Source organism: Nicotiana sylvestris, chromosome 8 (genome assembly GCF_000393655.2).
Source record: "Nicotiana sylvestris chromosome 8, ASM39365v2, whole genome shotgun sequence".
NCBI lineage: Eukaryota > Viridiplantae > Streptophyta > Magnoliopsida > Solanales > Solanaceae > Nicotiana > Nicotiana sylvestris.
In genome coordinates this window covers 35885862-35957950 of record NC_091064.1, presented here as the reverse complement: position 1 = coordinate 35957950, position 72089 = coordinate 35885862, and the positions used below count along the sequence as shown (strand labels likewise).

Here is a 72089-nt window from a genome sequence, read left to right as displayed (position 1 = left end):
TGCTCTAGTTCACATGTCTCCTCTTTTCTTAGTTACCAAGTACAATAGCCCACCACCTTTGTGAAGTATGCGTCAATTATTTAGTACATTGCTACTTTGATAATGACCCTTCGGTCCTTTTTCTTCTAAAAATATTGAAAAGAGGTTGGTGGGTATGTAGTTTTTTGTGTCTGTGGTTGGTGGAGTCCGGAACCGAAATGTTGTCTTTCTGGATTCAAAACACCATTTTAGGTGTAAAAAAAAGTTATCAAAATATGTAAAATGCGGTTTTGAACCTCGAAAACCACATTTTACACAAACGCGGTTTACATATTTTAAAATTGTGACATCGCACTAATCTATGATAGTGTTGAGAAATAATGGAGGAAGTCCTAATCCAGAAAAATAATTGTGATATCATATTTTAAAATATTGTACCGTATGAATAAGTTGTTTTTGTTGTTAACAACTTCAAGGATATTTAAATTTTCTACTTTGTCTTTAATGAAATAATTGCAACCACATTAAATATTTATGGTTTGTTTTAGGTCATAAAATTCAAAGGTTTTATTTCATTCTCAAATATAATACTGAGTCAAACACCACCACATATAGTAGAAATATTTAAATTTAGCTAAGCCAAATACTTCATCCGTCTCAAATTATCTGTCATGATTTCTAAAAATAGTCGTCTAAATTTATTTGTCATTTTAGAAGTTCAAGAGTAAATTAATTATTTTTTTCCTATTTTACCTTTAATATTAATTATTTTCTGACTACAAATATCTCAATTATGAGTAAATATTAAATGAAGAGAGATTATATTTTAGGGTATAAATAAGGGTAAAAATAGTATAAAAAATTCTTATATTTAATATTTTTTAAGGGGCGTGTAAAATAGAAACATGATAGATACTTTAAGACAGGGGGATTATTAGACTCTTACGCTAAAAGTCAGTTATCCACAATTATTTAAAACGAGCGTGGACTAAAGCAGCCTATAAAATATAGTGAATGACATATTACGAGTCGTAAATTACACAAAAAAATTACAGTATACAATTATTATGTAACTTTATACTATCACTTTTTTATATCTAAAAACTATGCTAAAAGTGACATGAAATATTGAGGACCATGATATATTATGTTACGTTTAGTATTGCGATACATAATAATATATCAATTTTAATTTCTTAAATTTCGTCTTCAATTAGACACACTAATATTTATTTTTCACAAAAGAAATGGAAAAGTAAAAAATGCTGGTAAAGATTGTACAAATAATCTCCCAATGTACCACAGTTGTACACCCACGCCCTTAAATCAATTCTTGATAAGCGAAATGTCATCTAAATTGAAACTAGCGGAATATTTCACATGCACTAATCCGTGCACTAGTTCACATGCACTAATCCGTGATGCCTGTGAACTCCTGTTTTGAGGTCTCTGTATGGGTCCAAATTTAAACAATCACGATCGTTAACGAGTGTGACGAATGACGAGATCCTCGAAGTTCGACATCTTGCAGAGGACGGCCTTAAGGTGAACAAGAGGTTGTACGACCCTTGCAGTAGGGCCGGCCCATTAGGGGACCTTAGGAATATTCTTTCGAATATTCCCTATGACTTGTCTTTTAGAGCTTAGAAGGGTTTTGGTCCCTTATATATATAGAGCGTAAAACAACCTTGCAGGGGGCTCTAGACATCTTTCCTAACTCATAATACTTGCTGTAAACTCACTTACATGAACAATTGACTAGGTGATTATTTAAGTTTTCTTTTCCAAGAGATAAAGAGTTCTTATTCTCTACATTCTCCTGGTCTATTTTTTGTTCTAGAGATTATTATGCTTAGCTAAGATTTACCCCTTCATTTTCTTTGATTGATTTATTCAAAAAGGTTCCGATATCTTTTGAGTCAAACAATTTGGCGCCATCTGTGGGGATTTCTATAGCTGAGATCTTAGTTTCGTCTAGATTCTTGGAAGAAATAATCACCTCTTCTTAGCCTAAAAAAGGCCAACAATGGCGGAAAAGGGAGAAACAAGGCTAAAGACGATAGTAGGTGTCACGAACAACCTCCTGAATTCCCTCAACGAAGCCGGTGGGGAAGACAACGAAAACGCAACGCCAAGTGCTACACTTGAGGGAGAGATTCCCCACCCTCCCGTACGAGGGCCTAACTGTTTCACGCGAAAGGGAAACCTCAACATCCGCAGTAGGAGAAGCACACCGGCCGTGAGAAGGATATTAGAAGAATGGTTGACAAACACCTTGAGCAATATACTCGAGAAACCCGTTCAAAGGGATATCGAAGGCACAATACCCTCAGAAACCACAGCTTTCGCTGATGAGCCAGAAACTCCACGAACAGGTAACACTCATAATGTCATGGATACAGGCAACGATGCACTTGCGGCCATCTTAAAGAAAATGGAAGAGATGGAAAATGAGAACAAAACACTCTGTGACCAGATGAAAGAGCATCAGGAAAGGGTTGATAAAATACAGGGCGCTCCGAAGTTGCTACCAAAATGTGATGTAGGCCGATTCGTCGAACAACCCTACAGCGAAGGCCACTCTATTCCGAAAACCTTCAAAATGCTTCCATATTTGAAAATATATGATGCCACCATGAACAAAAAGAATCACTTAATCTATTATGTTACAGCAGTAAAAGGTAACGATCTATCGAAAGAACAGGTGTCGTCAGTGCTGTTGAAAATGTTCAGCGAAACTCTGACAGGGAGAGCGTTGACATGGTATTCCCAACTACCAACGCGATCGATATCAACGTTCGAAGAAATGGTAGATAAGTTTGTCACCGCTCACGCGGGAGCGAAAAAGGCAGAAGTTAGGGTAAATGATATCTTCGCCGTCAGGCAGATGACGAGCGAGGGACTTTGGGATTTCCTAGCCTAATTCAACAGGGTAAGCATGAGCCTACCAAACATGTCAGAAGGGATGGCGGTAGCAGCCTTCCAAAATGGGTTAAATAGAAACGGGTCAAAAGCAACCAAAAAGCTACTAAGTAGAGTCATGAAGTACCCCCCCCCCATATGGGAAGAGATCCATAATGCCTATTGCGCCGAAGTGAGGGCAAACGAGGATGACCTGAACGGTCCGATCCAGTGACTAACATCGGTCCAAATTGAAGCAAGGAGAGATCGCCGCAACGACGGCCGAATGGACCAACTACCCCGTATCAATCGATAAAGGCACCAGCCCTATATCCGAACATCCAACCCACCTCCTCCGCGACATGCAGATGTTGAACCTCGACACACCGCACTACCCCGAAATGAAAGAGGTATGCCTCTATTGTTATCTGCTCATAACTTTTGTGTTTCTTCTTCAGAAATAGTGTACGCACTGGAAAAGCTCGGCACAAAGGTGCAGTGGCCGCAAAAGATGAAGTCAGATCCGAGCACCCGTAGATCGAACGTTCTATGTGAATTTAACCAGGAAAGGAGGCACAAGACCGAGGACTGCATAGGTCTACGACAGGAAGTGGTAAGAATGCTAAATCAGGGACACCTGAAAGAACTGCTAAGCGACCGAGGACGAGTCAACTTTGCTCGTAGGCGCGATCAACCTCAGGGACCCCTAAAACCATCGTCGCCAGCTCGTACCATACAAATGATCATTGGCGGTGGCGACGATACGATAATCAACCACGTGAAGCTCACCACCACACACAAACTCAAATGGACAGTCACCCACGAACGGTATAATGACCTCGAAGATAGTATCATCTTTGATAAGTCGGATACCAACAGTTTGTCTTTCCCTCACTATGATGCTTTGGTTATAACTTTACGCATCGCGGATACCGACATAAAGAGAATAATGGTGGATGACGAAAGCGACACGTGTATTATTCACCCACGAGTTCTCAAGAAGATGAGGCTCGAGGATAAAATAGTACCGCATTGCATAACACTAACGGTTTTTAATAATTTAGTGGAGCGAACCTCTAGAGAGATAGTGCTACCCATTCTGGAAGGAGGAGTCACCCTGGAGACGACGTTCCACGTCATGAACCAGGAGACAGCCTACAACGTCATCATAGGGCATCCATTGCGCCATGCGAGCCATCCCGTCAAGTTTCTATCAAATAATTAAATTTCCTACCCCATGGGGGATATTTAGCATCCGAGGCAAGCAATGCACTACCCAAGAATGCTATCGGATCGCCCAAGATTGCAAACACCAAACAACTAAAAGGGGCAAGTGCAAAAGCATAGCAATCAGCCATATTGGGAACCAAACCCGACATACAAATAGAGTCCATTAAAGACCAGGATGTCGTAGAAGCTTGCAAGGGAACCGTAGAAGATCTCGACCCCATCCAACTGGACAACACAGATAGCGCAAAAAGGCCAATATCGGACACAACCTCTCAGAACCAGGTAAGTATCATGAGTTCTTAACTAACAACATCGATTTGTTTGCCTTTTCCCATTCAGATATGCCAGGAATCCTAAGGGACATCGCCACACACAGGCTGAATGTCGATCCTCTTTACCCGCCAGTACGACAAATGAGGAGAAAGTTCAATGCCACCATCAATGAGGCGGTCAACGAAGAAGTTGATAAATTACTCGCTAATGGTTCCATCTGAAAATTGAAATATCCCCAATGGGTCGCCAATGTGGTCATGGTCAAAAAGAAGAACGGGAAATGGCGGATGTGTGTCGACTTCACCGACCTGAACAAATCATGCCCGAAAGATTCCTTTCTGTTACCACATATCAACCAGCTCATTGACGCAACGGCGGGACACGAACTACTGAGCTTCTTAGACGTCTACTCTGGTGACAACTAAATTCTAATGGCTGAAGAAGACCAAGAAAAGACCACTTTCATCACTCACCGAGGAACGTACTGCTACAAGGTAATGCCGTTCGGACTCAAGAATGCAAGGGTGACGTATTAAAAGTTAGTCACAAAGATGTTCAAAGAACAACTCGGTAAAACCATGGAGGTTTACCTCGACGACATGCTAGTAAAGTCGAAAAAGAAAGAGGATCACATTGGCCATCTAAAGGAAGCCTTCGAGATATTGAGGTAATACGGAATGAAACTAAATCCCGAAAAGTGCACCTTCGGCATAACTTCAGGAAAGTTCCTTGGTTTTCTGGTGTCACAAAGGGGTATCGAGGTCAACCCGGATCAGATCAGGGTCATCGAAGAAATACCGGAGACATTGACCAGCAAGAAGCAGGTGCAGAAATTAACAGGACGAATAGCCGCCTTTCAAGGTTCATTTCACGATCATTGGACAGATGCCATAAATTCTTCAATGTGCTAAGGAAAGACCACGGACTATAGTGGAATTCAGAATGTGTCGACGCCCTGAGAAAGCTGAAAGTGTATCTATCTTCGCCACCACTGCTCGTCAAGGCAGACCCGGGTGAATGCCTACTAGTGTACCTAGCAGTCTCCGAAGTCGCGGTAAGTGCAGTCTTGATCCACGAAAACAAAGGTACTCAATCTCCGATTTACTATACCAGCAAAACCTTAATTGATGCCGAAACAAGGTACCCTCAGTTTGAGAAACTAGCTTTGGCATTAGTCGTAGCTTTACGAAAGCTTAGACCATATACCTTCCCCCTTAGGGGCATCCTGCACAAACCCTAACTATCGGGTAGATTGGCCAAATGGGCCATAGAATTAAGCGAGCACGACATAATATAACAACCACGAACTATTATTAAGTCGTAGGTGCTCGACGATTTTGTCACTGATTTCAGCGCGAAAATATTGCCTGAAGTAGAGCAGGAGGCGCTCCACACTTCCACACATTCTGACCTCTAGGTCCTCTACACTGACGGCGCATTTAATGCATCGGGACTGGGACTCGTCCTCGAGGTTCCTACGGGCGAAGTAATTTTCCAATCCATACGATGCCCCAAGATGACTAGCAACGAGGCCGAGTATGAAGCTGTGATTGCAGCATTGAAATTACCCCTCAAATATGGCGCTCGATGACTCGTCCTCCATTGCGACTCTCAACTCGTGGTGAACCGAGTCACTGAGACTTTCGAAATCAAAGAACAAAGACTACAAAAGTACCAATCAGAAATTCACAAACTGCTGCCAGAATTCGATGAGTGCCGCCTCGACCAAATACCGAGGGCACAGAATATCGAAGTAGACGACCTCGCCAAGCTAGCAACAGCCACCAAAAATATCAACAAGGAAACCTTGTTCACTCTTCTCCATTCCGCAATACACCAAGTCGAGGTACATTCTGTGAACCTAACTTGGGACTGATGCAACCGTCTCGTAACATATTTGGAGGATGGAATGCTCCCACAAGATAAGAAAGAAGCCAAAAAGCTTTGAATACAGGCAACCAGATACAGCCTCGTATATTGTGATCTCTACAAGAGAGTGTTCGGCGGCCCCCTGGCCAAATATCTTGGGCCAAATCAAACAAGGGGAGTACTGGAAGAAGTACATGAAGGGCATTGTGGCACTCACACGAGAAACCGCGCCCTTGTTCGATGCCTCATTCGCGTCGGATACTACTGGCCCACCATGAAAAAAGAAGTTGCGGACTACGTCAGAAAGTGTGAATAGTGTCAAAAGTACTCCCCTATGATACACCAAGTAGGGGAACTCATGCATTTCCGTCATTTCGACATGGCCATTCATAAAGTAGGGGATGGATATTGTCGGACCCCTCCCGGCAGGATGAGGTAAGGTACGCTTCCTTTTGGTTTTAACTGATTACTTTTATAAATGGGTGGAAGCAGGTGCATACACTCAAATACGTGAGCAAGAGGTCATCGCGTTCATATGGAAAAATATAAGATGCCACTTCGGCATCCCCAAAGAAATCAGTTGTGACAACGGACCTCAATTCTCAGAAAGAAAACGACCGCGTTTTATGAAAAATGGCACATCAAACGAATACTCTCCACACCATATCATCCCGCCATCAATGGCCAAGCCGAATCCTCCAATAAAGTAATACTAAATATATTGAAAAAGAAGCTCGAGGATGCCAAAGGGCTATGGCCTGAACTACTACCAGAAGTATTATAGGCATACCGCACTACGCCAAAAACTAGCACAGGCGAGACGCCATATTCACTAGCCTACGGGACTGACGCAGTTATACCCATCGAAGTCGGAGAACCTAGCTTGAGATACTCCAACGAAAGCGGACTAAACAATGATGAAAGTAGGCTACAAGATCTGGATAAAGTCGAGGAATGAAGGGACATGGCCCACATAAGAATGTTAGCCCAAAAGCAACAAGTAGAAAAGTATTACAACAAGAAGGACAAAGTGCGACCGCTCAAGGTCGGAGATTACGTCCTCAAAGCTAAAACACAAACAGCGAAAGACCCTAATGAGGGAAAACTGGGACAGACCATACAAAATCACGGCGGCCAAATGCACACGCAAGTATACGCAGTCGTCAAGTAATAAAGTGACTAAAAGTTGGATGTCGATCCCACGAGGATTTGTGATTAACTATTAACTAAATTAGACTATCCTAATTATCTAAACAAGAATTAAACCTAGAAGTATTTGATTATAAACTAATTAAATAAATAAATATAAATAATGAACTCTGAACAAAGGAAGAGTAGATTTTTATGTTATCAATGTAATGAAAACGATCTAGGTCATGGGCTATCTAATAATCTTATTGTATTCTTCAATTGAATTGACTAACTAATTTATCTAGTTTATTGGTGAACAAGGTTAATATTTCTCATAAGAATCTGTCAAGTTCTTACTCGCCTATTCATGCTAACCTAACGCCTATATGTCTATGGAGTTAGAACTGACAAGAATGCATTTATAGTTCCTGAAAATCAACCAAGCAAGGCAATTAGGTATATGTCTATCCTAACCGCGAATCCGTTCCCCGATGCCCAGGTTCAAGAACTTGCTCTATTCCATCCTATATGCAATCTAGAATTCCCACTTTCGAGTTCAACTCTAGATTCGTAGATAGTATTCAATTGGTGATCAAACAATCAAATAGTTAATCGCCAGATTGAATAAATAAACCAATATGACAAATCAATAAGGCAAAATCAATATCCGAATAACAATAGTCATGAAAGAACCACAACCCTAGAACGTGAATTAGCTCCACATTGACATGGTAGCAGAACAACAAATCATACAAAGAAACATAAAAATTAATAAGTTTGGTGAAAGAAAGATGAAACTCGGCCTCCACGGCGGCTCCTTGCTCTCCTTAGGTTGAATTCCCTTTAAAAGTATGTTAGATGACCTAAAAGAGGTGTTTTGGCTTATATATTGCGTACAAAAGTCGTGGGCCAAAGTTCTCCTAATCCTAGTCCGAATCTGCTTCGGGGATTGACGCTGGGGTGGATGCTTCGCATCCACCTCATCCTCCGCTTATCAGCTTTGCATGCTAAGGTGGATACGAATTCCTCCATCTCAGCTTTGCCCAGGTGCGGATGCTATGTGGATGCTATAGGCTGACTTCACTGCTAAGGGGCGTACCAAGTACCTTCCTCTTTTCCTCTAGTTGGAACATCTTTTCTTCATATTTTGCACTCCAAACACCCTAAATCATCACACACAACTCCGTTAGTCATAAAACCAATAATTAAACCATGTTGGGCATTTTTAACACCAAATAGCAACAAAAAGCGGTTAAAATATGGGTAAAGTAATATCAAAACTGTCACACCTCCTTTTTCCGCCCCCGCAAGGGGTGAAGGAGTTTTTCCAATTAAAGGACAATCAAAACGGGATTTGTTTATTTATTTCAGAGTCGCCACTTGGGAGATTTAGGGTGTCCCAAGTCACCAATTTAATCCCGAATTAAGGAAAAGAATGACTCTGTATTACAGTCCGCGAACCAGAAATCCGGATAAGGAATTCTGTTAACCCGGGAGAAGGTTTTAGGCATTCCCGAGTTCCGTGGTTCTAGCACGGTCGCTCAACTGTCATATTCGGCTTGTTTATCTGATTTTATAATTATGAGCTCATGTGCGAGTTTTAAATTTTAACCGCTTTTGTCATTATTATTATTATTTTTTTTCTTTATCAAGAATTGCAACGTTGTGGAAATACATCTCGAACCACGTCACATCAATGCACCCGTGGTTGTTGGCACATTTCAACTCCGTTGAGATTTGGATTTGGGTCACATAAATGTGCACCCGAGTTTAAGAAAATTAAATTATTAAAGGCGCGCCTAAAGCGACTAGCGTATCCTTTACTTTGGGTAGGGCCGTGAAATTTTGCTAAACGGTCCATCCCGAAATCTAAGCAATTTTAAAGCAAAATTTTACTGAGGGCCCCGCAATTTTGTATTTTTATTCGGCGAGGCTCATCTCATTCTTATTTTTTAAAAGAAATTTGCAACGTCATGGACGTGCACCTCGAACCATGTCACCATCAATGTACCCGTGACTAGAGACACATTTTGACTTCGTTGAAATTTGGATTTGGGTCACATAAATGTGCACCCGAATTTAAGAAATTAAGATAATTAGCGCGTCCTAAAGAAACTAACGTGTTGTTATTTTAGGAAAGACCGTGAAGATTCACTAAACGGCCAACTCCAAAGTCTAACAAATGGTTATGTGTTTATTGAGGGCCCCAGCGATGTGTAATTTATTTGGCGAGGCGCGCCTCATTTTATTTTAAAAGGTCGTCCTATAATGGCTATGTTTTCTATTAAGTTTGTCTCTAATAACGGAGGGAGAAAAAGGGTCCAACTTTGTTTACATGCTTACTACCTGGTTACACTATCCTACATACATTCGGCATTTGAGAGACAGAAATGTAGAAATGAGAACATATAATCAAACATATTATTGCGAGTTAGATTAGGCGGTTCGATAATTGAGATAGCTTAAATTGTCCAGTAGTTAATTACCTAAGGCCTGTCGTGCTTTTGAAACCGGTTGTTTAATAAGCAAATCGAAATAACAATATGTTAAGGAACACACCATCAATCCCTTCCTTTAACTATAAGCAAAACATGGAGTTCATCAACTAAACGACATGTATAAATGTTCAGCTACACCACAGCTAACTACATAGTTCTAGGAGAGAAAGTGAACTATCATACAGACAACCAATTTTCAGTACATTTCTAAAGCTAATTCAAAATAACTTCAACTCTTCAAGTTTTCTTTGTATTCATGCTTCAAATTTCAGCTTACATTGACAATGTATCAGTTGTGTACCTGGTACTGAAAGCCAAAAGAAGAAAAGGAGTGATCAGTGCAGCAGTAGCATTTACAGCAACAGCAACAATAGAAACCAGCAATCAACAGCAACAAAACCCAGCAACAGATTTTTTAAAACCCAAGCAAGAAATTCAGTTTGCAGCCCAGCAATACCAAAACAAATACAGGCAAAGCAGGGATGGAACCAGATGCAAGAAAGCAGTAACCTATGGAAATTATGTTCAAATTTCAGCACAATCTCACTCTGTATCACTCTGAAGATAGACTGCCCTACTAAAAGTTGAAAGAGCAGCCTTGTTTTTTGCTTTTTCTTTTCTTTTTCCTCTCTGAAAAAAACTGACTGTCCAGCCCCCTTTTTTGTTCTAAATGAGCCTATTTATAATCAAAGTAGGCCAGCCCAGCTGCCTTGATGCCTTCAGCCTTTTATTCTGCCCATACCCCTTAATTCCCCATGCCTAAATGTCTTTTCTTGATGCCCACTATATTGTTCCCCATGCTTGTCCTATTTGTTTTAATCAAGAGTCATGGAAGGGGTTATAGTATTCATATACACCCATGCCCTCATGTTATGTACCCCACTGACAATTAAACTAAGTTTAACAAATGACCCCTAGGCAGACCTTAGCTTTACAACCCGTTAACATCCTACTAAACTCCCAAAATTACCCCTTAACTCTGGCATATTACTGTATTACTCTAAGCCTTACTTGTCTGAACTTACCAACTATATACGCTTGAACTTAGCACTGATTTCTAATTGATCTCCTAGATTTCTACAACTATATCTAATTCCTAGCCTAAGTTCAACTCAAAATCAGATCATAAAGGGGTGTCAATCAAACCAAATGAGTTGGTCATATTGGGATCCAAACCTGACCAACTCAGAGTCAAAATGCAAACAAGCAACAGCCCACAGGCTAAGATCAAAGCAGTAATGAACAGGCTTCCATGGCAAACTATGAAGATCATGGGGTTACTGAATGAATGAGCAGTCTAGTTCAAAGACAGAACTGAACATATTCCACAGGTTCATTACAAGTTAGCATACAGATGTAGGGCTGGCAAACATACATGGAGGACATTAATGAACTACTATCCTGTTTCCTCTAATTTTAAACAGATTAATTGACGACACTTATTTAAACAACTATACAAGCTATAATAGACATCAAACAATCAATAAAACACACAAAACAAACTAAACAATACCTCAGGATTCACAGACTTGACAGAAAAATCAAAAACAAACCAAACTAAACATGAAAAATAGATAAAATTCATAGGAGAACAAAAGAAAGGGAAAAATTACCTCAGGGATTCGAAATCAAAACTGACCCAGGCTCGAACTCGGACTCGACCATTTTTGGGGTCGAATGGACCTTAATCGAGTGTTCTCAACTGAGAACACTTCGACTAAGGTCGATTAGACCCCACATCGTCTTTTAATTTGGACAGACCTCAACTTTTGGTCTTTTTAGGGTTCTTTGTGGTTCGATTTGAGATTCGTTCAGCTCCGGTCAGATTCGAACGGAACCAACGGCTTTTAGGGTGTGAGGGAGGTCAGGAGGTGTTATGGTATGAATTTGGGGTCCGTGGGTGTAGATCTGGTTTTTGCTCGAACCTTCGAACGAAGATTCGAGACGTTCGGGGAAGATTTGAAGTAAATGAGTGTGGATTTGGAGAGAGGGGGTCATGGTGATTTGGGGGTGTTAGTCTGGTGGTCATCGGCGTCGTGGTTGCCGGGTTTACGGTGGGGGAATCCTAAGGCGGCCAGGGTTTGTGAGGGTCGTCTCTGGGACGATGGTGAACAGTAGGTGAGGGGGTTTGGTTTGGGGGCGTGGGGTGAGGGATTGGGGTTCTTATATGGGGTGGGTGGTTCAATCCTGGCCGCTGGATCAATCAAGATCAAAGGCCAGGATTAGAGGGTTTAACCAACACGGCGTCGTTTGGTTTAAGTAGGGGGTCGGTTCGAACTGGACAACAGGTCGGGTTTAGGGAACGAGTAAGGGGGACGGATTCTGGGCCGTTGGATCATGTAAGGTCGACGGCTGGGATCGATTGCCACAGAACGACGTTGTTCCAGTAATTATGGGAATGGACCGGGCACCAGGCGTTTGGACTGGGTCTGTGTCTTGGTTTTGGGCCTGAATTTTGGGCCCAATCCGAGTTTTTCTTTTTTCCAACTCTTTTCTTCTTTTAATTTAATTTAAACACAATTCCTAAAATTAAAAATAAAACTACAAAAATGTTAATTAACACTTACAATAATTAATACACAAGTTAAAACCTTAAAAACAAAATCACTCAAAGACAACAAATAGAATAAAAAGGTATATATATTTATGTATTTCTGATTTTTCCTTTTTAGGGCGAAATGATGGTTTAATTCCTAAATGCATGATTAAATCCTAAATATGCATGCACCATGTATTTTTATATTTTTCAATTAACTATAACAAGGGTAAACATTTACGGACAAAAATAATTACCAAAATGTCAAGCAAATTCTCAAAAATTGTACCCAAAGGAAAAATCGTTTTATTTTGAATTTTTTGGGAGTAATTCTTTCATAGGGCAAAAATCACGTGGTTACAGCTGCCCCTCTTTGTCCGAAGACACGAAGGGTTTTCGTGCAAAGATAAAGTGAGCGATTTTTGCCCATCCGAGTACTCCGTGTGAAGCATTTTTTGAAAAAGATTTAACCGAACCTTTGCTTCAAAGGTTTCCTACATATCCCTGGCTAGAAGGGAATCAGGTTAATGTAGTTCGGGAAGTTTTGGTAGCTGGGACTACCATGGGACTGCAATGTTACTGCTGTTGCATGTTGTTATTACTGCTTACCGATCTCCTTATTACACCGTGCTTAAAAGAAAAATCAAGAAGCTAGGCTAGACTACGGATTACAAGATCCCATCTATCTTCCATTTGTTCTTGATGCCTTGCTTTCTTGTCGGCTTGTGCATCTTCCGCTGCTTTTCCTTTTCATAGACTTGGGGATGGCGCTGGCCTTTTGCTTTTCTGAATGCCAGTTCTCACTGTCTGGTTCGGTCCGCTGGGGATATGGCTTCCTTCATTAAGCTTTTGTTATGCTGGGAATAATTTGATGTTCAAAGGCTGCTTCTCTCGAGATTTGTCTTATCTTCCTTTTGGCTCATGCGCTTGAATTTGCGTTGGGATCTCTTGTTGCAACCTTCTGCTTTCCGATGAGTTGCTGGTTTCAAGACCTGAAATGTAAGGATTGAAAAATATTCCGCTTGTTATACAGGTGGGCGCCTATTTATCTAAAAACATGAAAATATTCCTTTCGTTATACAGGTGGGCGCTATTTATCTAAAACATTAAAATATTCCTCTAGTTATACAGGTGGGCGCCTATTTATCTAAAACATGAAAAGTATTCCTCTAGTTATACAAGTGGGCGCCTATTTATCTAAAGAACATGAAAGTATTACTCTCGTTATACAGGTGGGCGCCTATTTATCTAAAACATGAAAAGTATTCCTCTAGTTATACAGGTGGGCGCCTATCTATCTAAGACATGAAAGTATTCCTCTCGTTATACAGGTGGGTGCCTATTTATCTAAGACATAAAAAGTATTCCTCTAGTTATACAGGTGGGCGCCTATTTATCTAAAACATGAAAAGTATTCCTCTAGTTATACAGGTGGGCGCCTATTTATCTAAGACATGAAAGTATTCCTCTCGTTATACAGGTGGGCGCCTATTTATCTAAGACATGAAAAGTATTCCTCTAGTTATACAGGTGGGCGCCTATTTATCTAAGACATGAAAGTATTCCTCTCGTTATACAGGTGGGCGCCAATTTATCTAAGACATGAAAAGTATTCCTCTCGTTATACAGGTGGGCGCCTATTTATCTAAAACATGAAAAGTATTCCTCTAGTTATACAGGTGGGCGCATATTTATCTAAAACATGAAAATTATTCCTCTCGTTATACAAGTGGGCGCCTATTTATCTAAAACATGAAAATATTCCTCTCGTTATACAGGTGGACGCCTATTTATCTAAAACATGAAAAGTATTCCTCTAGTTATACAGGTGGGCGCCTATTTATCTAAAAACATGAAAAGTATTCCTCTCGTTATACAGGTGGGAGCCTATTTATCTAAAACATGAAAAGTATTCCTCTAGTTATACAGGTGGACGCCTATTTATCTAAACACATGAAAAGTATTCCTCTCGTTATACAGGTGGGCGCCTATCTATCTAAAAACATGAAAGTATTCCTCTCGTTGTACAGGTGGGCGCCTATTTATCTAAAAAACATGAAAATATTCCTCTCGTTATACAGGTGGGCGCCTATTTTATCTAAAACATGAAAAGTATTCCTCTAGTTATACAGGTGGGCGCCTATCTATCTAAGACATGAAAGTATTCCTCTCGTTATACAGGTGGGCGCCTATTTATTTAAGACATGAAAGTATTCATCTCGTTATACAGGTGGGCGCCTATTTATCTAAGACATGAAAAGTATTCCTCTAGTTATACAGGTGGACGCCTATTTATCTAAAAACATGAAAAAAATTTGAATTTGTTTCCTCGTTCCTCCGAGAAAATTTCCGACAACGGCAAAAACTTTTCTGCCCTAGTTTTGGTGACCTTCCTTGTGGTGTGTCTTTCTGCCATCATCAACCTTTATTTTCCTGTAGAAATCAAGAAAACCTTGTTAGTTCAAAACATGGTGAGTGATCATGTCACTCCAGCTGGGGGATGGTTTTTCCTTTCCCTATCCCTTGCTCTGCGTTCCCAAAACTGGTTGGGGATAACGTTACTTGCTGGGGATGATATTTCTGCTGGGGATGAATTTCCTTCTCTTCCTTCCCCACTCTGTGTTGTCCTACCCTCTACGAACTTGGTCGAAAATCTGTCGAGGATGCTTCTACATCTAGATGATCTGCTGGGGATAACACTGCAAACCGCTGAGCAACACTTCTGGGGAGAACACTGCTGAGGATAACTTTGCTGAGCAAAATATGTTATCTTACTCCTTCCAAGACTACTTCTTTTAAGTAGGATGTTTCATTCCTCTGCAAACTATTTCCTTTTGCAAAACTGGTCTTTCTCTTTTTCTTTTTTTTTCTTTTTTTATTATTAGTATTTTTCTTTGTTTTGTTATCTTCCTCCTTCGAAGACTACCTCCCTTAAAACTCGTTTTGCCTTTCCCTGAAAACTGTTGGGGATACCGATTTTCGCCAAACTCACGTTAGACTTCTCGAAAATTTTTGAAATGAACGAAAATTTTCTGCCCCAGTTTGACAATCTTTCTTGCGGCGCATCTTTCTGTCATCGGTAGCATTCCCTATCCCTGTTTCAAATCAAAGAAAATTTGGTCAGTTTAAAACGTGGTAGTTGGTTGTGATACTCCTGCTGGGGATGCCATAAACCATTCTCCATCTATGCGTTGTCTGTCCATCTTGAAGCGTGGGCTGATACCTTCCGACCTTCTTGACGATTCCTTATTCCCAAACCTCTTAACCGTTTTCCCGGTCTCCTTGTCTGACCTCACGCATTTTCATGACAGCTGATGTAACTTGAAGATCGTGCGTGTTCATTGATTAACCATTTTCTCTGTCTATTCGTGTCACTGAAACAACCTTTTCTACTGGGGTATCCCTCTTCTTTTGTGGCATAGCTCGGAATCTGGCATTTCCACGACTTTTTAGTCTTATATGAATTTCCCAAATCATGCCCATTGCTCTCCGCGTTGTTCTTTCTTGATTTGTCCACGGGCCTCGGCCTTGAGGTCTATAACCTTTGATTTTGGCGGGGATATCCCTCTTGACACTCGTCCATCCTTTGGTCAATCTCCTTTTGCGGGGGATATCTTTCTTGACACTGGCCTCGCGCTTGTTCCTTGTTGACTATACCACTTGGATGTACTAGTCAGATCTCGTCTTGCATAATTGGAAAGCTGATGGTAGATTTTGAAGTCATTTCTCACTTGTTCTGATCAAACAGACTCTATTGGGGAAATTTTCTATGAAAGGAGAAAGATAAACAAAAAGGGAAACGAATAAAAGACAAAGGAAAAAGATGACTCTTTAACAAGAGAAACTAAAAATAAAAACCTATCAAACGCAGATACCGACTCTAATGGTCATGACATGCACATGTGGCCTATCCTCTGCCGTCAATCGTCTTTCAAGATCTTCATTTGGGCGATTCCCCATCTGATTCTTAATCTTATTCGACTTGTAGTGCCCGAAGGGTTTTCACTATCAAGCCTCTCTCATTTTGGTTTTTCTCTCAGTTTTCATCGCCTTATGGTGCCCGTGAAGATTTTCACCGATAAGACTCTCTCATTTGTCACTTTCCCGCTGGGGATTCGGAGTGTTGCCGATATGACTCTCTTTGCTGGGGATTCTTTCCGGCTATCAATTCATTTCCAATCCATGATCCTTTCTCTGTTGGGAAGCGGGGTGATATCCCTGACTTCCATTTGTATGACTTGGCATCTTTCTAAGACTGGTCATAAGGTCTTTCTTTGCACCGTAACGTGGGGTTTTGGATAGGGCTAGAAAGAAAGGGTATTAAAGGCTCAAAAACAAATCAATTTGGGGTTCAAAATTACAACCTTCGGAACCATATTTGTTTACAACAAGCGCAACCCTTGCCCCAGTTTCTTGCTTGGGGATTTTTTTTTTGTTACACTATGCACACTGTGCACGTTATGCACACTATGAACGAGCTGTGAGGTGCCTACGTATCCTCTTTGAGGAATCAGGTCAAACGTAATTCCCAATTCCTTTTTTTCATTTACCTATTATATATTTTCTTTTCTTTTCTTTCTTTTTCTCATTTCTCCTTTTTCTTTTGTCGTTTTGTCGTTTTCTTTTCTTTCTTCTTCTTTTTTTTTTCTTTTCTTTTTCTTTACCTTCCATGCTTGTGTTTTCTAACCTGTTGTTACCGATTCCGAATGAGGGGTATGAAAAGAAAAATAAATAAGGCTCAAAAGGGGTAACGAAGGATAAAGTGTTTAGGTAGCAGAACAAAATGTCTTCATCATTCCAGTCTTCAAAACATGCCAAGTGCAAACAACACAATTAAATAAAGATTTGTAGACTCTTCTGATGGTGCTGGACTTGACAATTATATTCACACATTTGCTTTTTCATTTGTCATCTCTAAAGCACTATTGGGCAACATTCTTACTCTCATTATTATGAACGACCCTCATGTCAATTTGGCGAATCTTGCCTTTAACGGTTTTCTTTATGTTTTACTTGCCCCAGTTCCGCATGACTCGAGCTCCGAATAATCTCAAACCGTCCTTATTTCTTTTAAATGTTTTGATCACCTCTCAATGGTTTTATGATTAACTTTTAAGATTAGGCCTAAACCGTGTGCGCATGTCATGTCACTAGAATTGGCGCTGAACAAAATGAGAAAAGAACTAAACAAAAAGATGACTAGAAATAATAAAAAGACTGGATTTTGCATTAGACTAACGGTGAAATGGTTTGAATAACAAAATCAAACAAAACAAACTAGAATAAAATCCTAAAACAAACCTGGACAAAACTACACAAACCGCTATGACAAAAATGGAAAGATAAGAGGATTTGACACAAGACAATGTCCGGACTACAACCCTACAAATAACCCGGACAACAGAAATGATAACAAAATGAACCACCAAAAGCTCTACTCTGGCAGTCCAAGGAATGGAGCGTCTTTCCAATTGCCAAGCTCGGCATCTTAGCCACTAAATTTGGCATCAACCTTACTGGGATCTCCACCAACTTTCGTCTCACTGTTCTTAACAAATTGCTTTTGGGTTCCCTTTGCGGGCTCGTTCTTAAGAACAACCTTTGATAGCACCGAAAACTTTGCCATGCGCGGATCTCCAAGGATCTCAGAAGAATTCTCATACTCCTTTTCAAAACAAATCATATTCGACCTATGCATCTCACTTCGAATAGGCGATGGACTTTGGCTAGTGTCTGTTGCATCCGGATTTTGCACGACAATGTCACCTGCATCAATAAGCTTCTGAATTGCTTCCTTCAGCCTCCAACACTTCTCTGTGTCATGCCCCGGTGCATCTGAGCAATATGCGCACCTTCTAGAAAAATCAAGCTTCTTTGACAGAGGGTTTGGCATGTTTATATGAATCGGCTTCAACATGTCCAATTGCTTCAACTTTTGGAACAAACCGGCATATGATCCTCCAATAGGGGTGAAAGCCTTTCTTTTTTCAGCAACCTCTCATTCTTGCATGCTTGATTGGGCCGGAAACCTGATCTAGATGGCTTTCGGTAGGCTAGTGGGGGTGGATAGGCATTTTGTGGAGCTGGGTATTGGGAAAGCGAAGCATGTATTTGGGAGTCTCGTGGAGAGAAATAGCGTTGACCAGTGATGGAGCTACTCGGGTGGCTGGGAAAGCTATCATAAGTGGGTTGGGATGGAGAGTACGGGGGATCATCCGTTATGGTGTTGGGTACTTGGGTAAGGACATATTCCAGGAAGTTAGGTGGTGGCGGGGGTGGTGCTTTCCGAGCCATCCACGCCCGATACATGTCTGCCACATGCTGTCTCAGCATTTTCACTTCTTCTACCAACCCGTTGTTCCGTTTGACCAGTTGTTGTCGGTCATCGGTACTGACCCACTCGGTTCTGAGGTTCTGTGTCATTGTCCTTTTTTGCTTTGCAGGGAGGAGTTACCACAACCAACCACCTTTCTATATATGAACACAGCAAAGTGAAACCATCACGTTAGTGTTAGGGCATTTGACAGATAATCATATATCAGAGATGCAATGCACCTAAGCAGTTAAACCGTTCTGTTAGAGATACAATGCACCCGCGCTTTCCTTTATTTTTCTTTCTCTTTTTTTCTATTATTATTCCCTTTTTTTCAGTGGTGGTCAAATCTTATGGAGATTGCCTACGTATCATGACCCCGCATGAATCAGACCTTGCGTAGTTCAGCCAAAATGAAAGGTAACAACAATGAAACATTTTTTTTTATTATTATTATCAATTTTCATAATAAAACAAACTGGGTTTCAAAGGTTTAAAGATGACCTACAAACTCGAAAATCAAATAACCCACATATTCTAATCAAAAGATTTACAAACTCAAAAACAAACGGCCAGCTCCCTTTCTCTGTTTGACAAATGCAACCAAACGGTTATTTTTGCAAATATGGCCCCTTCCAAATTTCTTATGAATTTTGAGGCCGGGGAGGATTATTTTACGACACTTTACAAACTCGTCCGTTCTTTTACGAAAATAGCCTTTCGACAACTAAAAGATACTCTAAGGCTATTTCGGCAAGAACGGTTTAAGACACTGCTGAAGCTGGCTCGGCTTATTTTGACTAAAAATCCAAACAGTATTCGCCTGGTCACTGACTCTTTGTTTTTTTTAAAAAAAAATTAAAATAAAAGACCTGGTGTTGCAAACACAGCCTTTCAACGTCTCGGGGATAAAGATTTTAAGGCTGCGTTAGCTAACCGGCCAAAATCCTAAAAAATGACCCAAGGTGGTTGTTTATACAAAGTCAGCCTTCCGACATCCCTTTCGGGAACATTCGTCTATTTTTGACAAAAACAGCATCACCCGAATTATTTATGACTCTTTTTATTGTTTTTCAAAATAGAAGACCCGATATTGCAAACACGGCCTTTCAACGCCTCGGGGACGTAAATGTTTAAGGCTGTGAGGGTCAATCAGTCAAAATCTAAAAAATGACCCCAAAAGTGGCTGTTTATGCAAAGTCAGCCTTCCGGCGTCCCTTTCGGGAATATTCGGCTATGTTTTGACAAAACAGCGTCAACCGACATATTTATGACCTTTTCTTGTTTTTCAAAATAAAAAACTCAATATTGCAAACACGGCCTTTCAACGCCTCGGGGACGAAGATTTTTAAGGCTGTGTGGGTCAACTGGACCAAATCTAAAACAATGACCCAAAGGTGGCTGTTTATGCAAAGTCAGCCTTCCGGCGTCCCTTTCGGGAACATTCGGCTATGTTCTCACAAAACAGCGTCACCCGACTTCTTTATCATGAAATTAAAACTTGACATATATTTTTTTTTTTGCTATTTTTTGCAAAAGGGGAGGTTGGACCCGATGAGGGTTGCCTACGTATCTCACATCCGGTGAGAATCAAACCGGCGTAATTCGCCCATCAGAAATAAAGGAAATAAACTAACTCTTTTTTTTCGAATAAAATACTTACAAAGAAGAGAGAAAATATTTTTGAATTTCGATTTTTTTATTATTATTATTATTATTTTTATTATTTTTGAAAAGAAACGACGACTAAAGAAATATATTTTTTTTGGATTTTAACTTCTTTTTTTTTTTTTTTGGAAAGTTCGAAAAATTTTCTAAAGAAAAAGGAAATATTTTTGGACTATTACTCTGAATTTCTGAAAGAAATACTACAAAAGAAAAGAAAAAAATATTTTTGAATTTTCAATTTTCTTTTGAATTTTTAAACAAATATTTTGGATTTTGAGAGAGATTAAAAGGAAAATTTTTGTATTACTTTTTTTAATCGAGGTCTAAAAGACTCAGTAATGGAAAATATTTTTTGGATTTTTTGGAATATGGTGGGCCGGAACCGAAGAGGTTTGCCTACGTATCTCACATCCGGTGAGAATCAGACCCGCGTAGTTCGGGACGATAAAACAAACTTCTTTTGAAACAAGACTCTTTTTTTTATCGGCAAATAAAACTATTTTTCATTAACAAAAATCCCTTTTTATTCTTTTCTCTTTTTTTTTCATTTTCTCAAAAATTCAGCAGAGTTTCGATACTATTTGGACACTAGTTTTCAAAACCGGCAATTTAATGCTTTTTAACCCTCGTACCTCTATCTCTCTTTCCTCAAAATATTCAAAAGCCGGTCAACACACAAGTCCGAATCAAATAAATGCACAAATAGAAGCAAGTAAGATGCATCAGGATGGTCATTTTTATTTTTTTGGTACACTTATCCTAGACAGACCCAACCCCTGTGTTGAGCCTCCAAGGTCAAATGCACGTGATGCAAACAAGCGTTCCTACTAGGGATATGGCATGAAGCTGAGTTATTCTAGGTTCATAACCTGGGTATTTGTTCTAGACTGTGTACCCGAGCGGACAACTCGAGTTGAGGAGGGGGCTACGTACCGGGGACCCGCGGGATCGTCCCGCTTTGTAACTTGTCCAGCCTCTTTCTTATTTCAGGTATGGACACTAACAGAATAGGGAGCCTCGACCAGCGAGCTTCTCCCCGGAGGTAAGAAGAGAAGGGTTTCGGCACAGTTTATATACAGTTCAGATAATATCAAAGCGGTAAAAACATCATTTAGCACATTGAGCCCAAACATGTAACAAAATCAGATAAAACCAAATATAACAATTTATCTAATCTCGAATTTCTAACCCTGAACCAGTGGTTCTGGGTTAACGTATCCCCAGCAGAGTCGCCAAAGCTGTCATACCTCCTTTATCCGCCCCCGCAAGGGGTGAAGGAGTTTTTCCAATTAAAGGACAATCAAAACGGGATTTGTTTATTTATTTCAGAGTCGCCACTTGGGAGATTTAGGGTGTCCCAAGTCACCAATTTAATCCCGAATCGAGGAAAAGAATGACTCTGTATTACACTCCGCAAACCAGAAATCCGGATAAGGAATTCTGTTAACCCGGGAGAAGGTGTTAGGCATTCCCGAGTTCCGTGATTCTAGCACGGTCGCTCAACTGTCATATTCGTCTTGTTTATCAGATTTTATAATTATGAGCTCATATGCGAGTTTTAACTTTTAACCGCTTTTGTCATTATTATTATTATTATTATTTTTCTTTATCAAGAATTGCAACGTTGTGGAAATACATCTCGAACCACATCACATCAATGCACCCGTGGTTGTTGGCACATTTCAACTCCGTTGAGATTTGGATTTGGGTCACATAAATGTGCACCCGAGTTTAAGAAAATTAAATTATTAAAGGCGCGCCTAAAGCGACTAGCGTATCCTTTACTTTGGGTAGGGCCGTGAAATTTTGCTAAACGGTCCATCCCGAAATCTAAGAAATTTTAAAGCAAATTTTTACTGAGGGCCCCGCAATTTTGTATTTTTATTCGGCGAGGCTCATCTCATTCTTATTTTTTTTAAAGGAATTTGCAACGTCATGGACGTGCACCTCGAACCACGTCACCATCAATGTACCCGCGACTAGAGACACATTTTGACTCCGTTGAGATTTGGATTTGGGTCACATAAATGTGCACCCGAGTTTAAGAAAGTAAGATAATTAAGACGCGTCCTAAAGAAACTAACGTGTTGTTATTTTAGGAAAGACCGTGAAGATTCACTAAACGGCCAACTCCAAAGTCTAACAAATGGTTATGTGTTTATTGAGGGCCCCAGCGATGTGTAATTTATTTGGCGAGGCGCGCCTCATTTTATTTTAAAAGGTCGTCCTATAATGACTATGTTTTCTATTAAGTTTGTCTCTAATAACGGAGGGAGAAAAAGGGTCCAACTTTGTTTACATGCTTACTACCTGGTTACACTATCCTACATACATTCGGCATTTGAGAGGCAGAAATGTAGAAATGAGAACATATAATCAAACATATTATCGCGAGTTAGATTAGGCGGTTCGATAATTGAGATAGCTTAAATTGTCCAATAGTTAATTACCTAAGGCCTGTCGTGCTTTAGAAACCGGTTGTTTAATAAGCAAATCGAAATAACAGTACGTTAAGGAACACACCATCAATCCCTTCCTTTAACTATAAACAAAACATGGAGTTCATCAACTAAACGACATGTATAAATGTTCAGCTACACCACAGCTAACTACATGGTTCTAGGAGAGAAAGTGAACTATTATACAAACATCCAATTTTCAGTACATTTCTAAAGCTAATTCAAAATAACTTCAACTCTTCAAGTTTTCTTTGTATTCATGCTTCAAATTTCAGCTTACATTGACAATGTATCAGTTGTGTACCTGGTACTGGGAAAGCCAAAAGAAGAAAAGGAGTGATCAGTGCAGCAGTAGCATTTACAGCAACAGCAATAACAGAAACCAGCAATCAACAGCAACAAAACCCAGCAACAGATTTTTTAAAACCCAAGCAAGAAATTCAGTTTGCAGCCCAACAATACCAAAATAAATACAGGCAAAGCAGGGATGGAACCAGATGCAAGAAAGCAGTAACCTCTGGAAATTATGTTCAAATTCCAGCACAATCTCACTCTGTATCACTCTGAAGATAGACTGCCCTACTAAAAGTTGAAAGAGCAGCCTTGTTTTTTGCTTTTCTTTTTCTTTTTCCTCTCTGAAAAAAAACTGACTGTCCAGCCCCCTTTTTTGTTCTAAATGAGCCTATTTATAATCAAAGAAGGCCAGCCCAGCTGCCTTGATGCCTTCAGCCTTTTATTCTGCCCATACCCCTTAATTCCTCATGCCTAAATGTCTTTTCTTGATGCCCACTATATCGTTCCCCATGCTTGTCCTATTTGTTTTAATCAAGAGTCATGGGAGGGGTTATAGTATTCACATAAACCCATGCCCTCATGTTATGTACCCCACTGATAATTAAACTAAGTTTAACAAATGACCCCTAGGCAGACCTTAGCTTTACAACCTGTTAACATCCTACTAAACTCCCAAAATTACCCCTTAACTCTGGCATATTACTGTATTACCCTAAGCCTTACTTGTCTGAACTTACCAACTATATAAGCTTGAACTTAACACTGATTTCTGATTGATCTCCTAGATTTCTACAGCTATATCCAATTCCTAACCTAAGTTCAACTCAAAATCAGATCATAAAGGGGTGTCAATCAAACCAAATGAGTTGGTCATATTGGGAGCCAAACCTGACCAACTCAGAGTCAAAATGCAAACAGGCAACAGCCTACAGGCTAAGATCAAAGCAGTAATGAACAGGCTTTCATGGCAAACTATGAAGATCATGGGGTTACTGAATGAATGAGCAGTCTAGTTCAAAGACAGAACTGAACATATTCCACAGGTTCATTACAAGTTAGCATATAGATGTAGGGCTGGCAAACATACATGGAGGACATTAATGAACTACTATCCTGTTTCCTCTAATTTTAAACAGATTAATTGACGACACTTATTTAAACGACTATACAAGCTATAATAGACAGCAAACAATCAATAAAACACACAAAACAAACTAAACATTACCTCAGGATTCACAGACTTGACAGAAAAATCAAAAACAAACCAAACTAAACATGAAAAACAGATAAAATTCATAGGAGAACAAAAAAAGGGAAAAATTACATTAGGGATTCGAAATCAAAACTGACCCAGGCTCGAACTCGGACTCGACCATTTTTGGGGTCGAATGGACCTTAATCGAGTGTTCTCAACTGAGAACACTTCGACTAAGGTCGATTAGACCCCACATCGTCTTTTAATTTGGACAGACCTCAACTTTTGGTCTTTTTAGGGTTCTTTGTGGTTCGATTTGGGATTCGTTCAGCTCCGGTTAGATTCGAACGGAACCAACAGCGTTTAGGGTGTGAGGGAGGTCAGGAGGTGTTATGGTATGAATTTGGGGTCGGTGGGTGTAGATCTGGTTTTTGCTCGAACCTTCAAACGAAGATTCGAGACGTTCGGGGAAGATTTGAAGTAAACTGAGTGTGGATTTGGAGAGAGGGGGTCATGGTGATTCAGGGGTGTTAGTCTGGTGGTCATCAGCGTCGTGGTTGCCGGGTTTACGGTGGGGGAATCCTAAGGCGGCCAGGGTTTGTGAGGGTCGTCTCTGGGACGATGGTGAACAGTAGGTGAGGGGGGTTTGGTTTGGGGGCGTGGGGTGAGGGATTGGGGTTCTTATACGGGGTGGGTGGTTCAATCCTGGCCGCTGGATCAATCAAGATCAAAGGCCAGGATTAGAGGGTTTAACCAACACGGCGTCGTTTGGTTTAAGTCGGGGGGTCGGTTCGAACTAGGCAACGGGTAGGGTTTTGGGAACGGGTAAGGGGGACGGATTCTGAGCCGTTGGATCATGTAAGGTCGATGGCTAGGATCGATTGCCACAGAACGACGTCGTTCCAGTGATTATGGGAATGGACCGGGCACCAGGCGTTTGGACTAGGTCTGTGTCTTGGTTTTGGGCCTGATTTTTGGGCCCAATCCGAGTTTTCCTTTTTTCCAACTCTTTTCTTCTTTTAATTTAATCTCAATTCCTAAAATTAAAAATAAAACTACACAAATGTTAATTAACACTTACAATAATTAATACACAAGTTAAAACCTTAAAAACAAAATCACTCAAAGACAACAAATAGAATAAAAAGGTATATATATTTATGTATTTCTGATTTTTCCCTTTTAGGGCGAAATGATGGTTTTATTAATTCCTAAATGCATGATTAAATCATAAATATGCATGCACCATGTATTTTTATATTTTTCAATTAACTATAACAAGGGTAAACATTTACGGACAAAAATAATTACCAAAATATCACGCAAATTCTCAAAAATTGTACCCAAAGGAAAAATCGTTTTATTTTGAATTTTTTGGGATTAATTCTTTCATAGGGAAAAAATCACGTGCTTACAAAAACATATAGAAATATGCCCAACATCAGGAAGCTTCATGACTCCTGCATCAAAAACATTGTTGAGTATCTGAAAAATAATGCTGATATGAAGGTTTAGCCATCAATCAGCAAATTAGAAAAGAAATTGTGTTTTGAATGCATGTCAATCTAATTATACTGGAGTAATATTTTTCTAGCTTTGTACGCATTGAAATAACGGACAACTATGTATTCCGAAAAAAATCAAAACTATGTATGGGTTGCAATAAATGAACTACTTTGTTGTTACAATGATAGATTTTTCTTGCACTCATAGTTAAAGTTATTAATTCCTCTTTTAGTTCGGTCTAATAATTGCAGACTAACAGACGACTCCTAATGTGATAAGTATTTGTGATCACACGCCCCCGAGTTCCTACACAAAACAATAAGGGGATGGTTTGATGTATTTTAGTAACGATAATCAAGATATAAATAACCTTTATTTTATCCAATGTTTGGTCACAATTTCAATTTCATTATATTAATCTTGATAAATTAACTTATTAGTTAATCCTGGTATTATTTTATATCGGATCTCAAGTGAAAAAACAATACAGGAAAGTTCGCATCGATTTGGTACCACTCTCACGGCCCGCACCAAATAATATTTTACCCCTAGATGTCCAGCCAATTGCTGCACCTCAATGCATTTCGGGGAGAACCGGCTAGCTCTAGTTTTAAGTGGCATATCACCCCTAACCACAACTCATCTATTGATTCTTCAACCTTAGTCGGTTCTTACCTTGTACGACCCGACCGGTCGTTTTGAGCTTTAGCATTCCGTTCAGTAGTTCGAGGTCTTGAGTGGGTTCATATTGTGTATTATGACTTGTGTGTATGGTCGGACTCGATTTTCGGATGTTTTGGGATTGATTTGGATGAGTGATTCTCATTTTAGAAGATTAAGTTGGAAATGTTGACCAGAGTTTTGACTTTTGTGAGAACGACCCTGGAACGGTGTTTGGATGGCTCTGATAGGTTCGTATAGTAATTTTTGACTTGGAAGTGTGCCCGAAATTGAATTCGGAGGTTTCTTGGTTGATTTGGCATGTTTTGTCGAAAGTTGACAATTTGAAGGTTTAGAAATTACTTAGGTTTGACTTTATGGCTATCAGGTTTGGATTTTGATCTTGGGACTTGGAATAGGCCCGTTATGTTATTTGGAACTTGTTTGTAAAGTTTGGCGTCATTTCGAGTTGATTTGATAGGAATCGGACATGTGGTTGTGTTTTTAGAAGTTCTTGAGTTTTAATGTAAAATTTCATGTGTTTGGATGTCTGATTCATGGCTCCGGATGTTATTTTGATGGTGCGAGAGAGTTCGTATGATGTTTTTAGACTTGTGTTGATGTTTGGTGTGGAGCCACGAGGGCTCGGGTGAGTTTCGAACGCGTTTCGGAGTGTTTGAAAGAGTTTCATTTTTGCTTGTTTTAAAAGGTCTTGCAAATGCGAGTTTTTGTTCGCATTTGCGAGGTGGGAGATCGCATTTGCGAGTTATGTTGGGACTTGTTAGGTCCGTATTTGCGATGGGTGCCTGGGCTGGGCTAGATCACATTTGCAATCATAACGGTCGCTTTTGCGAAGTGTTCATGTTCGCATTTACAATAAAATCGTCGCATTTGCGACATTAGCAGGATTGTGATGGATGTCGTTTGTGCGATCATTCTTCACATTTGTGGGGTTCGCAGGTCGATTGCGACATCTGCGCCTGAACATAAGGGCTGGAAATCGGGATTTTTGTCTCATTTTCATATCCTTGAACCCTAGACTCGGTAGGAGGCGATTTGGAGAGGGGATTTTCACCTACAATCAATAGGTAAATAGTTTTATCAATTTCCAACTATATTTCATGATTATATATGAGATTTAACATCAAATTTTGAGAATCAAAGTGAAATTTTGAGAAATTTTATCTATGTTTTGAAAATGAGAATTTGGAATTTGAGAGTCGAATTGTACTCGGATTTGAAACAAAACGCATATATATACTCGTGGGATTATGGGTAGTCGGAATCTACCCTTGGACTCTTGTTGAGGTAAGCATTTTAGGGGAAAAGCTATTTTGAGGATTGATTTGGCCTAATTGAGGTAAGCATCTTGCTTAAGTCTGTGTGGGGGAACTACCATTTAGGATTTGGATTGATTGTGTTATTTGAATTATGTGGAAGATATATACACGAGGTGACGAATGTGTACACGGGCTTACATGTGGTATTTGACCGATTTAGACTCTTAAGCTTCTTCTATGCATTTAATTGAAATTGTCATAACATGTTATATCTTCCATTGTTAGATTTACTCTTATATGCTTTATTCGAAGTTGTTAGTACATGTTCTATCTTTTATTGTCAAATATACTCAGGGGCGGATTTATTGGCTTAAATATGGGGCACGTGAACCCATGGTCTCTCCGTAAAATTAGATATTTTATGTAAATATTTTTAAAATTGGTATAATATTAAATGTTGGCACCCATGCTCCAAGAAGATTGAATGGTCCATTTGGATGAATGTTGAGTTATGGTCCAAGAGGTATAGGGATCAAATCTCACTAGATGCATTTTTTATTTGTTTTTTTTAGTAGTGCACCCATGTACTAGAAATACTAGATCCGCATCTGAATATACTCTTATATGCTTTAATTGAAGTTGTTGCCTTTTTTATTTACATTTTATCACTCATTGTGGAGTTATTCTTATTTGAAGTCATTATTACTTGTTATCTCTTTCATTGTTGAGGTTATTCCTCCGTTTCATTGTGTTGCTGTAATTCTTGTGTTGATTTACTTGTCGTACTCCCGTGTTATTGTTATTGTCGTACTCAGTGTTGTTGAGCAGTGGGCTATGTGTGGTTGTGGTATTGGAAATGTTGTTACGAAAATGTTGTGGCAGATGGGCACATGTGGTGCGAGTCGTTATATTGTGTTGTGATGTTTTTGGCACATGTGGGACTGCTGAGAGGATTGTCGGGGTGTTTGCACGTGAGTTGTCCGCACTTTGTTATCATTGATATTTGCACATGCGGTGAGACAAAGCAGGCTATATATATGTTGGGTTTGCGTATGTAGCGAGACAATGCGGGATATTATTGATGCGCGTGTGGCGGGATAAAGCGGGCATTTACTTTATTGTTGCACACCGGCGAGACAAGGTGGGCTATGTCGGGGATAAATTGTGATGGCATGGGGGCATTGTTATTATTGATATTTTGTGTGGTGGTGTGACTTTCTTGTGTCTGTCATGCATATTACGAGTTTTGTTGTGTTGTTTCCAATGTGCTACTCGGTGTCTCTGATTTTACCTGTTGACTTGAGTTGTGATAGTACACTTGCGCAAGCATACACCGTAACATGTCATCTACATCAGTCCAGGAGTATGAATCTTGATGTTTATTGATCATGTACATGTATTCTTGTATACTTGCCTTTTGTGCGTGAATTGGACGATGGCACGTGAGTTGTTCGTGCAGATATGAGGTATTGTTACTATTGGCACATGAGTTTAGTGGTGGCACATAAGTTGTCCGTGCAGATATGAGGCATTGTTACTATTGGCACGTGAGTTGTCCGTACAAATCTGAGGTATTAATGGTATTGGCACATGAGTTATCCACGCAGCACGTGAGTCGTCTATGCTGTTGTGACTGGTAATGTGGGCACGAGATGTCATGTGATTATGATTCGTGATTTGGGGACCCTTGATTTGTGATTATGAAGTGTGGTACCTCGAGGTGATTCTTGTGTAAACCTTGTGTATGAACGGTTGACTATTTGGTTGTCATTTGTGTTCCTTATTTGGTTTCACTGGTACTTTAACTGTGTTCTGAATACTTTGTGGCATTATCACTTGTTTACCCCTTATTGCTATTCGTTGCTTCTACTTTCCATTTGCCAGTTTTATATCGTTATTCTTTCCATGTTTAGCTGTATATTGATATTTGCTTCTCGGTTAGCTTTATATTAATACTTGCACATGTTATTATGTCTACTAGGTATTATGACTGTACCGCGTCACTACTCCACCAGAGGTTAGTCTTGATACTTACCGAGTACTACTATGGTGTACTCATGCTACGCTTTTGCACATCTTTTGTGCAGATCCAGGTACCCCTAAGCATGTCGGTCATTAGTTAGTTGTTGGAGATTTGCTACGGAGACTTCAAGGTATACCTGCCACTACGCCCGTAAGCCTCGGAGTCACCTCCTGGATGCTTCACTTTGTTACTGTTTACTACTATTCTAAACAGAGATGTATTTGATTTTCTTAGCTACTCTTAAAAAAGCTTATGACTTCGTACTATCGGTTTTAGGATATTGTATATCTACTGATGATTGTTGGCTATGTATAGCAATTACTGGTTCATATTTAATGGTTAATTGGTTTAAGTCTGTTAATAACTCAATATGTGTTAGGGCCATCACGACATCCTAAGCAGGGAATTTGGGGTTGTGACATACCTTTATACTTAGTTTCACCCACGAGGAAACACAAGATCTAGTGGTTTAAAGGCTGTTCCAGCCACCTACTAAACTGGTGGATCAGAAAAGCTACCAAGTGTTAATAAAAGCATTACGGCGGGAGAAATGGCCAAATGCCATAAAGGCGACGTGCATAAAAAAGAAGAGTAAATCCCATCGACTTTTTAAGCACAAACCAAGATATGAAATAAGTCAATAAAGCATAATCCAATTTCAAAAATTCAAAAGGGTAAATGCACAATATTTGAATTACCTTAAGATCTTATCTACATATTATCACCAACTTCATCCTCGTCATGGATGGATCACCCAAGTTTGGGTCCATAAGCATTGACAATTTTCCTATGAAGACTCGCTTTCGCTACGGCTCAGGGGGAGGCGATAGCTCTGAAAAGTCTTAATTGTTAAATGGCTTCAGTTTACATGCGACAGCCATCCATTTACCACACGAAAGCCCACACTTTTTCTCAGCTTAAAAAGCCGTCATCAAGCTCGTGATTGCGGACAAAGTTCAACAGCGAAATCCTACAACAGAACATAGCCAATAGTAGTATTTACCATATTCAGGTACTGCCATAACAATAGCTCAACAGTAAAATACTAAAATCCTATGATAAAATCAACAATTTCAAGCAAAACTCCCACTGGAACTAGCACCAAATCTCCACCTCCACGACCGAACCACCGAACCCCATCCTTCCTCCAGGTCCCTGCAAAAAGTTAGCAATACCCAATTTAATGAAAACATGTCAGAAAATAAATGAACAAGCATGAAGAATACAGTCCAAACTGCTTAAAAAGCAGTACTTAGACGAGAAATTATAACCTTTACTTACAACATTGACTTTTCAGGGCTATATTTTGTTGCGGCCATCATCAAAGTAAAGGATTTTTTTTTCAAAAAAGATAAAAGTAGCTATGTGCTTTAGCCATATTAACTTGTCGTGGTCTCACATCCCTTTGACAGCAGCTAGCATGTACACTTCTTACAGCTGCATCATGCCTGAACTTTTCCCTATATAAAGGGATGTTTATCCCTTACCACGCAATACAGACAAACATAAAGCAAAAAGTTTGACTCCGCAGAGACTAATAAAGCAGCAAAAGAAAAAGAACATGAGCGGAGATAATATTCACATTGTAATGGTGCCATGTTAGCATTTGGTCACCTGAACCCATTTTTTCAAATCACCGTAATCTTAGCCAAAGGAGGAGTTCAGGTTTCTTTCTTATCCACTCCCAAGAACATTACGAGACTTCCTAAACTTCCTCCTAACTTAGCACCACTAATAACGTAGTGCAGTTTCCACTACCATCACTTCATATTAGGAGTCTTTTGCCAAAAGATGCTGAGTCAACTTTGGACTTCCTTCTGATAGAGTTGAAGCAAGCTTATGATCTCCCTCAAGAACCCGTCATACGCTTCATTGCTGATAAAGATGTGATTGGGTCATTGCTGAATTCATTCCCACTGGGTGGCTGATATTGCTCAGGAACTTGACATGCCCCTCATTAAATTCAGTCTTCTTTGCTGCTTCACAGGTCTTCTCCGGGGCCCCAAACCCCAGAGCTGTCCCAGATAGGGTTCAAGATCAAAGCCAATACATGAACTTTTGACATCACAGCCACCATCAGTGGATTTCCCATTGATAGTTGCATAACGAAAACATGAGGCTCTAGAACTAATATATGCCGTATATGGAGAGAACGGTTCGCCCCGAGCTTTACTGGGACATGATGCCATAGCAGAAGACACATGTAGAGCTGTGGCTATACGTACTTGCACTGAATTATAAAGTGATTACTTAGAGACATAAAAAGTCAACAGAAAGCCACTGATTCCCCTTGGATTGCTACCGCCCGAAGAATTACCAGCAGATGAAAGAAATCTTGCTTGTCAGCCACATTGGATTAAGCTCTCCAAAATGGCTCGATGAACAGAAGCCAAAATATTCTGTGTTTGTGGGCTTCGGCACTGAATGTAAAGTTACCAAGAATCAACTATATGAAATAGCAAACAGAGTTCAACTCTTTGAACTGCCATTTCTGTGGATGCTACAGAAGCCCAGAACGCTTTGAACGACATTGATGCTTTACCATCAGGCTTTGATAATGAAAGGGAGAGGGTTGGTGCACATTGACTGGGCACCGCAGACGGAAATTATAGAACATTTATCTATTGGAGGATCCCTCTTACGTGCAGAATTTGGTTCAGCCATTGAAACTTTGAAGCACGGTCATGTTCTTGTGGTGTTGCTCTTTGCTTTGACCAAGGATTGAATGCAAGATTGCTAATAGAAAAAGGAGTAACCATTAAAGAGAAGAGGAACAAAGAAGATGGATCTTTTAATGGAAATGAAATCGCAATGTCATTAAGAAGCAATGGTCTCAGAGGAAGGGGAAGAGCTTAGAGCTTGAGCAAGAAAGGCTGCAGCCAATTTTGGGGACCAGACGCTTTATAACTCTCTACATCAAAAACTTTTGTTGAATATTCGAAAAGTAATGGTGAGATAAAGGTTTAGTCATCAACCAGCAAAGCACAAACGATTTCTATGTGTCAATGCATGTCAATCTCCAATCTTAATCTACAACTGTATTGCCAGCTGCTCAGCAATTCCCAAGTACGTATCACACAGATTATGCATTTCCTTTTCTTAACCTTTTTTTACCATCCTTACCCCCATGCAATCCTTGACAGTGAGGTAGGTAAGAATATTCAGTTTTTTAGGATGCACCAGTTATATTTTAAAACATGTGCCTATATTCTATGCTAAATTGAAGAAATTGTTTCACCCAGTTCAATATCTATCAACTAGCTGAACTGCCTTTCTAAAGTATCAAGGATTTATTTTCACGGAAGTGTAAGAGTTGATAGCTCCTATAATGTTTAAGATACACTATCAAAATATTACATGATCGCCCCTTTTTGGCCAAACAGCACAAGCTTGCATAAGATATTCACAAGCTACGGCGTCACTCATTCCTCAGAACTGTACACATTCCTCAAAACTGTACATTGTGTTGAGTATATGCAAAAGACATAATCAAGAAATATCTAACCTCAAAGGCAAGACATCTTCTATCTAGCGAATCACTGAGTCCATGGATCAGCCAGTTTGCCCCCATGTTGCTTAATTATTCGGGCTGCTTGCAGAAGAATATCCTGCTGTGTTGAAAACAATTTGTCCTTGCTCTATATTCATAAAAGACAATTATTAGATGAATAAAGTGAAACCCATAAACAAGATCCATGAGCAGCTGACCGAAGGGAAACATTGGAAGCATAAGCTGATCAGTGATATAATTGCACATGAAATCCTCAGATACACAGCGAATAAAACATACAATTCAATGGAAACTGATCAGTGAAATAATTGCACATGGAAATCGTCAAGATACACAGAAAACAAAACAACTTAAAGATTCAATGGCAAGTATCATGTCAGCATTTGTTCCAAACATTTTGTTGTGTATCAATTACAGAAATCAAAGGCAGACCTTAGAAAAAGAAATGGCTTTTGTTCCTTTTTTTATGTCATGTGATCAAACATTGAGGTGCCAGATAGGGCTCTGGTTTGGAATAACAAGGAAATACAAAGGCAGTGTAACCTAAATCAGTTCTTCGAGTCTACCATGATCACTTTGTCCTCAGAAATCCTTACTATCTATCAATGATTGTCTCTATTCTACCTATATTTTCAACTTGTTTATCCATTAAATTTCCTTTTATTTTCGTTATTTTTGTTTTTTCTCTTTAGAGGGGATCATGCGGGTCTATCTAGGTTTTGGCAGACACCGCCATAACTGAACTTGCTCCAATCAAAATTTGAAGGAGAACACTTGCTATCAGAAGTTTAAGGATCTATACACTTGAACAGATATTATCAAGCTCTGAGTGTCGTTCAAGTATTACATGAAAAGAACAACAACAACAAACCCAGTTTGATCCCAACAGGTGGGGTCTGGGGAGGGTAGTCTGTACGCCGACCTTACCCCTACCTAATGCAGGTAGAGAGGCTGTTTCCAATAGACCCTCGGCTCAGGAAGGACAAGAAGAAGAAGTGGAAAGCAAGGAAGGAAGAGAAAAGAAAGGGGGGATAAGGGATAAGTAGTACCAAATAATAGGAGCAGGGAATACAATACCTGAGGCGAACACAACCACCTAACCTAATAGAAATCTAAGAATATGAAGGGACATGCATGCTACTAAGACTATCGGTGAACAACTACAAACTACCTACTAACCTTCTACCTTAATCCTCGACCTCCACACCCTCCTATCAAGGGTCATGTCCTCAGTAAACTGAAGCAGCGCCATGTCGTGTCTAATCACCTCTCCCCAGTACTTCTTAGGCCTACCTCGACCTCTTCTCAAACTCTCCATGGCCAACCTCTCACGCCTCCTGACAGGAGCATCAATGCTTCTTCTCTTAACATGTCCGAACTATCTCAGCCTCGACTCCCGCATCTTGTTCTCCACGGAGGCTACTCCCACTCTATCCCGGATAGTTTCATTCTTAATCCTATCTCTCCTGGTACACCCACACATCCATCTCAACATCCTCATCTCTGCTATTCTCATCTTCTGCAGGTGGGAGTTCTTGACTGGCCAACACTCAACCCCATACAGCATAGCCGGTCGAACCACCACTTGATAAAACTTACCCTTAAGTCTTAGCGGCACATTCCTATCACACAAAACATTGGAAGCGAGCCTCCACTTCATCCATCCCGCTCCGATGCGATGTGCGACATCTTCGTCAATCTCCCCGTTACCCTGGATAATAGACCCGAGATACTTAAAACTCGCTCTCTTGGGGATAACTTGAGCATCAAGCTTAACCTCTACATCTGCATCATAGGTCCCGTCACTGAATTTGCACACCAAGTATTCTGTCTTGGTTCTACTCAGTTTGAAACCTTTAGACTTCAAGGTCTGTTTCCAAACCTCCAACCTCACGTTAACTCCGCTACGCGTCTCTCAATCAACACTATGTCATCGGCAAATAGCATGCACCAAGGCACCTCCCCTTGGATGTGTCGCGACAGTACATCCATCGCCAAGGAAAATAAAAATGGGCTAAGAGCCGATCCCTGGTGCAACCCCATCACCACAAGGAAATGCTCCGAGTCACCCCCCACAGTCCTCACCCGAGTCTTAGCATCATCAAACATATCCTTAATTACCCTAATGTACGCTACCGGAACGCCACTGACCTCCAAACACTTCCACAGGACCTCCCTCGGTACTTTATCGTATGCTTTCTCAAGGTCAATAAACACCATATGCAAATCCTTCTTCCTCATATGCAAATCGTTCAAGTATTACATGACTATTATAAAATAGTTGAAAGAAAGTTATCTCATATTTCAGCATTGAACACTAGATAAATTGATAAATATTGTGCTAGTATTTAAAGTAGACATGAAACTCAAGCAACAAATATCAAATGAATTCCATTAGGAAAGACCGAAACAGAGAAGGCATACCGCATATCTTAAGTTGCACCCAAGAGTCAGCTCTGCATATGTTTTTTCTATTTTAGACAAGTAGCAGTATGGTGCCTCTTTTTCCAAGAAAACACTTGGATTAGATCTGAGCATGTTTTTTACATCATCTGAAATCTGGAGAATCTTATCGAATTCTTCAATTTGGAAAGGAACTGTAGTGACCAAAGCACGCCATTGAGCACGTGATTTATTCACAATCACCTGAAATTTGCACAAAACAGTCTGTCAAATTCTCCTCCTTTTCTGTTGCTTCCGTTTCTTTACTTTTAATTTTTTAGGGCCCAAACGGGAGAGAGAGGGAGGAAACTTCAACAAAGTAAGAACTATCAGAGCCAAAAAAACTGAAGGTGTTAGAGATCCATAAATTAAGAATCTATATGATTATTTTTCACTTTCACACAAGATAGAGAAATGAATTATATTCAGCTCCTTTACAAAAGAATTGTAGAAAGCTCTCTCTTAAGTGATCCATTGAAGTATCCAGCCGCATAAAAGAAGTATGCATATAGACACAGTAACACTAAGACATGTTTTGAGCAGATTCGCCACTAAGCAACACTAGTCACAATACCAAGATTCTGGATATCTGGAAGTATCTGACACACTGGTTCGATAGAAGTTAAGAAGTGGAAGCTGCCTTCAATAATAAGAAGGTATCCTGCTGAGCAAATAACCTATAAGATCTAATTGACACATGATCCAGCACGGCCGGCAAAGTTTCAGATATACTTGGGAATTGAACGTAAGACTAAAAGCAATTTTTGAACCCCCTTTGCCACTACAATAGTATCTTCCTTTATGTCAAGGGGATTCCGCAGTTTATATAAGCAAATAAACTTGTTTTTGCTTGCGCAATATAATTTTCAGATGAAGGGGATTCTTCAATTGAACCCCCTTGGTTCTACATAGATACGCCCTTGTTCACAACCATGCAAGTTAAATTGGGTAGAGATCTAAAGTAAAAGGTCTCTCAAAATTATAGCCTCCCCAAGGAATGAAGCAAAGTAGTAGAGCATCAAATAACTAAGATAACCTACCTGGCTGGAAAATAGTGAATTTGGGACAATAACGGGAAACTTTTCTGCAGTCAACAATGATGTGGTGGTGAGCCCCATTTCAACCACTTGACCTTCCACTGATCCAGCCTGCAAAAGTAGGTAGCTGTTAAAACTTAAACAACCCATGGAATTGATTAAATGTCAGATGTTGTCAGAAAAACAGGAGTTGGGTTCTGACTTCTGGTAGATCTATTCATTGGGAACTCAATTATAATTGTTGTTGCGCAAGTATTCTTTTTATTCTTAGTTAGATATCATTTTATTGTTAAACCAGCTTTCCAGTCATAATTATTTGTTTTTGTAATTAACTTCCAGTCATAATTAAATCTTACTTTTCTTCTCTTATCTTCTAGTTATCATGATTAATCACTTTTTGTGGGTCCATCTGTCCTACTAATTGCTTTTTGACGCACATATACATCAGAACTAGACCGGTAATTATTCATTCAAGTTCAGATAGTGAGCAGGATTGAGTTTGAAACCTGAGACATAAATGTATTACTCCCTTGCCTACCTCAACAATCTTGCCAGCATAAGCTTAAGTCCTCAGCACAGTCTATCCGTGCGAATGTTGCTACACAAGAATACTTATAGTGGAGCTGACCTGACTTGCAATACCGCATATATATTAGAATATATCACTCAACTAAACACTAATTCTGCCAACTAGGGATGGATTCAAGATTTCCGCTTTTCCACTCAACTCCGTTAGGATCACGTTCAACACCGCAAGTCTTCATTTACTTAGCACTTCATATACTACTTATCCTTTATCTCTCCCTTTTTCTTTTCTCTTCCTTCTTTCTTCCTTCCTTCCTTGCTTTCCTCTTCTTCTTCTTGCCCTTCCTGAGCCGAGGGTCTATTGGAAACAGCCTCTCTACCTGCATTAGGTAGGGGTAAGATCTGCATACAAACTACCCTCCCCAGACCCCACTTGTTGGGATCAAACTGGGTTTATTGTTGTTTTTGTTGTTGTTCTTCCTTTCGCTTTAACTACCTCCTCCTTATTACGACATCATGCCAATAGATGCATCTCTAGAACTTGAATAAATTGTTGATATACAGTGTGTGTTAAGTTATGGACCCCAAAAAAAAGTGTGCGTCTAGTTGGCCTTCACATTGTATTTTCATTATCCACCATTATGTCTTACACTAAACAATCAATGATAGCTGTTATATACTGAATAAAGGCTTGCCATGTACTTCTAATCTTTGCATAAATTGTTCCAACTCCTTAGATACTCGCAATAAAACAAAACAAAAAGATAAATGTTGATAACGATTAAGAAAACTTTTGACATACTTTTATCGTGTCGCCAACTGAAAAAGGTTGTGATAGCTGTACGGAGAGTCCACTGAGAACATTACCAAGGATGTCTCTAGCAGCAAAAGCAGTAGCCACCCCTGCATTATTTATAAATGGCAAAAATGAAGAGCGAGTTGGAACATAAACAAGTGATAATAAGTACAATAATTTTATAGTTTTCCAGTTAATCATTGCCCACATAGCATTTTCATACATATATACCACCATAAACTAATATGTTATCTATCAATATCATTGTTGACATGGTTGCTACTATAATGTAGAAGTATTTATACCTCATAACATGGAAACTTATTTAGTACCCTAATCACTACAGTATTAATGTTTTCTTTTCGGGGGATAAGTAGAAAATTGGGTAAGATAAACTAAAGTGGGTGGCCTTAACTGGATGGGTCTGGTAATTATCTATGACTCCTTATGGCCCTCCAGGACCCAACATTTTTCCTGGATACAATGATTTGAAAATTTATGCACATTTTCACATGTCCGCCAATAAGCAAACCTGTCCTCTGTTTTAAATCACATTTTTTGGTCCCATTCCTACTCTTGGGAGCTATGTTGCTTGGACTCAGATGCGGGTATCAGATACCGGTGCAAATCCAGAGGTCGGATTCTTTATCACATAAAATTTAGAATTTGGAGGTATGGATCTGAGTGCGGATACAAGTGCCAAGATACAAACAATAAATGTATATTATGACATATAAAGTATATACTTGATTAATTAAAGTTATTGAACTAAGATAAATAAAATTTAATTTTTATAACATCTACTAAAAAAATTTTCATAAGATATCTCGCATAATAGCAAAGCATTCAAGTATTTTATATAATTATATTATACTAGTTTTAGGATACGCGCATTGCGCGTATACTTTTCTCAATGAGTATAAAATTTTAAAAAACACACAAATAATATTAAACTATGTGATTTAATTATAATATAAAATTTTACTAAAATATAAGCTCTTGAAAATGATTAATATCGATCCTATTTAGCCAACTTAAGAAAGTGAAAAACTATGTCACACAAAAGTATTCTAATGCAATATTATAACTTCGATATATGAGTCGTGCATTTTCTTTTGACTTATATTTAAATATCATGCAACAATACTATTGTTTTCATGGTCTTAAAGAACAAATTTTATTTGCTCAAGTACCTAATATGAATTTCATCTTATTCATATTGGAACTCAAATCGAAAAATACAGAAATCATAAGGAGACCCCAAATTGTAGATGTAGTTAGTACACAAAATTTATTGGGTAATATTTGAACCCAACTATTTGTTTCTAGAAAAAATAAAATGATTGTCACAGTGTTATAAATAGCGCTCGCCTCAACGCTAATAGCGTGAGGCGAGGCGATGCGAGCAGCCTGCGCTATTTTGGCTCTGTTGCGTTGCGATTATAAAAGGCGAGCGCCTCTGCCTGTGTAGCGACAGGCGAGCTGTAGCTTCGCTTTTTGAAAAAATAGAAAGAAAAAGGCGCAAAGACCAGCGACTTAAAACATTAGGGCTTGCAGCGAATTCACTTTCTTTCTTCTTCGACCTTTAAACAACAGAGCAGCCATAGTAGACAATTTTGACCTGAAAGCTTCAAGTTTCTGCCATCCTCTTCTTCATCCATGTCGACCCAGTCCAGGTATGCCTCTCTTCTTCTTCCTTCTTCTTTCTTATTTCTCCCTTTTCCTTCTTCTTCTCTTCTTCTTTCTATTTTTTTGCTCTGTTTTTTGTCGAGCAACAGTGCGGAACAGAGAGTCTGTTGCTCTGTTTTTTTTCGTTTTTCTTGTTCTTCTGATCTTCTCTTCTTCTTTCTATCTTTTTTTGCTCTATTTTTTATCGAGCAACAGTGCAGCAAAAAACAGAAGAGAGTCTATTTATGCTCTATTTTTTTTCGTTTTTCTTCTTCTTCTTCTGATCTTCTTTCTATCTTCTCTTCTTTCTTTTTTTGTTGCTCTGTTTTTTATTGAGCAGTAGTATTACACCATGTTATTGCTATTGTTTTTGCTCTGTTTTTTTCAATTCTTTCACTGTTGGGCAGAAGCAGAAGCAAAGAACTTCAAAACTTCAAACCTGAAATTTCCTCCTTTTTCAGTTATAGAGTAGAATTAATTGCATATTGAATTGATATATTTATTAATGTATTATTGTTATTGAGTTTTTAGATATATATATATATATATATATATATATATATATATATATAATATTTTATGTTTTTGTATAAATTGTCGCTTCACATCAAAAAAGCGAGCGCTTCGCTGCGCGCCTCTCGCCTTAGTGAAGCGGGCCCTCATCGCTATTTGTCGTTGCACGCTATCCAAAACACTGGTGCGGGGAAGATGATGGAAGCTATCTATCCAAACATTTATTGGACTCCATGTGCTGCTCATTGTATCAACTTGATGTTTGGTGACATATTCAAGGAAAACCCATATGCTAAAGGTAACTTTAATATAGTTATCTTTAAAGCCTTTAACTTTATTTATACTTATGTCCTATCCTATTAAGTATTAACTATAAAATTGTTATTGTTACTTTTACAGTTTTCACTAAGGCCGTCAAGGTATATGCTTACATCAGTCAGAGGCCGTTGTTGAATTTGATAAGGAAATTCACAAATGAAAGAAATTTGGTGAGACCGACCAAGACTAGATTTGCAACGGCTTTCTTAACTTTGCATAGTTTTTACTTGCAAAAGAAAAATTTGAGAAAGCTAGTTCTTTCGACTGAATGGAAAGATAATAAATATGCAAAGGAAGTTGCGGGTAAAGAAACTGCCAAAGTTCTTATTTCTCCATCATTCTGGAATGATGTCGTTCGGGCTCTTAAAGTTGGTGGTCCTTTGATTAGGGTGCTTCGTATGGTGGATGGGGAGAAAAAACCACCAATGGGCTATCTTTATGAAGCAATGGATAGAGCCAAAGAGAGTATTGCAGCGTCATTTGAGGGAAGATGTTAGGAAATATGAGAAAGTTTTTGAGATAATTGATACCAGGTGGAACAATCAACTCCATCGACCTTTGCATGCAGCAGGCCATCTTCTGAACCCGGGATTATTTTACAAGAACACTAGAGATGAAACTTTGGATTCAGAGGTGTGGATTGGATACCATGCATGTCTTGAGAAATTGATCCCTAATTCAGTGATGATAGATCAAATAGGGGAGGAGTTTGGTAAGTACTCACAAGCAAAGGGCCTATTTGGTTTACCGGCTGCCATTAGAGCCAGATACATAAGGTCGCCAGGTAACTAACTTTAATATAGATATCCTTATAACCTTAATTTAATTTATTTGATTTATACTTATTAACTTTTAAAATATTTTTTTATAGTTGAATGGTTGAAGCAATTTGGACATCAAACTCCAAACTTGCAAAAGTTTGCCATCAAAGTATTAAGCCTAACTTGTAGTGCATCTGGATGTGCGAGAAATTGAAGCATATTTGAGCATGTAAGAAGTAGATTTATTATATTAATATATTCTATATTGTATTATTATTAGTATCTATTAATTAATCTAAATAACTTATGCGTAGATTCACTCCAAAAAAAGGAATAGGCTTGAGCTATCGTGTCTCAATGATCTAGTGTATATTAAATACAATAGAACATTGAGGCGACGTTATGAAGCTCGTGATACCATTGATCCAATTATGTTGGACAACATTGACGAGGCAAATGAATGGTTAACTGGAGCCCCCCAAAATCATGAAGATGAACTAGTGTATGAAGGAGATGATCTTGATTAGGGTACTGTTTCTATGGCCGTTGGAGTTGAGGAGAATATCTATGGACTTAGAACGAGTTCTTCAAGTTATAAGGGAAAGAGGGTAGCAAGTTCAAGCCAGTCCCTAATTGATGAAGAGTCCGAGGATGAAGAAGATGATAGCTAATATAATGTTAACATTCATGAAGTTGTAGAATTTGAAAATCTTGAAGAAGAATAGATGTTGCTTGTTTTAGAGTTTAGACTATTAGTCTTTAATTTATGAATCTACTATGAGTCTATGACTATCTATTGAGTCTTTAATTTTTGAATGATATATTTATTACTCCTTCCGTTTCATATTAAATGAGGTACTTTCCTTTTAAGTCTGTTCCAAAATAAATGACACATTTCTAAATTTGGAAATAATTCAACTTTAAACTCTTTCATTTTACCCATTTACCCTTAATGAGAAGCTTTTATAGCCACACAAATGTCATGGCCCCACAAACTTTTTACCCCTTAAGCTTTTAAGACCACAATTTTCAAAAGTCTTCTCCTTTTTTCTTAAACTCCGTGCCAAGTCAAACTACCTCATATAATATGAAACGGAGGGAGTAATATATTATTGTTATTGAGTTTTTAGTTAAATGTATATAATATTTTATGTTTTTGTATAAATTGTCGCTTTACATCAAAAAGGCGAGCGCTTCGCTGCGCGCCTCTCGCCTCAGTGAAGCGGGCCCTCGTCGCTATTTGTCGCCTCACGCTATCCAAAACACTGGCTTAAAGATTTTACATTAGTAAGATTCCATGGTTAATTAGTAACTGGAAAAATCCATTTGCAACAAATGATCTATTGCACACACCATTCCTCAAATATAAGATCCAATATTTAGCACACTAAGCTGATCTTTTGTTTTTCTCGCTCACAGAACAAGGCAGGTGGGAATCAAGCGAAGAAAACTCACCTCCAATTCCACCAACAGTCAGAATAGATTGTACGGCTACTCCACAAACTTCAGCTAAAGTCATTAGCCCAAGGATGAAGAGGCCAACGGAAGAGATTCGGTCCAAAGTTAACAACCGATCACGGTCACCTTTTTCAAGGCTCTTGACAACCAAAGCTCTACTTATCACATTTGTTTTCCATCGCTGTAGAAACCAGACAAATGAAAGAATAGCAGCACCTCTCCAAGTCTGAAGAAGGTATTGCGATGCAACAGTGCTTGGTGCCACCATCACCGCGCTGCACACAGATATAAATCAACGATAAAGACAACTGATAGAACATCAAACCGAAAGCTAATATGTGAAAAAGAACAAGTAAGAAACGTATTACTAACATCTGTGAAAATGCCATGAAGGTGATCAAATATCGAACGGGGTCCTCCATAGCACCCCAAATACTTTTCTCATAAGGAACCTGCCCCCATATTGAGCTTCCAGGCAGCAAAGCAGCTGGGCCTTGCATTGAGTACTTGTGAAATCTCCTCAAAAGCCTTGGCATCACGATCCAAGCCATCAAGGTACCAATTAAAGTGCCACCAACTGGAACAATTACATCTCTCAAATAAGGGTGTGCATCAAGCACTTGTTCAACATAAGGAGTCATTTCAGAAGATGCCTCTTTCGCCTTTTCCCCGGTATAAGTCACAGCATCTATGGTTGTTTGCCAAGCTTCCTTAACCTTACCGATCCATTCACTTCCACCAACACCACTTGTATCCATATCAGACCCAGTTGCACCAGCTGAAACCTCTGAACCCTTAAGAATATCTCCTTTACTATTAACAGATGATGAATACCATCGACTATTCCATACGGGGCTAGTCCGAACAATTGAGATACTTCCCCTCAAACTTTTATTATCAAATAGCCCCCTACTATATGGAGTAACCTGACTGGGCCCACAAGCACAGTGTATACCCCTCATATCGAAACATTTGGGGGCAGCATAACTTTTGGAATAAGTGGGTTCTCTAGCGTAGTGGTTACTATTTACACAAGCGAATGAAGGTCTGACATCAATCTGATTAGCTACTCTTAAAGAGGAACTGAGGGTTCTTGCCAAAGTTGAAAACCTAATTGCTGCCATCAACAAATAGAGTCTGACCAGCAAATTATGTCTCAAATGAAATCTTTTTAACTTCAACCTACAACGTTCATCTTCAATCCACAACAAGTATTAAGACAAAGTAACAAATGGTTTAAAAATAAATAAATTTCAAAATAATTCATATACTGTACATATATGTATGTACTAGCTATGGTTAACACTATAAAGGCTTGAGGCAGAAGTATATCGCATTTCAAATTAGACCAGGCACTCCAGTAAAGACAAAAATAACAACATGATACCTATTAATTTAAGGACCAGGAAAATTACATTGGCCCTGAGTTGATGTGGTAACTTTCAATTCCAGAGGACAGATATCAAGATAAAGCCAGCCTATACTGTCAACAAATTCAAGATTTTAAACATAGTTAAGGCAAGCTTGCCCCATTTGCAAGGTCTATTCCATTTCATCAACCTCATCATACGTTAAGTAATGGATCGGAACAATGGTGGTTATGTTTAAACATTGAAAATTTGCATTCAGATAAGAATGAGAAAGCAACATCATGTATATATTACAGAAGTACTTTTATCATTAGAAAAGCAAAGAGGACATATCCAGTATCACCTATAGCATGAGCCCAAACATCATGTAACTTGTAATTTACCTCAAACGCAGAGGAAGCTAAAGTAAAATACTTAGCAGCCACATCATTTAGAGTTTATTAATACATGTAAAGTGATATAAAAAATCTGATATGGTTTTTTCTTTTTCTCTTTTTTTTATGAGATTGGTGTATGGACCAGCTTGCACCCCCTCAATTATTCCACAGCGTACCTTCTATCTCCCACCAGCACAAGTACCGGGTACCTATGCCGACCAAGGCTTAGGCCGATAAAAAGAAATCACCTAGTGTTTTTTGCCTCCGTGATGTCCGAGCCAACTTAGGCACGCCTCGACTATTCCACCTGATACCTATTACCTCCCAACAATACTGTATCATTTCATCCATCAAGGCTTAAACAGATGGGAACAAATTACCTAATATGTTTTGCCTTCCCTAGAATTTGAACTCGAGACATATGTTCTCCTTCCTCTTCATTGACCACTAGGCAACACCTTTTTTCTTTACTTTAACCTTCTGTATTTAAGTTTCTCCTTCAAGTTTATAGTGTCTGCAATTCCTTTCCTCTAGAACCGTGTAAAAACGTTTCAGTTTTAGATGGCATAGTCAACTGCCGCACGGTCAGTTGATTTAGGCATATTATCAAATAACCTTGGTGCACCAGCGACCAAAACTGATACGATTTTTCTTCATACGGTTGAGCAAAGCTAATACATATGCAAAATTTGCCAATAAACCAAGCACTAGGAGAAGAAAATTCGAATGGAACTCACCTGAAAGAGCAGTAGAAGCAACAGTTGAGAAGCAACAAAATCAAAATACAATTAGTACAAAAGGGACAAATAATGTGTAAACAGAAAAAATACAGAAAGAAGGAAAGAAGCTCAATTATCAATTTACCCTTAAAGGTGAAAGCTCTAGATCAAATTGGAGAGGGGCAAAACAGATAAAACAGGAAGAAAAAGGTAACTTATGTCCAAGTATAGGTTTGCCACCCAGGGTGAGACCGAAAAGACCCGTTTGAATTGACTTGATTTTCACATAAATAGCTTTTAAGTCAAAAATAATAATTAATTGATGCTGCCTAGCTTATTATTTTTGGTTTGTTTAAGCAGTTTTAATTTGTTTTAAGTATTTTTTTAATTTTACGAAACACTAAAAGAAATTTAAAATCTAATTTGACTAGCTTAAAAGTCAATCCAAATATCCTCTACACGTCAAAGGAAAGCATGGCCTTTACGGTAAAAATCTTTTCTTTTCTTTTTCTTTTCGATAGAAAAATTGGAAAAAAAATGATTCCTTGTGAACAAATACTACTTGGGCATAGACTCATAGTACTGAGCCTAGTGGCATATTTTATCGTTAAAATGATAGAGCAATTTTAAAGATTTAATGATCAAAATGCTTTTCTTTTTTGAAAAAGACAAAACATGCCCCTTTTGAAGATTTTAATAGTAGGATGCCCCCTCCATTCTCTAGGCTTCACCAAAGGTCTTTCTCCATTTTTTCTTTATTTTTCTTTCATATTTTTGTTTGTCTTTTTTTATTTTTTCCGTAATATTTTGTTTGTTTGTTTTGCTAAATTTCTTCCAAAATGGTAATCATACACCCTTAGACTTATATGTACGAAATTATTACGGAAATATGAGTATGAATTAAGTATTGAAACTCATGGTATGGATTGGAAGCCATAAATTCCCAATTTAAATACATAACCCTTGTAGAGATTGAAAGGTAATTAATTGATGGAATTTTTATTAGTTGGGTGTGGATGAATGGTCACGTATGTGATGATTGAAAGTTATAAATTGTTGAGAATGATGGTGGGATAAATTATTGGTAAATGATGGTATAAGTTAGATGAACTCATTTTATGGTTAAGAGATGTAGAAATTTATGCACTTTAGGTGTTTGATAAAATGCCTAAATGGCCTAAACAATGAAAATTATAACTAATGTTGGTCCCATTGGATGTTGATATTGTAGATTGAAGTTCCTTCGTGTGGCGGATCGTAGTAGTATCGTTAAGGGGCGAAATTTAGATTTGAGTCGTCCGGGAGTCATTTCACTAAAGAAGGCTACTTTAGAGTATCGACCTAACTTCGTAAAGGTAAGTATCTTGCCTAATCTTGTGCGGAAAAATTACCCCTTAAGAATTGAGTCGTTTGTGCTATTTGTAAAATGTGAAAGCCGTGTACGCGAGGTGACGAGTACGTACTTGAGCTTATATGTGAAAATTTTATCGGTTTAAAATATAAGGCATCTTTTATACATGTAATTGGAAATTGTTGGCACATTATTGTATCTTTATTCGCCATGTCCACTCTTATATGCTTTGTTTGAAGTTGTAGTTACATGTACATTCTTTCTAGCCAAGTTTGCTCTTATATATTTATTTGAAATTATTACCACTTAAATCAATTCGTGGATACTTTTATTGTTAAGTTGCCTTTTCGTGGAAACACTTTCACTATTGATTTTAATTTGCAAAAAATTAAATGAGAATTTAAGTTATCAAGCGACATTGAATTATTTTACTTGGAGTTATGTTAAAAGGAGATGTGTTTCTTTGTTGAGTTATATTTACGTTCATGTTGTTAATTGAGATGAAGTTGTTTTATCATGTAAAAATTTTCTATTTGCTAAATCTACCCTTACGTGAAACTTTTGTTACATGTTGTCTCTCTTATTATTGAGTTATTATTATTATTTGTTATGTCTTGCATTGTGAGTTCGATTTTCTGTTTCACTATGTTGTAATTCTTGTGTTGATTTAATCGTCATTTGCTCGTGTTATGTTGTTGTTGTCATTACTATTATTTTTGTGCTCAGTACCGTTGAGTCGGGGGTTATGTGTAGTTATGGCGTTGAAATTATTTTTAAGAAATGTAGTGGCATATGGGCGCATGTGGTGCTAATCATTATATTTTGTTGTTATTGTAACGACCCGGCAGGTCGTTTTGAGAGTAATAGCCCCGATCCTCTATTTAGTGCTTTTCCCGTATCTTTTTCTGCTTATGTTACTTGTCGGGAGGTTTTGTTTGTGGTTTCGGAGTGATTTGGGACACTTAGTCCCTAAAATGAAAGCTTAAGTTTTAGGATTTTGACCATAGTTGAAACTATATGAAGATGACTCTAGAATGGAGTTTTGTCGGTCATGTTAACTCTGTTGGGTGATTTTGGACTTAGGAGCGTGTCTGGATTGTGTTTTGGAGGTTTATAGCTGAATTAGGCTTGAAATGGAGAAAGTTGAATTTTTGGGAAGTTTGACCAGAAGTGGACTTTTTGATATCGGGGTCAGATTTCGATTCCGAAAGTTGGAGTAGGTTAGTAATGTCAAATATGACTTGTGTGAAAAATTTAAGGTCAATCGAACGTGATTTGATAGGTTTCGGCATCGGTTGCAGAAGTTTGAATTGGAGGGTGATTCATATTTTTAGAGTTGTTTAATGTGATTTGGAGGCTCGACTAAGTTCGTATGATGTTTTAGAATTTATTGGTACGTTTGGTTGAGGTCCCAGGGGCCTCGGGTTGATTTTGGATGGTTAACGGATATAATTGGGAGTTGGAAGAGTTGCTAAACCATTACAGCTTCTGGTGTAATCGCACATGCTGTGGGGTTGACCACAGGTGCGGACTCGTACGTGCCAGCAGAGGAGCGCAGGTGCGGCTTGGAGAAGCTTGGCCTGTGGCGCAGGTTCGAGGTTAGGACCGCAGAAACGGAGTCATTCTGCGGAAGATGGAATGCAAAAGCGGAAGGCCTTGAAACTTGAGGATTGCGGAAGTGGAAGACCTTGGAATTTTGGACTTAAGTTAAGTCCGCACATGCGATATTTTTTCCGCAAGTGCGGAACCGCAGAAGCGGTGAACCCCCTCGCAGAAGCGAGATCGCTAGGTAGAAAAGGCAAAGTTCGAGGGTTTTTATCCCATTTCCATTTTTGGACTTTGAGAGCTCGAATTTATGCTATAATTTAGGGGAATTTTAGAGGAGGCTATTGGGTAATGATTCTTAACTCTAATGATTCTTAACTCTGTTTATCTTGAAAATGGTAATTACAATAAAATTTGATTTTGTGATTCTAAAAATACGTGATTTATTTATTTATGTTAGTTGTTAGGCAATAGATGCTAAGTGTGAGACTAAAAAAATAAGATAAAAGCTTGACGGCAGTATGTTAAGCAAACTGGGAGGTAGAGAATCGGGGCCTCGAGCCGGCCTATACGGGGTCTCGAGGTCGAGCTAAGTGTTAGGCTGTGGATGGCCGATGAAGGACTAACAATTCTAAGAGCTTTGATCTGAGCTCTTTATGATCAATAATGAGTAATAAATGAAGAACAATTAATGGAACACAATAAATGTAAGCAATAAATGTAAGTAATAGAATCAAGGGAGAATATGTTTAAGTTAGAGAGTAGAGGATGTTCTTGTATTGAGTATTGTGTGTAATATCATACAAAATGACAAGGGTCCCCTTTATATATGAGGGGGAATCCCAACGTAGTATAAACACATTTATTACAAGGATTTGAGGCTGGTATAGCCACTTAATGCCACGGTACGGGCTTAAACTAGCCTAATAGACTTGGTTAGTTTTAATCATGTGCCTTAGGAACTTCCCGTTTGTCCATCACAGCCATTGATTTACACTGCCTCGAGGTCGATCATTGAGAATCCTCGGGGTCAAACCCCGGACTGAGCCTCGAGCCTTCTGGAGGCGGTCTCTATGAAGTGCCATAACGATCATAAAATCAGACTCTCTAATTTTTACCGTATACAGATAGTCCCAGTGATTCTTAGAATGAAAATGATAAGAAACAATTTTGAATTCTTGCCTCTTCGATACTACCATCATGACGTCAGTCCATCAGAGCATTAAATGTCATGACTCAAAGGCTGCGCAAGAGTTGCTGTCAACACGATTATCGAGAAGCCCACGAACCGCTATTGGTTCGGCCTTTCCGCTTCCCTAACGCTGCACATATGGCTTCTATAAATACCTCAACCGTTTTGTTATTCACACGTTTACAGCATCTTCAATTTTCTAGAATGGTACCTCAGAAATAGGGCACTGCTTCTTCATCTCGCGCATCAAGGGGTTAACCAAAAGTACCCTAACTGTCTAGCAATGTACTCCTACCCAATTCGATATTGTATCCGATTTTTCTATCGAAAATCCCCCTTTTACAACAGGCCGATGTGAGCACGTGTCTCGATACATCAGCGTGGTGGCCAATACGAACATAGTGAAGGAAGACTACCGATGGGAGGAGGCAGTGTTAGTAGAGATCCCCAATTCTGAGGAAAGCATAGTAGACCACAAAGCTGGCTTCCTTAGTGTGTATACATACCCATTTGCTCTAGGTCCCGTAGATTCTTCGGATCCTTCTTCCCCGTCAATAGATCCAGTAATTCTCGACTTCTACCATGAGTACTGAGTGACACTCGGTCAAATCTATCCTTCTTTCTGGAGGATCATTTATATGTTCTGATACTTTTCCAACCAGATCAAGGGTATGACCTTCACCCATAATCACTTGGTCAGATTATACAGCCCTCGTCTCTTCCGAGGTTTGATCAAGCTTCACCCTCGATTCGCGAGGCCATTCTTTTCGAGCATCGATGAGGACAAGGATTGGGGGTGGATGAGTCGGTTTTTCCGAGTGAGGACCTTGGACATCATCCCGGCTAATAGGATGTCATTCCCGGAGGAATGGAATATGAACCGTAAGTGCCCCTACCTCGAGCATATTTTATTGCCCTTTCATCCCCTTCTGAAAAATGATCTTCTTTTGATTATGCAACAATCATTTGGTACCCCAGCGCGGTTCAGAACCTATCGAGATGGATCAGACAGTTGGACTCCATTTTCCCTTATATCGAGCGTTCCTGGCATGACTTGGCCAAAACGCGGTGGCAGGCCAAGAACCACTGTATGCTCTTTACTGATATCTTTACCAGGTTTCCTTATGAATATCTTTTGTGGTGGTAAGTTTGATGCCTCATGCTTGTGTAGGCCTCGAGGATGGAGTGTCGATGAGGTCGTCTCCTTATGTCGAGGAAGGGACCTCGAAACCCGGTAAGGGCAAGAATAGGAAAAAGGAGGCGTCCGCCGAGTCTCCCAAATCAGAGAAACCTAAACTCGCAGGCCTCGGGCAGACGCCTAAGTCTCGACTTCTGCTGTTGTGGCAAGTCTCCGTATCGAGGTTGAAAGTGATGATGATGATGATGAAGACCCTTTGGTACAAAGGACGAGACGAGGTGCAGATGCTCCGCAAGTTGCTGGGCGGAAAGCCACCAAATCGGAGGTGGTCTATATAGACCAAACCCGTGCTGAGGAGACCCTCGAGGAGGGTGCAGGCACAGTCCCCGAGTTTCAAGTTGGACATGGTACAGTTCGTGCTGATGAACTCATGGCTGGTGATTTTGGAGAGCCTGAACCCGATGTTTTTCGGGGCAAGATGAGACCCTTAGAGAAATTAATGCTTTGGGTGGCCTTAATTTGGGCCATTCGTACTCACAGGGGGAAATCAGGGATGCACAGGACTCGGATACCACCAATGTGGGGGGCCTCTCATAGAGGGGAAGATGTGCTCAGAGACCTCTTCGCCGGAGTTGATAAGAACATTGATGTCGATGCTCCCGTTGCTCTCGAGGAGGCAGAGAGGCTTCAGCAGCAGGTGCTACTCGTGACATATCATTTGTGTTTTAAATCTTTGTTATTGACTTTCTAACTTTTCTATGTTGTTGTAGGCTAAGAAAATGTACCATCATGCCTTCTCTAGGCTTCAAGATGAGATTTTGTGCTGCGAGAAGGAGCTCGAGAAGCTCACCTCGGTGCTGAAGGAGTCGGAGGACTCCTCTGCCCGAAAGGGGGAGGAGTTGAGCGGGCTTCGGGCGAGTTTGGAGGGAGTGCGCCGTGAAAGGGCTGGCCTTGCTGAGCAGGTAACATGGAATCTATGAACTCGCCTTTTATTCTTATAATTCGATGCTCACCAACTTGTGTTGCCTTTGCAGATTGGGAAAAAGGATGCCCTAGTGGGGCAACTTCAGGAAGAGGTTGCAGCCAAGAATGCGAAGGCCCTCAAGCTGAGGGGGCAAATAAGGTTGTGACCTTGGAGAGAGACCTTTTGCGGTCGGAGTTGGCATCGATCCAAGGTCTTCTTAGGAGTGCTCAGAAGGAGGCTGTTGCACTATCCACCGCCAAGTCTGAGGCCAAAGAAAATGTGTCTTCATACATGAACGATGCAGCTACTGCGAATGAACGAGCTCAAGAGATATCAGAGAAAGTTGAGTAGAAGCTGACTTGGGCCATCGCTTACGCTCGTTCAAAGGCAAGGAGGAAGGCTCTCGAGGAAGCAAGCGCGAAAGGCGTCGATCTCTCAGCTGAGATTAAGGAAGCCCGAACCTTGGAGAAAGAATCGGTATTTTCGGCCACTTCGGACGAGGATTATGAAGACGATCCAGAGAGTAGTGAGGGTGAAGAATAGACTCACGTCATCTTCCCTTTTTATTTTTATATATGAATTTCTCGGGAGGGGGGGGGAGGCTTTGTAAAGATGCCCCTTGTAAATATATTTTTGGTAATGTAAGAAGATATTTCTACTTCAAGTCTTCGAATTTTATATTTCAGCGTTTACGCGAAGTTAGCTTTTGGATTTTGATGTTGGCTCTTCGGAGCCCAAACTTGGAGTAATCGGGACCCTCGAGATTGGGCACCATCTCGAGATTAGGTCGATAGCTTTTAAGAATCGATGCTCATAATAACAGAAATCCTCAGGTTCTCAACGGTTGCTGAGCGCTGTGTGACAGTATCATTTATGTGACACGGTTGTGCAGCGACCGGGGTGGTCCCATTGGATACCCTTCCCCAAAAATAGCACTGACATGGTTAGAATTAATTGGCCTTCAGGATAAGCAAACAGTCGTTGCTTGCTCTATATATGCATTTTCTTATTTCTTATCTGAGGACTCCACTACTTTGAGTAACTGTCCCCTTTATAGAGCTCTTATTCTTTGTGCTAGTTCTCTTACCATTTTAACTCATAGCTTTCGCCCAAGTCTTCATCTTCCGTTTCTTATTTTACCATAGCTATGGCTGCTACGTCCAAATCTGTTCACCAAGGAGAGAAGAGTTCCGCTTCTGTTTCGTGCTCGGTCGGTGGTACACCACCGATATCTGGTGAGCTAACTTCGAGGTGCTTTGTCTCGAGGAGGGACTTTACGTTAGAGAGACCTCCCAATGTTCAGGTCCATCGGGAGCATGCATCGAGGTTTATCTCCTCAGTAGGGGAGGAACACCTAGAGGTAGTTAGAAAACACTGCGGATGGGGAGAAAAGGTGGTGCTGCAGGTACCTTCCCCGGAAGAGAGCATCATGGCTCATGTCGAGGGGTTTTTGAACTTATACACGTGCCCTTTTGCATTGGGCCCTCTCGATAGGGTCGTGCTCGAATTTTGTAGAAGATATCAGGTTACCCTGGCACAGGTTCACCCGTCATTTTGGAGGATAGTGCTGATGATAAGGTATTTTTCAAATAAAGCCGGGCTCGAGTTCACACTCAGCCATGTTATTAGATTGTACCGAACCTTGCATCATCGAGGCATGATTACTCTACGACGTCGATCCACTCGGCCCTTTATTGCCAGCAATGAAAAAGATGGGGATCGAGGGTGGATGAGTCATTTCATCCGAGTGCAGACTGTCGATATTATCCTCGTAGAGTTCCTTCCATTTCCTGAGAAATGGAATTTTACACGTAAGTGGTACACTCGTGTTCTTATTAGTTTTGTCCATGGTGGAGGCGGATTATGTAAAGATGCTTTCTTTTTCTTTTCTTTTTTGCAGCAATCCCGTGGATGCCATACGAGGTTCCCAACCTGGCAAATTTGTCTCAGGAACTGGCAGCTTGATCGACCTATGATGAGCACGCGCAAGTGGCGAGATCTGTCCAAGGGTAGATGGGAGGCAAAACATCAAGGTACGTGTTATGTGACTTGTTTTCTTTAAAATGTACTTTCTTCTATGTGTACTAACTCCGTTACCGCAGGCATTAGAGAATTTTCTGAGAAGAGACCGTGCCCCTCGGGGAGGAGGAAGAGTCATCGACTTTTGGATCAAGGACTAATAACAAACGGAAGGAGTCTTCGAAGAATGAGGGTGATCATAGCGAGGCAAGCCCTGCTCGGAGGCCCAGAGAAGATATCTCGACTGAGCTTGCAATACCCGAGGCTTCTGGCCTTAGAAAGATGGTTCCCCTCTTGTCGTTGTCTTCTTTTCCCGTCGAAGGTACTTTGAGGGTTAAGGATTTTCTGCCACCGTCTTCTTTTCCCGTTGAAGGTAGTTCGAGGGGTGTTCGAAGCCAGGGGCCGCCTAACTCAAGCGAGGTCTCGAACGATCATATTCCTATTAGGAGCGGTTCTATTGGAGCCAACGAAACCAAGCCAGCAGGTGTGCGTTCAAATTTTGAGGAGGCTCAACGGCTTTGTTCTGTGGTGAGTTTTGGCTGACTGTATTGGTTTTTCAGTTTTGCACTTTTATTTCCTTATTGAGCTCCTTTTTCGTAGGCCTTTGACAAGCTTAAGTCTGAGATGCTTCGTCGTGAAGCCAAGTTGCGAAAAGCCTTGGACGGGGAGAAATCCCTCAGGCTTCTTTATGACAAAAGGGGAGATGAGTTGATATACCTGCGGTATGAGGCGAATCGAAGCCTTAACTACGAAAGGCACCTTGAGAAACAGGTAACCTTTGCTCCAAGTGAATGCATGCTTCTTCTTCCATCCTCAAAGATTAATATTTTGATACTTAAGTTGTAGAGCAAGATAGAGGATCTGGTATGCCTTTGGGGCGAGGTTGGCCAGGCTAAGTATGAGTGTAACGAGCTAAGGGCTCAGATAGGTGCCCATACTGAGGCCAAGAAGAATGTTTTGGCCAAGGTGTCTTCCCTCGAGATACAGCTCTGGAACACTTGTGAAAATAGCTCGGTTCAGACGAGCAGGATTGCAAGGCTCGAGTCTGACCTTTTGGAGATAAAGACCGAGGTCGTGGACGCCCGGGCTGAAGCTAAAGAGATTCAGGCTAAGGCCGACAAGAAAGTGGCCGTCTATTTAAAAGACATTGTAGATGCTCGATAAGTTGAGAAGGGCTTCCGATCGGGAGAGCAGAAGCAATGAATACGTCGGGTGTAAATCTCAGAGGGAAACCCTCAAATAAATTCACGCTAGGGGCTTCGATCTCTTGAAAGAGATAGCGTAGGCCAAGGCGGATGAATACAACACCAAATTTCTTGTATCTGATGTCAAAGATAATGGAGAAGAGGCCGATGGGGCCGCAGTCCCCGAGGGGAAAATAGACTAGGCTTTTTTCTTTTTGATTCTTTGTACAGTGTTCTTAGAGAACTTTGTAAATGTAGCCTTGCATTGTTTCATGTATGCATATACAAAGAAACTTTTTGGTTTTGTCATTCCGTGAATTTCCATTTGCTTGAGTATGTCTTTTTTGTTTTGAATTTACACGTTCGTCGATGATTCGCCAGGTGAACTGGACTTCGAGGTAAAAACCCTTAGGTTGGCAAATTTGCCCTGAGGCTTGTTAGGCTGGCTCGTAAGCTCTTACGCATTTGCCCTTAAGTATTTTTAGTTAACTGTTTTGGGCTCAATCTCTGAATCGGGATAGACTCGAGCTCATTGACCCTTATGTTTTTGAATTTTAAGCTGGCTCTTAGGCTCTTACGCATTGGGTCGGTATGACCTCTAATATAGGCTGGTGACAGTGGCTCTTATGCATTGGTTCAGTACGTCCTCTAATGTGGGCTGGTGATAGTGGCTCTTACACATTGGATCGGTACGACCTCTAATGTGGGCTTTATTTTCCCTCGTTAATCGCCCGACTCTTTGACGACTCGATAAGAGCCTCGATTGTGAGCCATTATATAGCGATAAATGAGCACCTTAAGAGGTTTCGCTCGATGGCTGAATTGTTTTGAAGCCTATTGTTTGGAGCTGATATGATCGAAACTCTTTTGCTTATGCCGAGGGTAGCCTGATTAACTAGTTCTTTTCAAAGTTTTTTCGAAGTAATTGAAGGCATGTAATTTTATAGTGACGGTCGGGCGTCCCCGAGTCGCGTTAGTTTGGCCGAAGCCTTGTGACCATAGTCATTGCATTTGGCTGTAGCCTTTCAGTCCCCGAGTGAAGTAGCTTCGGCATTTATATCGAGGGTATGCCTTTTTAGGGGTCTTACAAGTTCGAATGTATAGCCTTAACTTTAAGGTCGGGATTTATGCCTTTTGTAAGGTCTTATAATTTTTAACATGCCTTACTTGAGGTCTTATAGATTTGGTTACTTGGTATAAGTGTAACTCATGCGTTGCTTGAGGTCTTACAGTTTTGGTTACTTGGTACAAGTGTAACTCATGCCTTGCCTGAGGTCTTACAGTTTTGGTATTGCCTTATAGAGGTCTTATACTGTTGATAATGCCTCATGGAGGTCTTACATTTTCTAGTATTGCCACATAGAGGGCTTTCAGGCTCGAGGTTGCCCGCTTGGGTCTTACGCCCTTGAGTTTTGATAGCTCGATGTATGATAGTCTTTGACAGTCCTCGAAACGTTGAGAGTTTCTTAGCTCTGGAGCTATTCTTTGTAAACTTGATGTTGCCTCATTGAGGGCTTACGAGTTCGAAGTTTCCGACCCGGAGGTCATGTGGCTTCGAGTTTTTGATGTCGGTCCCCAAATGTTCGGGAGATTTTTTGGATCTGGAGCCATTTCTCGTAAATGTAGCATACTTCTTTGAAGTGCAAAGTGTCTCGTTGGAGGAAAAAATATTCTTTGATTACTTGGCACAAGTATACATGTTTCCGTTGTCAAGGGTTAGGTTATTATATGTGGACACGGTTCGTTCGACCGTTTGGCCTGATACATCATTTTCCTATCGAGACCCTTTTTGGCACATTCTTGACTTCTCCGAGGAGGTGATCTCCGGGGGGGGGATACCCCAGTATTCGAGGTTGATTGAAGAGAAGCCTTGAATATTTGTTGAGTTCTCCTTAGGTAGCATATAGGTGTTGCCTCATTAAAAACCTTGCCGGTAAAACCCTTCTTGGAATAAAATTCGATCGAAGGAAAAGAGTGCAACACATGCTTTGAAACCTAAGGTCTTCGAGCTGGACATCACTTCGACTGTTCTGATCGGACACCTGCACAAAGGTTAGTGTAAGATGTAAATAAAAAGGGAGATGGTTATACCTTAGTGGTGATGGCGCTTTGAGCCTCGATATGCTTCAAACATTTGTTTTGGGAAAGTGGCATGGTACTTTGCTTGTTTTATTCGGGTGTAGCCGAGAATGTGTCTCGCAATTGCTACTTTACTGTTTGCTTGTCTTTTGGCTCCTTCGATGTTGAAGGCGTCGATGCCGGTGCCACATCGTGCACCACGAACATCTCCCTCGCTGCATGTTGTTCCCCATACACGGTTTTCATTCCGTCCTTCGTCGGAAACTTCATCATTTGATGAAGGGTTGATGGCACTACTCTCATGCAGTGTATCCATGGCCTTCCGAGCAAGGCGTTGTACCTCATGTCTCCTTCGATGACTTGAAATTTGGCATTTTGGGTCGTGCCGGCCACGTTGACCGGGAGGGTGATTTCCCCTTTCGGTGTTTCGCTGGCCATGTTGAATCCGTTGAGGACTCGAGAGGCGGGCACGATCTGGTCTAGCAGTCCGAGCTGTTCCACCACCCTCGACCTGATAATATCGGCCGAGCTACCTGGATCAACAAGCACATGCTTAATTTGAAATATATTCATAAGTAAAGAAATTACCAAGGCATCGTTATGAGGTTGAGACAGGGTTTCGATATCCTCGTCGCTGAATGTGAGAGCATTTTTGGGTATGTAACCCCGAGTTCGTTTCTCCATAGTGATGGATATTTTTGTTCTTTTGACAATGGGTTCCTGCGGGATGTCGATCCCTCCAATGATAATGTGGATGAAATGTTGCGGCTCATCTGTTTCATTTTTCATGTTCGCCTCTCTTTCCCGGAACTGATTTTTGGCTCGGTCGCTAAGGAACTCTCGGAGGTGTCTTTTGCTGAGTAGTCGGGCTACTTCTTCTTGGAGCTGTCTGAAATCTTCAGTCCTATGTGTCGCGCCCCCTTTTTCCCCTTCCAACGGAGATGAGTCCGGGTTTTGACATTCATGGGGTATAATGACTTGTTCCTTTTGGGAATTGGGTATTTGAAGAGTCGTCACCTAATGATTTAAGGCGCATTAGGACACCCATAGAGTTCATTTACAACTAGGTTTGATAACGAGAGATTGGGTAAGGGCTTGAAATTATCCCAAATGGAAGGTGTTAGGCACCCCTCAGGATCCACTAGTGTGGTTCCCAGCCAGATAGTTTTTTGTGAATTTGTGCAATTAGCAAGTAATCAAATAAAAGACTCAAGTAATAGGGGATTTAAGGTTAAATACACAAGTGCAAACAATTATTAAAAGGCAGGGTTTTGGAAAAAGAGTTATAAGCTAGACATGCTTGTAAAAAATGAAAGGGGGGTCCTAGGTTTGTTTATAATATGAATCACCTCAATGCAATACCCGGTATGACACTTCTCAGAAGAGGGGATACACGTGGTATTAGCGCACCGGTCATCATATCCATATCTACCCTTCCCACCCCATTAAGGTATTAAAGCGCACATTGGTCTCGACATCTATTGCATGCTATTACCCGTCCCATTCCTATCAGTCCCAGAGGAATTTAGGACTACTATTCCTATAAGAGGGAGGATTTTAGGTTGACTCTTAGGTTTAAAGGTAAAAAGGCTAATGCGACATACAAAACACGTAGGACTGCATTTTAAGGGGAACATATAAACAATTAGAGGGCTCATATATACCTCCGCAAACAATTCATATAAATAGCATGACTTAAACACAATTAAGGTCTGAATTTTAAAATCCTAAAGCAGAGTTTGAGTCAGAACCAGATTCATTGTATAACTCAGAAAAGAAGTCTGAATCAGACCTGCCTGCTGGTTGTAGCAGTTGGTAATTAACAAAGGTAGTTCCAGTTTTATTTAAGTAATTACCTAAGGCTTGCCTTGGCGCAATGGTGATGTCCTATGAGCATAATATCTATATTGATTAAGAATGCAGTAGAGCAGTGGTTAATTTTAAACAGGCGATTTGGATCCTATAGGTATGCTTTCTAATGATATTGATTAACACAAAAAGAGTAGGTTATTTAATCTGATTCAGACAGGCACGAGTCAAACTAATTTTTAACTAAACTGGTTTTAGACCTTATAGGTATGATTTCTATTACAGCTGATTTTAAATCCTATAGGCATGGTATCTAATTATTAAAAACTGACTTTGGACTTATAGGCATGATCTCTAAGGGAAACGAATCTGGATACATGCTATAATGAAAAATTGAACTTCAATTACTTTACATCCTATAGGCATGCTATCTAATTATAAAACGAATTTTAATCCTATAGGCATGATCTCTACTATTAAAGCCATTTAGACCTTATAGACATGGTTTCTAATTGTGAAAGTAAAGCATGCAGAATTTATTTTAAACCAAAGCAGATCCTATAGGCATATTATCTAACAGACCATATTTGGAATCAAAATAGACCATATATGCATGTTATCTACCCAATTTACCCACTATATACAACTACCCACCCTTTTCACTAATCACCCCATAATTGTTTACAAATTATTACAGACCAAATGATTGAATTACAAAAGAAGTGCAGAAATAAGAAATTATAACCAAAGGAAGCCTAATCTTGACTTCATCTCTGAGTTATATAATGAACCACTTCAATGCCAATATTTCAAATCCTTTTCTCATACCTGGGTGTGTCAGAGTTCCCTAAGGACCTCAAAGGATCCCGGGTAGTGCTCACACCCAGATTTACATAACCAAATAGAATGAGTGCAGTATGGAAGGGCCAACCCTTATGTGTCCAAGTTCAGAGGGAGCTCAAGGATCCCAAGGCAAGGCTCACACAAGAGGGGCAGAACCTATATTCTAAGAATATAGTGGAAGTGCATAACATAGTTTGAAAAAAGAGATTTATTTTTAAAAACTAGACTTACAGTCCATTTTGAAAGCAATTAGTGACAAAGGCGATTTAAATTAGTAGTAGTAGTAAAACTCAAAACTACACAGAATCAGTAGTCATTCAAAAGGGTCAAGGGGTTTTGGGGATACATTTGTCTATAAGGACATGAACCCAGCAGGGGTCTGGTTTGTTCCTGCATAGCAATAGCTAATGCTGGCATGGCCATAAACCAGTCAAAGGAACACAAGCACATAGAGGGGATATGGGGGTTTGGGGTTCATAATACATAATATGCTTTAAAACACACATAGGGGAAGCATTAATCTAAGGGAAAAGGGAACATATTACAGCATGCTAATAATGTAACTTAACCACAGAAACATGAGCAGAAGTAGGCAAGAGTGAAAGAAACTAAAGCAACTAAAGAAGTATGTAGCTGTTGGGGCTTAAAAAATTAACTAGGACATACCAGTAGAGAAACAAAGTGCAGAAAGATAAAGCAAGCAAGATTCCACAGTCTAGCCTTGGCTTTCAGCCGGCTAGACAAAGAAATAGCACAAGTAGTAGTAAAGAAGGAGAGAGTTTTTGAGTGTAAGTGTGTGTTCTGAACTCAAATTGTTTGTCTTTGAAAGAAGAGGGGGTGGGGTATTTATAGTTTTGAAAACGAGTGAAGAATAAGGTAATAAGTAAAGTCTTAACACAAACATGGAAAAAATCACAATCAGAATCAATTAACACAGGTGATTCCCTTTAATTAAGGAATCACTGCTTAACGGATACTAACATGGTTAATTAAGGAAAGAAATCAGTTTGGGACAGATTGATTATTGTCATATAAGGGGGCAGTAAAAGTATAAAGTAAATAATTGAGACTAAGTACAAAATATGCTTAGTTTTGGGAAAAGGTTCAGCAAGATCAAACATCACAGTAAAGGAAAGGAATCAATTAATTTTAAACGAATGAGTAAAAAAATTAGGGTTTATAAGGGAACCCTTTGCAATCAGTCATGAGATCGAGGAAATCAAGATCAATCAAGAAAGAAACATGATTCTGCACTTCAACATATAAATAGAATGAACAAAAGTATCAGACATGCAAGGCCAAACACATTGGCAAAAGAAACAACACAAACATACAGTAGTAGCAGGAATAAGCTAGGATTCAGTAGTAAAAGAGAACTACTCGAAGCACAATAGTCAACAAGGTCAAGTAGTCACATAGAATCAAAAGTGAAGAAAAACATAGTAACAGGTAAGAAAGTCAGAAACAAGTAAAGACCTTCAAACTCATAGTAATAAGCGAGGAAAACTCTTTTAAGAAATTAGGGCTTCAACAATAGTCGAGTTTAAGAGATGATAAGAACTCAGAATCAGATAAGTCAAACAAGGAAAAGATAGTCAGAAAAAAGAACTTAATCGAACAAGTATATATTCAAACAAACAAGGACAGTTTCAGAACTAGGATAAGACCAAAAAGACCCAGGGTTTTCAACATACTGAATTAGGTAGAAGGAAAGCGTAAATAAGTCGTTTGAACATAGTGAAATCATAAACGATGCTGAAAATCGAAGGAGAGATCTTTAAAAAGAGTTTTAAGAAACCCTAATCGTTGAAAAATGAAGAGTCATTTTGAAAGAAAATCGAAGAACCTTAGAGAAAACACTTGAGAAGTTCGTAATAAGCACAAATCTAAGATAGATCTGAAAGAAAATCAAAAGACCTTAAAGCTAGGGTTTCAGAGAACCCCGAAAAGTGAGAAAGACTTTGAAAGTTACCGATCTAGCCAGAAAAGCCGTGGATCTGACTTGAACAGTCAAAGGTGGCCAGAAAAAGACCAGAGATGGCGGTTGAGCAAGGACTGGACCAGATCTCTTTGAGATCTGGCCATGAAATCACGGAAGCAAACACCCAGGAGCCATAGGAGGCCGATACACCTCTCAAGCAGCCATGTGAGTCCATGGATTAGGTAGGGATTGCAAGGAATTAGGGTGGCGGTGGCTAGGGTTTATGTGAGGCTGCAGAGAGAATTGAGAGAAGAGGGATTCAAGGGTGGCGTTTGGCAAAAAGTGAATTAGGTTAAGGGGTCATTTGAGTTTAATTATGGAAGGGTGAATGGTGGCCATTGATCTGAATGATCAACGACCTAGATTAAAAGGGTAGGTGGGGAATCCAAGTTTGGGTTGGTTGAAATTGGGTTGGGGTCGGGTTTAATTGAATTTGGGCCGGGGAAATTGGGGGTGATTTGGGGTTAAATTTAGGCTAAAAATTAAATACAAATGGGTTGTTATTTAAATAGCTAATTTTCCCGTTTTTAAATTATAAAAAATAGTAAATAAATTTCTGAGAATAAATTGAAAACACTAAAATGGTTCATGGCATGTAAATAACAATTTAAAAATACAGGGCTTAATTTTATGGATATAAAACACAATTAAATCTTAAAAAGGCTAATATTGCAATTATATGCAATTAGCTTTTAAAAAATACTAAACAAAATTGTAGAAATATGTAAAAATTACCCTAGCCATATTTTGGCATAAATATAAAGATTCAATATACTAATCATCAAAAATAATAATTTGGACATAATTATTGGGATTTTATGGATGAAAAGGGGAAATAAATCGATTTAAAAACCTTTAAAAATTATGAAAAAATAATAAAATATTTGGACATGCTTATGTATGCATTTATATGGTATTGAAGCTATTTTGCATATTGAAAATATATAAGAAAAAATTGGGTATCAACAGCTGCCCCTCTTTACCCGGGAAGGATGAAAGAGTTGTCGGGTAAAGATATGATGGCCAATTTTGACCGAGCGAAATGGTTTGAAGAGGTTTAGGTCGCACCTTGGCTTTTGAGCTACCTACATATCCCTGGTTTTACATAAATCAGGTTGTATGTAGTTCAAGATCCGTCAGCGGAGTATGCCGATGGAGACTTTTCAAGAACGGACGTAATATCCAGAGCGGGGTGAGTGGATGGCTTGTGGGAATGGTTAGGTTTGATATGGCTGCGGGAACTGGAGCGGGATCATTCCTGCCGGGATGGCCGTTGCTGGCCGGTTTACCTGCAATTAGGAACAATACAAGCGTACACTGTGCATAAATTTAAACATGATGCAAATTCTCATCGTACCATGAATGTCGTCTTTGGACGGTTAGGATGACGTCCTCAGACCATGATGTCCTGGGCCATGAAGCGTATGATAAAGGATTCGCAGGTCATGAAATGATGCTCTCGGGCTATGAGGACGGTGCATCCGAACCATGATGCCTTTGAATAATGATATGCAAAAAAAAATTGAAAGGGATCCTCAGGCTATGACATGGTGTTCTCGGACTATGAAGATGGTGCCTCCGAATGATGACGCCTTTGGATGAGTTGGCGATATTTCAGCCCATGAAGGATTAAGTAGTATGATACGGACAAAACAGAGCTTAGTCTTGCGATTTGAAGGGCAGAGCTTAGCCCGTAAGAAAAGCAAAATAAATAGTGCATGGGATAGTGCTTAGTTTCGAAGAAAACGGGAGGCAGAGCTTAGCCTCGGAAGGCAAAATGATAGCCTTATGCAAGATGCAAATGCAGAGAGAGGTAGAGCTTAACCTCGGAAGGCAGAATGGTAGCCCTATGCAGAAATACAAATACACACAGCGTTTAGTCTCGGAGGGTAGAATGGTAGCCTTATGCAGAAATGCAAATGCAGATGGAGACAACGTTTAGTCTCTGAAGGCAGAATGGGAGCCTTATGCAAGAATGCAGATGGAGACAACGTTTAGTCTCGGAAGGTATAATGGTAGCCTTATGCAATGCAAATGTAGCTAGAGACAGCGTTTAGTCTCGGAAGGTAGAATGGTAGCCTTTATGCAATACATATGCAGATGGAGATAGCGTTTAGTCTCGGAAAGCAGAATAATAGCTTTATGCAAAATGAAATGACGAATGATAGTAGAGTTTTCTTAGCTGATAGCAGATTGTAATATTGTGATTACTGAGAGCATCGTGTCGGACGGAAAATCACTGGTGTGTGTGGATAGCAAATGTTGGTAAGTGCAACGGTTCTGTTTGTCCCATGGGTGTATAGTATGTTTGATGATTTCGCAATCCTAGTGCCTGCATCCAAAGAAAAAATCGTGAGTTTTGTAAGGGGGGAAGGTCAGTTCGTATACCTGCTGGCTTTGCTTGACTTGCTCGGCTTTGATTTGGTGATACTGTCTGTATCATTGGGGTAGTGTTGCTAAACAAAGCAGTTTCGATAATAAACATGCAAAGATTTTTGTAAAAGTATGACATAAGTGTATAATTAAAAATGGTTTTTAGATGAACCGACGATTGTGACGTGGTTCGGGACATTGCAACCTCTCTTGGTACAGAATTTTGAGGGTCCTACTCAAAATTCTACCCCAGTGTAATGGGTTGATGCTTCTGACTGTTGCTTGCGATGATCGGCTAAAATTACTTCGGAATTTTGAGGGTCATCCTCAAAATTCTGCCCCAGTTTTCAATCGGAGGGGGGGATGAAATTTTTATTGAATTATGGCCGAACCCATAGGGCTGCCTACGTATTCCCTCTTAAACAGGAATCAGGTCAGGCGTAGTTCAGTTTACATCATATAAGGGAAGCATAAAGATTACACATAGTAACGCTTGACTGCATTTAAATTAATCGGCTTTGGCCAGACTTCTCCGTCCATTTCTGCAAGTATGAGGGCTCCTCCTGTTAAAACCCGGTGAACCATGTATGGACCCTGCCAGTTGGGAGAGAACTTCCCCTTGGCTTCATCTTGATGCGGAAAATTTTTCTTCAACACCAGCTGTCCCGGTGTGAACTGTCTTGGTTTGACTCTTTTGTTGAAGGCTTTGGACATTCTATTTTGATAGAGTTGACCATGGCAGACTGCATTCATTCTCTTTCCTTCTATAAGGGCTAGTTGCTCATAACGACTTTTCACCCACTCTGCATCATCGAGCTTAGCTTTTTGTATGATCCTTAGGGAAGGAATTTCTACCTCAGTGGGAATGACAACCTTTGTACCATAAACCAGTATATAGGGAGTTGCCCCAGTTGATGTGCGGACTGTGGTGCGATACCCCAATAGAGCAAATGATAACTTTTCGTGCCACTGCTTATGCTTCTCTATCATTTTCCTCAATATCTTCTTGATATTCTTGTTGGCGGCTTCTACAGCTCCATTCATTTGAGGCCTGTAGGCTGTGGAATTCTTGTGTCTGATTTTGAAAGTTTCACACATAGATTTCATCAAGTCGTTGTTGAGGTTGGAGCCATTATCAGTAATGATTGACTCTAGAATTCCGAATCGACAAACAACGCGGTCGCGGACAAAATCTGCCACGACTTTCTTAGTCACTGCTCTGTAAGATGCTGCTTCTACCCAGTTGGTGAAATAGTCTATGGCTACCAGGATAAACCTATGCCCATTGGAAGCAGCAAGCTCGATTGGTCCAATAACATCCATCCCCCGAGCGGCGAACGACCATGGTGAGCTTGTTGCATTAAGCTCATTTGGAGGTACCTTTATCATGTCTGCTTGTATCTGACAACGGTGGCATTTCCGTACATATTGGATGCAATCTGTTTCCATGGTCATCCAAAAGTAACTAGCCCGGAGTATCTTTTTTGCTAAGACAAAAAACCGTTCATATGTGGACCGCAGGTCCCAACATGAATTTCCTCTAGCAGCTTGGATGCTTCCTTTGCGTCGACACATCTCAGTAATCCCAAATCAGGAGTCCTCCTATACAGGATTCCTCCGCTGTGAAAGAAGTTGTTGGACAATCTCCAAAGTGTGCGTTTCTGAATAGGATTAGCAAGCTCCGGGTACTCTCCTTTTGCCAAATATTCCTTGATATCATGAAACCAAGGCTTTTGATCACAAGCTAAAAACTCGTGTTTTAGTCGTTGTAACTACACTTTAATTATTGCATTTTACAAAGGTTTGAGCTTACATAATAATGAATTGTACTAAATTCATGCTTTATGCCTTGCAGGAAGCGATTCCGACTTAAGAATTAAATTTGGGATGAATTTGGGGCTTTGAAGTCTGAGTAAAAGCTAAATAAATCAAGTCAGGATCGTGTTCAGGGGTCGCAAAGCAAGCCCGGATAGCAAAACAAATGAAAAAATAAAGCAGCGTAGAAATTTGCACTGCCGCATCGTGTGGGGAGCCGCGGCAGTGCAAAATTTCGTGTTGCATTGTTTTGCTCCATTAAAATGTATTCTGCCTCTGTCCAATCCATGTACGCGTCGCACGGGGCATCGCAGACGTGTAAAAATCACAGAACTACTCTATTTCGGTCTAAAAAGGTGTAATTGTCAAAATCCCTTCTTACACGATTAAAAAGGGTAAAAGCATCCATTATTGGGGCAGACCTGATTTGAGAGAGAAAAGGAGGAGGAGATCCATCTTGGAGGATCAAAATCAAGAGGAGACAACACTTTGGAGCAAGGATTAAAAGAGTTTTTGTAAACTTTCTTCTAGTATCTATTTATTTGATGTTTAAGACTTATATTGTTGATGTTTGTATGGTTATGAGTAGCTAAAAACCCAAATATTCTGGGGTTATAGGTGTTAGATGATTATGTTGTTTGAAGCTTAAATTGATGATCTTGAATTTATCGTTAAGGGTTGTTTATTTGATTCTGCTGTTAATTATTTTACTGCGTAGCTAACAGTGAAATACTATTTATGAATCTTGAGTTAAACTTGAAAAAGGAAATTCTTGAATGCATATAGAATCAAATAGAGCAAGATCTGGATCATGGGCATCAGGTGAAAGATTCGCAATTAAGATAGAACTATACTTAATTGCCTTGTTTGGTTGAAAAATAGGAATTGTAAATGCATTTGAGTTAATATTAATGCCACATAAATATAGGTATTAATTTAACTTGAATAGGTGCATAAGTATTTGACAGATTCTTATGGATATTATCAACCCTATAATCAATAATCCAGATAATTCAATAAATCATTTTTAAGCTAAAAGCATAGCATGATCTCTAGCAAGCCCATAACCCTAAAATATCTCTCTTATTAATTGTTAAAAGAAATTTCATAAGTGGTGTAATAAACTTTGTGTTGTTTTATTGTTCGATTACTAGTTAAATTGTAAATTGGTTATTTATGTATTTTGTGATGAATTAGCTTGAATTGATAATTGTTTGAGTTTGCATAGTCGATAAGTTAATCACAAGTCCTCGTGGTAACGATACTCTACTTATTACTATATTACTTGAAGATCGCGTACACTTGCGTGAGTGTTTTGGTCGCAACAAGTTTTTGGCACCGTTGCCGGGGACTTAGAAATTAACTATTTTCTAGATCAGACTTTTATTCTTATCTTTACAAGATTTTATTTTTCTTCTTCTTTTTTTGTAAATATTTTATTTTTATAACTATTTGATTTTTCTCTTAGTATGTTTCTAGTTCTCTCAGGATGACATATGGAGATGAAATATCCGGAGGTAAGGTTAATGATGAAGACGCTTGGTTGATGGAAGATTTTTATGGCCCGTATTTTTGGGATAGTCATGGCCTCACCTCTTGGAGATCTGAATTTGAATATGAGAGTAAGGGTTGGTATTGGGACGGATATTCTCGATTAGGAAAATCTACGGAACAACGTTGTTTACTAACAACATTGATGAAAGAGTGGTCTAAGGAAAGAGATGAGCTTGCACAAAAAATTGATAATTTTAGCTTGGTCGTGCATAACTTGGATTCAAATTTGAGTGCAAAGGTTGATGCGTGTAACGGCCAACAATTTAGTGATGAGTTCTATGAAGCTGAAAAAAATCTTCTAGACCAAATTGAGGAGCTAAAACAAGAATACGAATCATTAGATCATGTTTTTCTTGAGGATGCCAATATTTAGAAGAGTGCTCTAGAGTCATGTGAGGGAGTAGATAACATTACTTTAGGAGAATTGAGTGTGTGTATAAATGAGGATGTAAATAGTAGTAAAATTCATGAGTTAGGGAGCATTAGACCTCATTCCAATCATTTTTTCACATTGTGTTTAGATAGTAAGATAGTAATCGAGCTATCTGAGCCTATGGGGGAGTCAAAGAGTGAGGGTGAAAGTGCCTATATTCTTGAATTTGTTGTGCCAAAAAGCAAAAATTACATTCCTCATCTAAAGGCCGAGAAGTGCCGAGTGAAAAATTTATTACTTGGTCTGGTTATCTTTGTAGCCCCACCAAATGAGCATAGCCATAGACTGGATACCCTGTTAGGGGTACAATTCATAAGTTCAAGGTGGAATCAAAAAGTGATTCACGTTGTGACGCGACGTTAGATCAGGCGCTTGTTGGCAGGCAACCCAATGACTAACATCACTAACTTTTAATTGTAGTTTAGAAATATTAGATTTTAGAAGTTATGATGTCTTTAGTCAGGTACAAGCATGAATTTGTGCATTGAATATTATTGTGAAGATGTGGTGATGTTGTAGTTGTGATGTGAGGTATATTTGTGTTGTTGATATGGTGTTGCCTCATTTCAAGTTGAAATTTAAAGAATACAAGACATGCTTACAATGTGTTTGTTAAAATGTCTAAGTGACATGAAATTGAGTAATGTTGCAAATTGAGAAACAAATTGCATTGTGAGATGTTATTTTTGATAATAACTATGACATTAGACTAAACCATGATTTTTCATTTACTTTATGTAAAATGATATGTAGGATTCATGCTAATGTGTCTATGTATTATATTTTGTATATAATTTTGAATTTTGTAAAATAGACTAATTTCTTTTTATGTTTATTTTTAATATTTTCAGCCTAGTTTTTGAATTCTTATTTTATTTACAATTGTTGCAATTCTCTCTAATGTTGGGTAGGCCGATAAGCATTATATCATTCTAATTGAAGAACAGGGTAGTATGAATCCATGTTATACATTCTAAGTGTTAACATGATAATAACATAAGTGTGGGGTATTTACTCCGCTTGCTTTTAAATTATTTTTGTGTGTTTTAGCTAATATATCATGTTGTGTAGGTATAATGTCTCGACGCCCAAGTAAAAGATCAAACACTGACCCATCTGAGGTTGCATCTAGTAGCCGACGGGGATGAGGATGTGAACTCTATTACCTCAGATGATGAGGAATATTTGCGTATCTTTGAAGATGAAGATGCTTAGGCCAATGGCCTCAGGGAGTCTCTTTTTCTGATCTATTTTGATCTTTTGCATTAGGGACAATGCAAGTTTTTAAGTATGGGGTGACTTGCCCCTATTGTAATGTACTTACTTTTATATTTTTCGTATTTTTGGTTGTTTGATTTTGTTTAGACTGTTAAGCTTTTTGGTTTGGTAGATTATAGTGCTTGTAGGTAGTAAGTGGTACTAATTTTGATTTTTTTCCCGACGATGGATTTTCTTGAGGGAAATGAAGTCGAAATTCGTTAAAAAACAAAAAACAATGTTTGCTTTTATTTCAGTTTAGTGTATGCTAGTTTTGGTTTAATTTAAAAAATTCTCCTTGGTTTTTCTTTATGTCGCGGTTCTTTTCCAAGGGTGTATTTGAACCAGATATAGTGTAATTTTTTTAGTTCAATAAAAAGTTCCTAACTTACAGAGTTAATCTCCTCAAATGCACATGCTTTAGAAGTGGTATGTACCTTATTTGTGATGCTCAATCTCAGTTCTTGATTCTAAAGTAAGTGCCTTAAATTGTGTATTTCTAACTATGCTTAACTGCTTTGACTAGAGAGTCGAGAAAGATCCAAGCTTTAATGAGTTGTGTGCCAATGTGTGAGTGAGGATTGTTGAAATATTCTGTGCATAACAATTGATATCTAGAACTTGCCCTCAAGTGTTCTGCAAAGCGAAATAGTAGCATTATTCAGTTTAGGAGATGATATAGGCATTTCTTTATTAAACCAGTTTTATAATTGTTCCCACCTAGTTGTATATATCTTAGTCAAACCTTTTGAGTTGTTAATCCTATTTCTTTGGCATCCACATTACAAAACTTACCAATTTATGTAAATATATCAGTTGTTTGAACCTCTATCTCTCATGAGCACTTAGTGTTGTTTTAATGTTGTTAAAATTGATTTGCTGGTTTATATAAAAAATACACACACACACACACACACACACACACACACACACACACACATATATATATATATATATATATATATATATATATATATATATATATATATATAGGGGATGGATTTTCATGAGTAACATTCCCTAACTTATGGTGCTTAAAGAGAATGGGATTTGTGTTAGTATGTAAAACCTCAAAAAGGTTGGAGATGGTTTAACAATAAGAGTGATGCTGAAATTGTGAAATAAAATGGTGTATGTATGAAAGTGCTCAAAGAGGTGTAGCTACTATATTCTATATTTATCACACCCTTCCTCAGCCTGCATTACAACCAATTAAAGTCTTATTTGATCCTTGATTGAATAAGCTCAATTAATAGAGTATTACACTAGGGGCAAGCATATGGTATGTCATCTGTTGCACATGAATTTCAATTCTGAGAGTGAGTTAATTCTTCCTATTTTGAGTTCCTAAATATTTTTGAATATTATTTTGAGAGGAACTAGTCTATATTAGTTGTGGGAGGGCACATGATTTGTAAAAGCAATGAAACGTTTTAACCTCTGTGTTAGAGTAAGTAAGCAAGTTATGAAAATGCGTGGCACTTGTGAGTCATGTCTTGAGGTTGAAATATTATGAATTGGCACTTAAGTGTCAGCATGTGTTATTAGAGAAATTGTTTGATAAAAAGGTCGTCCTTATATGAAATGTATGTTAATTGCTCGAGGACGAGCAATGGTTTAAGTGTGGGGTGTTGATCATAGGCTAAAAACTCGTGTTTTAGTCATTGTAACAACACTTTAATTATTGCATTTTACAAAGGTTTGAGCTTAAATAATAATGAATTGTACTAAATTCATGCTTTATGCCTTGCAGGAAGTGAATTCGACTTAAGAATTAAATTTGGGATGAATTTTAGTAATTTGGGGCTTTGAAGTCTGACTAAAAGCTAAATAAATCAAGTCGGGATCGTGTTTGGTGGTCGCAAAGTAAGCCCGGATAGCAAATGAAAAAATGAAAAAATGAAGCAGCGCAGAAATTTGCACTGCCGCGTCGCGAACGTTCATGTCAACGGCCATCTTGAGTCCTAAGATGCAGGCTTCGTACTCGGCCATATTGTTGGTGCATGCGAACTTGAGTTTGGCGGACACCGGATAATGCTGACCGTTTCTTATACTAGGACTGCTCCTATGCCAACTCCTTTGAAATTTGTTGTTCCATCGAAAAACATTCTCCAACCATCATAGGATTCTGCAATGTCTTTTCCTATGAATGATACCTTTTCGTCAGGAAGATACATTTTCAGGAGTTCGTATTCTCCATCCACGGGATTCTCAGCAAGGTGGTGTGCCAGTGCTTGTCCTTTGACCGCTTTCTGAGTTTCATAGACAATGTCAAACTCACTCAACAGGATTTGCCACTTGGCTAGATTGCCAGTAGGCATGGGCTTCTGAAAGATGTACTTCAAAGAATCCATCCTTGATATGAGATATGTAGTATAGGCATAGAAGTAATGCCTCAGCTTCTGAGCTACCCAGGTCAAAGCACAACAGGTGCTTTCCAATAAAGAATACCGGGCCTCAGAGGTAATAAATGACCTGCTCCTTCCTCCCCGTTTCATCATGCTGCCCCAGAACGCAACCGAAAACTTCACCCACTACTGCAAGGTAGAGTAGTAAGGGTCTACCTGGCTCGGGTGGGACTAAGACTGGTGGTGTTGATAGGTACTCCTTGATTCTGTCGAAGGCCCTTTGGCAGTCATCAGTCCATTTGGTAGCGGCATCTTTCTTCAAAATCTTAAAGATCGGCTCGCAAATAACTGTAGACTGTGCTATGGATCGACTGATGTAGTTGAGCCTTCCCAAGAAACTCATCACATCCTTCTTGTTCTTTGGCGGCAACAATTCTTGAATGGCTTTGACTTTTGATGGGTCCAGTTCTATTCCTCGGCGACTCACAATAAACCCAAGCAATTTCCCAGCAGGAACCCCAAACACGCACTTTGCGGGGTTTAGTTTCAGATTGTACCTCCATAGTCTATTGAAGAACTTCCTCAGATCTTCCATGTGATCAGTGACTTCATGGACTTGGTGATGACATCATCTACATATATCTCAATCTCCTTGTGTATCATATCATGGAAAATGGTATCATGGACCTCATATAGGTGGCCCCTGTATTCTTCAGGTCGAACGACATCATCTTGTAATAGTACATCCCCCACGGTGTAATGAAAGCCGTTTTCTCCGCATCTTCTTCATCCATCCAGATCTGATAATAACCAGCGAAGCAATCTACAAATGACTGTAGGTCATGCTTGGCGCAATTGTCAATCAGGATGTGTATATTCGGCAAAGGGAAGTCG

General features: G+C 39.5%; 1 protein-coding gene and 1 pseudogene across 1 annotated transcript; one reads left to right on the top strand and one right to left on the bottom strand.

Annotated features, from left to right (window-relative positions):
• Positions 1 to 30471: 30471 nt before the first annotated feature.
• LOC104247857 (mechanosensitive ion channel protein 1, mitochondrial-like) lies at positions 30472 to 45365 on the bottom strand. The gene is made up of 9 exons (XM_009803985.2): positions 45329 to 45365; positions 44260 to 44322; positions 43217 to 44039; positions 42842 to 43119; positions 38133 to 38233; positions 36809 to 36916; positions 35751 to 35972; positions 33321 to 33453; positions 30472 to 30970 (listed from the first exon to the last, which is right to left on the bottom strand). The coding sequence occupies exons 3-8, from the start codon at positions 43966 to 43968 to the stop codon at positions 33352 to 33354; spliced, it is 1563 nt and encodes a 520-aa protein (XP_009802287.1). The 5' UTR covers positions 43969 to 44039; positions 44260 to 44322; positions 45329 to 45365; the 3' UTR covers positions 30472 to 30970; positions 33321 to 33351.
• On the top strand, positions 31377 to 32782 carry LOC138874510 (putative UDP-rhamnose:rhamnosyltransferase 1; annotated as a pseudogene).
• Positions 45366 to 72089: the final 26724 nt, after the last annotated feature.

Coding starts and splice junctions, on each gene's coding strand:
- LOC104247857 (XM_009803985.2), bottom strand. CDS start 43,968: ATGGCAGCAATTAGGTTTTCAACTTTGGCAAGAACCCTCAGTTCCTCT. Junction 43,120..43,216: donor TTCATGGCATTTTCACAGAT/GTTAGTAATACG, acceptor ATCTGTGTGCAG/CGCGGTGATGGTGGCACCAA. Junction 33,454..35,750: donor GGTGCAACTTAAGATATGCG/GTATGCCTTCTC, acceptor TTATGAATATAG/AGCAAGGACAAATTGTTTTC.